At 34.0% G+C, this 72,089-nt stretch overlaps 4 protein-coding genes across 9 annotated transcripts; all 4 read right to left on the bottom strand.

Moving 5' to 3' along the window:
* Positions 1 to 157: 157 nt before the first annotated feature.
* LOC112499717 (anaphase-promoting complex subunit 7) lies at positions 158 to 13,906 on the bottom strand. Of its 2 annotated transcripts, none has more exons than XM_025103053.1 (19): positions 13,746 to 13,906; positions 13,542 to 13,610; positions 12,725 to 12,775; positions 12,161 to 12,295; positions 11,989 to 12,051; positions 11,450 to 11,565; positions 11,209 to 11,293; positions 10,873 to 10,932; positions 10,108 to 10,153; positions 7,778 to 7,851; positions 7,256 to 7,306; positions 6,970 to 7,170; positions 6,843 to 6,887; positions 5,784 to 5,877; positions 4,905 to 5,050; positions 2,717 to 2,946; positions 1,195 to 1,255; positions 971 to 1,068; positions 158 to 594 (listed from the first exon to the last, which is right to left on the bottom strand). In XM_025103053.1, the coding sequence occupies exons 1-18, from the start codon at positions 13,812 to 13,814 to the stop codon at positions 982 to 984; spliced, it is 1,683 nt and encodes a 560-aa protein (XP_024958821.1). In that variant the 5' UTR covers positions 13,815 to 13,906; the 3' UTR covers positions 158 to 594; positions 971 to 981. The 2 variants fall into 2 exon arrangements, with proteins under 2 accessions (XP_024958821.1, XP_024958822.1); XM_025103054.1 differs by lacking the exon at positions 158 to 594 and adding an exon at positions 702 to 821.
* A 2,465-nt stretch (positions 13,907 to 16,371) lies between these two features.
* LOC112529176 (ISWI chromatin-remodeling complex ATPase CHR17) lies at positions 16,372 to 26,548 on the bottom strand. 2 transcript variants are annotated; one of them, XM_025140295.1, is made up of 25 exons: positions 26,236 to 26,548; positions 24,853 to 24,984; positions 24,643 to 24,749; positions 23,369 to 23,481; positions 22,561 to 22,658; positions 22,285 to 22,464; positions 21,987 to 22,208; positions 21,440 to 21,574; positions 21,076 to 21,358; positions 20,919 to 20,992; positions 20,439 to 20,659; positions 20,261 to 20,348; positions 20,080 to 20,173; positions 19,774 to 19,962; positions 19,644 to 19,675; positions 19,464 to 19,540; positions 19,293 to 19,382; positions 19,102 to 19,174; positions 18,927 to 18,981; positions 18,787 to 18,845; positions 18,504 to 18,669; positions 17,342 to 17,520; positions 17,056 to 17,271; positions 16,741 to 16,845; positions 16,372 to 16,660 (listed from the first exon to the last, which is right to left on the bottom strand). In XM_025140295.1, the coding sequence occupies exons 1-25, from the start codon at positions 26,440 to 26,442 to the stop codon at positions 16,643 to 16,645; spliced, it is 3,213 nt and encodes a 1,070-aa protein (XP_024996063.1). In that variant the 5' UTR covers positions 26,443 to 26,548; the 3' UTR covers positions 16,372 to 16,642. The 2 variants fall into 2 exon arrangements, with proteins under 2 accessions (XP_024996063.1, XP_024996065.1); XM_025140297.1 differs by lacking the exons at positions 24,643 to 24,749; positions 24,853 to 24,984; positions 26,236 to 26,548 and having other exon boundaries at positions 22,285 to 22,371; positions 22,458 to 22,464; positions 23,369 to 23,455.
* An 11,018-nt stretch (positions 26,549 to 37,566) lies between these two features.
* On the bottom strand, positions 37,567 to 50,491 carry LOC112529227 (sucrose nonfermenting 4-like protein). Of its 4 annotated transcripts, none has more exons than XM_025140388.1 (14): positions 50,338 to 50,491; positions 49,765 to 49,914; positions 49,564 to 49,651; positions 46,683 to 46,865; positions 45,199 to 45,333; positions 45,034 to 45,093; positions 44,477 to 44,566; positions 42,837 to 42,971; positions 41,979 to 42,123; positions 41,726 to 41,899; positions 39,930 to 39,993; positions 39,770 to 39,839; positions 39,233 to 39,347; positions 37,567 to 38,137 (listed from the first exon to the last, which is right to left on the bottom strand). In XM_025140388.1, the coding sequence occupies exons 2-14, from the start codon at positions 49,884 to 49,886 to the stop codon at positions 38,046 to 38,048; spliced, it is 1,473 nt and encodes a 490-aa protein (XP_024996156.1). In that variant the 5' UTR covers positions 49,887 to 49,914; positions 50,338 to 50,491; the 3' UTR covers positions 37,567 to 38,045. The 4 variants fall into 4 exon arrangements, with proteins under 4 accessions (XP_024996156.1, XP_024996157.1, XP_024996155.1 ...); XM_025140389.1 differs by having other exon boundaries at positions 46,683 to 46,747; positions 46,847 to 46,865; positions 49,765 to 50,437; XM_025140387.1 differs by having other exon boundaries at positions 49,765 to 50,438.
* A 4,892-nt stretch (positions 50,492 to 55,383) lies between these two features.
* Positions 55,384 to 63,536, bottom strand: LOC112528908 (sodium/hydrogen exchanger 2-like). Its single transcript, XM_025139942.1, has 15 exons — positions 63,322 to 63,536; positions 62,941 to 63,151; positions 62,670 to 62,788; positions 60,123 to 60,220; positions 59,351 to 59,410; positions 59,215 to 59,261; positions 58,939 to 59,133; positions 58,490 to 58,536; positions 58,237 to 58,303; positions 58,021 to 58,121; positions 57,178 to 57,279; positions 56,941 to 57,079; positions 56,792 to 56,854; positions 56,453 to 56,536; positions 55,384 to 56,031 (listed from the first exon to the last, which is right to left on the bottom strand). The coding sequence occupies exons 2-15, from the start codon at positions 63,118 to 63,120 to the stop codon at positions 55,684 to 55,686; spliced, it is 1,650 nt and encodes a 549-aa protein (XP_024995710.1). The 5' UTR covers positions 63,121 to 63,151; positions 63,322 to 63,536; the 3' UTR covers positions 55,384 to 55,683.
* Between the last annotated feature and the right edge of the window lie 8,553 nt (positions 63,537 to 72,089).

Here is a 72,089-nt window from a genome sequence, read left to right as displayed (position 1 = left end):
ATGCACCCTTAAATGATTAAGAACTCTAAATAACCTAGGCATAGCAGTTGAAAACCAAACGAACCCACTATACACCAATAGAGAGGTTTCTGTAAAGATCACCGGTTTGCAAAACCAAAAGTTACAAAGGAGACGGGTGAGAAAGTAGTGATATGTATAAGGCAAACGAAACCATAAAAACTTATTCCAATATAGATACAATTTTGAGGAAAAGATACCTAAAAATAAACTAGTTCATAAATCGTTCGATGGTTTTATAAAGAGTCAGAGATAAGATTCTGGATCGAGCTTTCCAATCCATGCCAATCGAGTAGATTTAATTTACAATCCCACATGAGTTTATACAACATTTCTTCACCAATTCTATTTAGGCAGGAAGAAACCCCACATTCAAACTCTTGTTGAATAAATCTTGATCTTCTTCCGAACATGGGTTATGTAGGATATAGATGAATCTGAGTTGTATCTAACCGTCGACCAATAGTACCACACAGGTTTTCAACTTCTCATTACCTTTGAATCCAAACCGAAGCGATATGCCCGAAGATATATCAAGACGAACAATGAAGATGGGAGATGTAGCCAATTTTGGACCTGAAAGAACCTCGGTGACAAATATCATTCATATGTTTATAGAAGGGGAAAATGCATCAAAAAAATGCAACAAAGTTTGGTTTAATTCCTATTTAGTGTACCGAATAATTTGTTTTTCTCAATATGTAACAATTTTTCAAAATTCCTATCTTGAACCCATTTGGACCGGTAAACAGCTGATCTTGTAACATTTGATGGCACGGATACCTGTTCACGAAAGGGTTACCCTTTATAAAAAGATTCAAATTGTGACAACTTTCCTTCCATGGTAACAGCCACACACGCATATGCCCTTAAGCTTTAAGTTTTGACCGATTTTCTTGCCAAAGATTCATATAAACATAATCCGTAGAATAGATAAGCAGCCGAAAATTACCTCTTGATCCATCACAAAAGCTCCGTCTCTTCTGGATCACCATCAGCATCATCAGCATCGTTCTCCTCCTCTTCTTCAGGGGCATCAGGATCGACTCCCTAAACAAACAAAAAGTCAATTTAGATTTCATGTGATCGAAATTTATTTAGATTTTTGTCATTTCCTCTTTCAAATAAGACAGTGTGTGCATAATTGTTTTTGGAGGCACATAATGTAAAGCACACCTTCATCTGCTTCTCCAATCGCTCCAACCCTTTCTTTGCTGCCTCATTTAGGGGATTAATCCTGAAATTGAGAATGTTACAGCACCATAACATAAGCATTTTCATTTCTTATTTCCAGCTCCTTGACAATTTTGAAATATCACAAAAGTACATTAGATACGCAACCTGCATTCATATACAAGTGCACACACCACACACATACACATATGCATATATATCAACACATGTATTCTGTCAATCAGTATATTCATCAATGGATGTGTACTATATATGCATTGGTGGCTGTATGCAATGAAATTCGTTTAGCATATATATGCATCAATACATACTAGAAGGGTGATCGCATAATATAGCGAGATATATTTTAATTTTAATGTTTCGTTTTATTATTTATCTCAGTTGATATAATACGGTTTTTAATGGTTTTGAGAAAGCGATAATGTTTTTATTTTTGAATAAAATATAAATTTAAAGATATCATAAAAATTTGGAAAAAGATATATCGACAATAGTATCAAATTTACTATTTAAAGTTCTCGTTTTTTGTGTAATTTCTTTAATTCAATGTTTTATTTATAATTTAATTTAGATTTAATAACGAAGTAATTTATTTATTGTTTAATAATATAATTTTTTATAAAGATAAATAATCAAGTATTTTGTTATAAATAATGATTATCCTAATTATACTTTAGATTTTTTATATTCAAAATGAAATGTCTATCTCGTATTTGATTATGTTTATCTATAGTTAGTAACACAAATTCAAAAATGAAGCTTTAATAATTAACTCACGCACAATTTACTTGTGATCTTGAATTTTAAGTAATATGCATCAATAAACAGTACTTCATGCATAAAAAATAGTTTTTAAGAGTTTTTGTCAAATGTTTTATAATATAGTATAGATATTGGTTCTCGTGGTTCTCATTTGATCTTTTTCCATATATATAGAGGGAGTTTCAAATACAGCCCATACAAACCAACTTAACCGTTCATCTAGCCTAATGAATATATAGTTCCATAAATATTTCAATTGTTTCCTAATCTAAAATAATGATCTTAATGAATGAATGAATATAATCTTCCATAAATATCTCAATTGTTTCCTAATATAAGTGATGATCATTGTCTGTATGGACTGTAAGAATTCAATGGGTTGTATTTTAAACTCCCTATGTATGTGTGTATATATATACATATATAGAGGGGGAGGTTCAGGGAAAACCTCGAGAAAATGAAAAACTGAGGAACACTCTGGTAACCGTTCAAATGGACAGTATGCACATGTGCATACTGGTAATTAAAGTTGTTTCTTGTTTTAGTATGCACGTGTGCATACCGAAAAAATTGCTTAAAATTACCGGTATGCACATGTGCATGCCGTCCAAATGAACGCTTACCAAGTTGTTCCTCAGTTTTTCATTTTTTTACGGTGTTCCTTGAACCTAACTCTATATATATGTGTATTTATATATATCATCACTCAAGTGAAGATTAGGGGGATCTAAATAGGATATACCTCAAAGCAGCCTGATAATGTGAGAGGGAATCTTGCATCATATTTGTAGCAGCAAATACTTGGGCCAGCTTGACATGAAGTGAGTCATCAGCCCAGTCTTTGAGGTAGCGTTCGAGCAGAGTTACAGCTTCATAGTTCCGAGCTTCCATAACATGTAACTCTGCCAATGCTAATGCAGCTCCAAGGTAACCAGGTTCCAGCCTTAGGGCAGACTCGTAAAACTTCTTAGCCTGTTTTGTAGTTCATGTCAGTAAGTTCTTTTTTCAAACTGAATTTTCTGAAAAGTTCCATTAGACTTGTGGGAGTCTAATGAGCTAATTAACCAATCTTATGAAGGCTCTAAGGGAGGCCTTAATTTAACTAGTTGGGGTGTCTAGAAGCTTTTCCAAGTTTTGGGAGTGTCTGGAATACAGTAAGAATGAACCAAATATGTTTTGGGCTTCAACAGAAGGGCCCCATGAGGGTAGACTGCCTAAGGTCAAAACTGCTGACCTGGTGAGATCATTTAGTACCCATTAGTTTTCGTTTGTTGCATCTATGCCTTTAGTCATGGGTTGGGTATGCTAGTGGGAGGTCACAGTTTATGATGGCAACTAATATGTCACAATTAAAGAATAAGGAGTGGTTTGTTGTGTAAAGTATGTCATACTTAGGGAGTCCTTGTTTCAAATGAATTCATATTCTTTTTCCAAGCCGGGGGTATTTTCAGAAATAGCCTCTCTACCCCTTGAGGTAGAGGCAAGGTCTTCATGAAATCCAACCCCCCCCCCCAAAATCCCCCGAACCTACCTCTGTGTGGGATTTACTAGTTTGGTTTGGTTTATATATACACATATATATAGACAAAGGAACGTGTGAAAATGGAAGTTAAGGTGAGAAGCGTAAGAAGGGATCTAGACCCTAATCACTTTTAATCTCACCCTCAACCCATGAATTGCGCTTCTCACGAGAAATGATCTGGTGCATCTCATTACTGTTAATCTTCAAATAAGATTGATCCAAGGGTGGAGATCCCTTCTTACCCTTCTCACCATAATTCCATTCTTACCAGAACCCAACCCCATATATACATACATACATGTATAGACGGAGGTTCAGGGGAAAACCCCCAAAAAGATGAAAAACTGAGGAACACCTTGGTAACCATTACTTATATGCCCATGTGCATACCGTCTGGATGAACGGTTATTAGGGTGTTCCTCAATTTTTCATTTTTTGTAGTTTTCCCTTGAAACTGACCCTACATATATATACACACACATATGTATATATATGTATATATACATATGTATATATGTATATACTATGTTGTTATTGCGGTCAAAATACAAAATATCGATCAGGACCGATATTCGATATTTCAGTTATATCGGTCCAAAATAGTGGTTAATATAATATTTCTTAGAATTATATATATATATATATATATATATATATATATTATATGAATGCATCCATAAACATATCATATGCATTAATTAGAGTTTAGAATTATAGTTTCAAAATCAAAACATCACATAAACAATTCTCACAAAACAAAATAGGAAAAATGTTCAAAAACGAGCTAATCGCAAGCAATAAGTGTGAACTATGAAAGAACCGAGAAGAGAAGAAGCGTGAGACCTAATATATGTGTTGACTAGTTGACCAAATAAAGAGGCCCAAAAAACTAAGCCCAACATGTAAATAAAAAAGCCCAAACATTTGCCTTACAGAAAATCGTTATATCGGACCGATTTTTCCATCAAAATATCGGTGAAATATCGGCAATATTATCGGAACCGATATTTCACCACCAATATTTTTCCAGAGACCGATATCCGATATATCGCGATTTTAACAGCATAGCGTATATATGTATTATTCGTCATGAATAGTTGGTTCTCATGGTTCTCAAAATATATAGTTCCTAAATGAAATTTCTCTTACGTATAAATATATGTAGTTAACTTCAAACATAATCAATATTATAAAATCCAATAATACGTTAACTTTTATTCACAATTTATTGTATGATTCCAGCATGCCACACTAGACATCATGGTGGAATCTACAATGTGACACAACCAATGAATTCTATAACTTCAAAATTCCAACGAACTACAAATTAGCAAAATTTATAAGATACTAAAATGCAAGTCCATATGAGAGAGCATGTAACATAATACCTCCAGGTTGAGTAGCATACCTTTTCTCTGCCACTAGAATTACTAGCATATACATCGCCAACAAGTTTTAGAGCCTTTGCAGATTGAGGCATGGCCTTCATTGCCTCCCTTGCGGCATACAAAGCCTCTTTAGTCTTCAAAAGGGCCAGATAAGATCGGACCAAGCCTGAAGAAATAGGAGTCCATTCACAACCATAGAAGCCTCATCTTATCATGAGTTTCCAAGCAATTGCAAGAAAGAAGATATAATAATACTCCATAAATCAATTAAAAATATTTCGTCTCTGGACATTTCGAAGTCAATCAGACTACTTTCCAACTCTATGTTTGACATGTCCTCTGTTCCAGGAAAAATACACAATTTGATTTTGAAGAATCGATTGATTGCTTTTAGCTTTGACATTGTGGCGAGTTCTGCAAGTATTTATACAAAAACTGACGAATACATTGAACTTTAACACAAAAATTAGATTGAACCTTGCTGGTGATTCTATTTTACATATCTTGGTGCAACATTGAACAGTCTAAAATGTTTCTTTTTTCTAGAACAAAGGGAGTGTGAACTTTTTCATACATCTTTAATGCCAATCTTTACTATTTGTAGTACTTCTGGTGTAAGGTAATTTGACTTTCATGAAATGGAGAGTTCATACCGACTTTGAGACCAGAAGTAGTTCATTCAACTTATAAAATTCAATCTCAATCTATTCTTTCATATATACAAGATAATACGTCAAGGCGCACAGAATAAAGATCATAGAGTGTGTGTGTGTAAGTTTGTACATATGTATGCATGTATACATACATATATATATATATATAGAGAGAGAGAGAGAGAGAGAAAAATGTGTGTATCAAGCAAGAAAGGAGTTTATAGTTTGTTTTTCTTGCAAATGCACCTTGGTAGGAACGCAGATCAGGTCTCAATTCCTGAGCAGACCTGAAGGCACCCACAGCTGCTTCTGGTTGATTCATCGACAGAAACAAGTTACCCTAAAAGCTAAAACATCAGTTTTGACAAATTTATTGGCATGAATATCACAAAGAAACCAACAATTGAAGTTATATTTTAATCAGCACTACTGAGAAGAAAACAACTGTTCTAGGCTTCTAGCCCATTTCAATCAAGTTCTTTTATGTTAAGATATTTGATCATTTCAGTTATCTCTGATGCTGGACGCTAATAAAAAAGACCGATTTGGTCTTCTTCACGTACATAGACAACAAACATAGACGTAGTCTAATATTTGCTTATGTGAACTAGTAAATGCTGTCATGGATTTTTAATCTAAATGAATGGTGAGTTATAGGTAGAATGAAATAAACAACAGCGACTTTTATCCTTGTAAATTTTTATGAATCTTCTTTGCTGTTGCTTGGTATAGTTTTCCTCAGGCTTTGTTTTCATCCCTGTTGGTATTATACTTCTTTCTTTATTATAAAAAAGTAGGTTGTGGTAGGCGAGCTAAGCAAAGGTTTAACAATGGAAAAGGTAATTAAAATCCAACAACTAAAGATCATCTCCAATAGATTCTCCAAAATGGACAATCAAAAATCAAAATCTCTATAAAAGAAACTCAACTCCAACAGTTTCTTCATTTTGTAGAATTACAGCATTAATTATATTATTAAAATATTCAATACATTTAATAAATAATTATTTCTCTCTCCTAAACATTTAGTTCCAAGGAGTCTAATTGGTGGGAATAATAATAAAGTATTTCTCTCATAAACATCAAATTTTAGGGGGTTCTCCATATTTGGAGAATTTTACCATCTTTCTCCATTTTGCAGAAGGTTTTGGAGAATCTGTTGGAGCAAAAAAGTACTCTAAATTCCCAAAAATCTCCATTTTGAAGAATTTGTTGGAGATGCTCTTATACATCTAAGAATACCCTCAAGACTAGATGTTTATACTTCATGCCAACAGTTCAATCTAAAATCAGTTTAAGCAGTACCTTCACGATGTGCCCAGTTATATGCCTATCATCAATTCGGATGCTCTGATAACAGAACAATGTTGGAAACAATTAGCATCAAGGAAACGGCAATCTGATTAAACTGACTCATTTACAAAAATCATACTTTCTCGGCATTAGTTAGAGCAGCTCTGTCATCTTTCCTTTCCCACAAAACAGATAAAGCAACAAACACTTCAGGCCTGGCTGGATCAATGCTCAGCAAATCATGCACTAACTTGTTTAACTTTAGTGGATCAGATTTTAGCTTTAAAAGCATAGCATACTCATCCATATAGGTGACGACATAAGGATCAATTGATCGAACCTATAAAAGTAAAACTGAAAAAATGAGGAGTACAAGTTTCAAGATGTCCAATAGAACCAGTACAAACCAGAAGTAGTATTGTTACCTTCTCAAAATCCGTAATGGCTTCATCGTTTTTTCCAATAATAGCTTCCACCTTAAATTCAAACAAGGAATCAATAAGAGAACTTATAAGATAAATACCATAAATCACCTCCTGAAGCATGAAACAGCATGCAATATGAATAAAATGACGAAGACAGCTTGTTAATCAAACCCTTTGTGAAAGTAGCAAGTGTCAACTACTTTCATCAATTTTAACAAAATCAGCAGATCACTCATTTAGAAAAAAGTTGTTTGTATTTGGTCAACAAACATTGTGTTTGTAACTTTGTATAAATGAAGTGGACCAAAAAAGATGATTCTATCACCAAAGGAAGTCTACTTATGCTGGAAAAGGTATTTTCGGCCAAGCACTAGATATTAGAGAAGATAATTTATAAGACCAATAGGATGAATATCTTGTACGTCATGATGCAAAGACTAACAGCAGATAACCTGATGATTGCCCGATTCCTTGAAAATTCAAATATTAACAAAAGACAAGTTTTGGAGAAGTATTTCTGACCTTCGCCATTTCAAGTAATATGTGTACATTGTTAGGAAAACGCTGAAGAAGTTCTGAGAAGAGTTCCAGACCACCTAAGAAATATGAATGATGTTAATAACCACACACATCAATTAATCAAAAGGCTTCTACTTAGTGTTAACCCTTTCAGATAGTGTAGTAAACAGTGTACTAGATTCAAGAATAACTTCAAATTTATGTGCATGAAAAGAACGATAAACCAATACTGGAACTGACACTAGAAATTCTTGAAGACGTGCAGGGAAATGAAGTTAAATCCAAGGAAGCTACCATTAGAAAGAACAGAAAGAGAAAAGGAAAACTTCTCCATCAGAAGAAAAAGCTCATATGCTTATTATGTTGATCGTCAGGAAATTTTTCTCTTCCAAAGTTAAATTATAGTTGCACAATGCAATGAATGGCTTTTCAGGTTAGTCATTTGTACGTTATTAGCATATAGTAAGTTATATTAGAATAATACACTGAAGTAGTCATATGGTAAGCTTGGTGTCTAAATTACAAATAGGATGAAGACTCTAAGAAGGTCTAGCATCAAATCAATCCCACATAAAAGGCATACTGAGTTAGACAAGACCACATTACATGTCATGTTGCACAAAGAGCTGGTCCACTACCCCATGTACGGCTATGCTTGGTTGGTCCATGATTCTGTAAGGAAATATTGACACACATACATGCAAGACTAGAGCGTCCATGGGTTTCTCTCTTTCGACTAGGATTGCACCTTAGGAAGTCATAAACTAAATGTCATTATTAAGATAAAATCACATTGGTAGCTTGTTCATGTTGATGCACATTTACATCCCATGATCAGCAATATAATAGGTTGGTACCTTGATTCTCAAGTTCCCATCTCCCTCCTTTGAAGTAGTATGCATAGTATATAACAAACATTCCAACAGAAGTTGGTCATCTTCATGATCAACAGCTACCACCAATGCCTTTGGATGAAAATGGAACTTAAGGTTGTATTTTTCTTTTTCCTTATCTTGGTAATTGTCTAATTGATTCTTGGTACTAGACTAATTTATATTTTCTTTTATTGAAACTTAAATTGTGATATCTAGTTGAGTTTTTGTTTATATGATATACGGTCTTAATGCCTTTTTGAAGATGCGTTAAGGTCTCTTCAACTACTCTTAACAAGCATTGGCTTAGCAATGCAATTACAAACAACATTCTCAATGGATTTTGAATTCTAAAGCAACCACTTTTATCATTATTTTGGGAAATGCACATAAAGAATAGCATGTTAAGCACAAGCAAAAACAGGATTCACTTATGTTCTTTTCTATTTTGAGAAGAAAAACCATTTATAGTAAAAGAGATAGAACAAGTTAAGGTCCTTATTGTATGGTAACGCCACAAACCCAGGCTATCAATTTGTTTTCTTATTTTCCTACATTTTGTGTGTATTGTTTTTAAACCCGTCTTATAACTTGGTTTTACTTTGAATTAAATCTTCATGAGTTCCTGCTTATCATATCCTATAGATTAAATAAGGGTTTTCATTTGATTGGTCTAACAATATGCATCTAGTGTCCTCGTGGTAGTAACAATAATAAAACAATAATGAGCAAAGTTTCAGGTGAGTAGCAGCTAATAAGTGAAAAGGCAAACAACATGTGCATTATTGGAACCAGCAATTTGAAGATAAGAAAATCAATAAGAATAGTTTTATGGGAAGAGGAAAATGAATCAAGAACATGACGGTTAGGTGCAGAGAAGAAATAAAAAAAATCCTTAGAATTTAATTTGGAAAAAATACGGTGGCCATGGACAAGGCTTTTGAGAGAGCAGGGCAAGGGACTGATTTCAGATGGAGAAGGAAGATAGAAATGAGAACAAAGAGTAAAGGAAAGCACTCAGTTTGTACCATATATATGATAAAAATAAGAAGATGAAAAGATGATTCAATGGAGATGTGAAGTCTGTTAATAATGATGAATGTACCGAATCTTTAGTATTTGTACCATATAACTGGGCAAAGCACTTGTAAGCAAAGAATGTTAATAGAAGGATTCTTTAAATCTGACTATGATTAACAACTAGATTGTTCGTTGCACATTTCTACTTCTACCCAAATCAAACTAATTCTCAAGTCTACCAAGGCAAAACTGTAAATTGTCAAGTCCTTTTGCTTCTCTTAGGCAATAGCCGCCTGCTGGATATGAGCTTTTCTGAAACCACATAACAGCACTAGTGGTTTAAAAGAAATGTTGCTTTTATATGTTTTCTTAATAATTTGTTGCCCTGCATTACCATTATCCCAAATTAGAACACAGTTTGTTGAAGAGAATATGACTAACCTTTATAATCATTTGATGCAATGCAACATTGAGCCTCAACATAGCGCTGCACAAAAATAATGAAAACATATAATATTTCTGGACAATAAAAAGAATATCTTGATGAGACACCCTATTCCCAGTGCAAATCTGCCAACTTTCCTGGGTTTTGAGACTGAACATGTAAATCTACCTCAGGTATGAAGCCCAATAACAAGGCTACTAAAAGATTAGGCCCTACAGAATGGTGTATGTCAGTTGACAAGTATGCATAAATTCAGTCTCGGTTAACGATGTGAAGTGTAAACTTCCTTTTTCAAAAAAAAAGTCTGAATGCATATGTGAAAAAGATGGTCAGTAATAACTCAACAATTTTAAGCAGCAATCACCAGATGTTCAAGTTGTAAAGCTGCTTTAGCAATCTGCTGATAATTTGTGCACCATTGCCCAACTACACTTTAAGCAGCATTTCACAAATGTACAAGTTGTAAAGCATGATTATGCATAATTGACTGCTGACCAACAACTCCCTCAATGTTCATTATGCCCAAAAGGTGTGTGTTAAGCATAGCGCGGATGAGAATTAATTGATTATGTTGGTCTAAACTAATTTCTATCCTAGCAGTTCAGTCTTGCAGTCTACAAACCCTAAAGGGAGAATTGTTTACCAAATTAGCTCCTTCTATTTCCCATCATAGAGGTTTCAAACATGCTGGAGAGTAAAAGCATGGAAGATGATAAAAGCACAGACCATTAAAAATGGAGCAAAATGAATCAGCAACTCACTTGCAACCAACGGCTGGATTCAAACTGATCAAAAGGAGGCCTGCCACTTCTATTAGGCGTCTGGAACACCAAAATTAAAACAAAAAAATGATTACAATTTGCTTAAACAAAAAGAGACATGCAAAATAAGTAGCTTGAGCCAATATTCAACATATTATGCCACAAAAATGGGAAGCACATTAAGCGGGTAGCTCTCCTAAAAAAGACCAAGGTATAGATAATCTTATTATTTTACAGTAAGAGGATGCATAGCAAGCATATCAACCAGGGGGGGCCAGAAGAAAATAATATACTGATCATGAATAATGAAGCCACAGTGTGGTGACTTTAACACACCTGTGGAAGCAATGAAAAAATATCTTTCGCTTGAACACCTAACTCAGCCAACGCTGTAATGGCCTCAATGATATATGGGCAATGTCTGCAAAAGGGAAACCAAGAAGTAATATAGAAGTGACAAAAGAACTGATAAGATTCATCAATTTTACCACAAAGAATGAAAACAAAGACATATGATGAATGAACTTGAAAATTCATCAATTTCATACTAAACATAGATTTGTTGTGACCAACAGACCTCAGACACTCTTTGTAACAGGCAATGGCAGGACGAGTATGTTTAGAACATCGATAAAGTTTTCCCATCAACAGATTCATCTGCAAGTTCCTTGCTTTGCTCGGAATAGCCTCCATCTGTAAAATCATGCAGTTAACCTCAAACAAATCAACTTGCAACTCAGACTTGTATCAGCTACTTGAGTGTTGGATTACAAGTAAGAAAATAATATTTTGGCATGCATAACTGCAAAAATAGAATGCAACAAAGTAATTTGATGTAAATCATTTTTCTTTATTGCATTCAAATTTCAGAATCCAAACACATGTAAACTTATTGTGGGATTACACAAGGAAAAGTTGGGTTTTCATCAAAAGAGAAGTCCGATAATTACTACTGTACCAGCTGAACTAATAAGATTCAGTAAGAGAAGAATATATTGATACGAGTAAAGAACATGTCAACACTTTTTAAGACAAACACATCAAAATAACTACTAATTTATGACTCCCGAAATAGTGACCAACAACAAATTATAGAACAAGAATATAGTTTGAAACCTCAGCAAGAGCAGCTCTATTCTCGTTTATGGCACAATGACAAGATGCAATTTTGAACTTCACCTGATATTCAAATAGAAAAAAGAATTGAAACAGTTTAATTGATTGATCTCAATAAGAATAAGACAATTGGTTAATATAAATAAAGGAAAATAAGAATATGTCACACTACCTCATTTTCATTTATTGCCGATGCATTAAAAGAATTTGGGGAAGAAGACCTATTTGATGTGGACAATGAACTTCTAGTTGTTGCATTTACTTTAGAGATGATCTTGTGATATTGCAATGCTTGCTTATAGACATGCTGAAGATAGAGGGTGTAAGATTAGATGAAACAAGTGATTAATCAGCCACTATAACATCTTCTGAATCATTTCAAATCATCAATATTGTTATTAAAATTCATAGAAAATAACCCAACAATGGTGCAAAAAGTTATCAATATAGCTCCAACCGATAAATATGCCAAATTATTACAATGCATGTCAAAACACAAAATTTCACACTTATCATTTTATAATGAGATATAGACATTAGCTTAAACATAAGTGAATTCAGCTCAAAGGAAAATTCTCTATCTATGCTGATATAACAATAACAGAACTCCAGTGTATCAGAGATCTAATATTTATGTAAGCAAACAAATGAGTTCTTGCCATGTTCATGTAAACAGATATGCACCGCATACATACATAAACTTTCATGATCCAGTATGTTATGTGAAGAATCTTACAATAGCTCTTCTGTACTCCTTATCTTGAAGCAAAGCATCACCGTAGAGAGCCTAAAACAGAAGAAAACATTGATCCATAATCAATAAATGCTGGGAAAAAAGAATAATATGTTCACAACACCTCAAGCCCGAAGAGTTTGCCAAATAATCTCTGAATCAACTAATACCATTATATGAGGTTATTAGTGACCCACCACCAATAATTTATAAAGAGCTTCACACTTCATAGTTACAACCTATATGGGATGGATGCCACAAACTCCCCCACTTAATACATGACATCTTTACTTGAACTCAAATAGTAATCCATTACTAACTCCTAGAGCAGCAGAGATACCCAATAACTCAGCAACTAAAACCAAGGTGGGATGTTATTGGCAACCCACTACAAGGACTTGCAACGAACTTCACACTTGCTGCTTTTGAGGTAGCAATTTGACATGAGCAAACACATAAGTAGGCCCAAAAAATAAACTGCTATTAAATGTAAAAAGAATCCCTTATTTTGGAAGCATTTTAGCAAATATCTTTGGTTTAAGCAAGACTAAAAAACAGGAATTCGCCACATAAAGTAGCAACATCGGTTTCAGAAGTCAAAGTGATACTTTATGGATTTTGTTGGTAAATTGACACTAACATAAAACCCTTCATAGCATATAAAAGTAACCCTTTTAACAATTTTTAAGAAAACTTAAAAAATCCATATCAATTTTTTTAGAAGTTGGAAAGTTTCTTTAACAACGAAATCCAAAAGTGCAGCTCAAGGAGTATCATTGAAAGAAGAAATGACTAAATTACAGGATAGAAAAACACCCACCAGATTTTCCGCCTTGAGATGTGGACTGGTGTCATTATTCACAGAAGATGAAGAAACAAGGAAACAACCCTGTCCCGAATCGAATCGAATCGAATCAAATCAAACGAAAACGAATTAGGTCTAGTGTGAGGAAATCATCAGCAAACTGATAATTACAGAAAACGCAGTGGTGTGTTTGATCATGATAGAAGGAAAGAGATTTACGAGCATCTGAGCAGAGTTATAGAGGCCGCAATCGAGAAGAGTAGACATTTGATCCTTGGGGACATCCATTTCCGACTCCGACTGGACTTTGAAAGTTTCAGCCCGCCTTCGATTCAAACACAAAAACCCTTTGTGCAGATTAAAAATTTCTTTGTGTTGGGAGGCTTTTCTTTTTCTTTAAAGGTTTTTTTTACCGGGAGTCTTTTATCTATATCTATCTATCTTATAAACCAAATTAAATAAAAATTTTATAGTCTTAAAATACTAAATAATTAAGATATCTTTTATATCATTTTTTTCATCCCCTCCTCTTCTCACATACATTCACCCTCTCACATGCATTTACCCTCTCACAACCGATTTTTTTAAAATTATGATTTTAAATTTACATTTTATGTCCCTATAATTAGTTAATTAATCTATACTATCCTATAAAACAAATTTAACAAAAGTCTTAAAATAATAAATGACTAAGATACCCTTTATTTCACTTTTTCACCTTCTCCTCTCCTCACATACATTCACCCCTTCATATACACCCATCTTATTTTTTTTAAAATTATAATTTTAAATTTACATTTTATGCCCCTATAATTAGTTAATTAATTTACTTTACGTCTTTTACTTTTAAATGTTTCATTTTAAACTTTTATCAAATTAATATACATAATCGTATATCAATTAAAACATGTTTAAAAAATACATTTTTATTTTAACAAATTACATCATTATAATCGTCTCGTTAATACTTTCGAAATGAGTCCAATATTGAATAGTTTTTGACTTAATTATATTATTATATATTATATATACTGTGAAAAAATATTTTTAATATTTACGATTTATACTTTTATAGTTATTTATTTATATATATATATATTATATATTTTGGGGTTAGGCTGTCTAAATTGCACTGTATAATATGTTCTGAATTAATATGTTCTTGGGTTTTTTTTTGAAAAATATATATACATGTATTAGTTCAACCTTAATCTGAGTTTCTGGACAAGAAAGAGGGTAAGCAGTTGAAATTTCATTCTAAAACCCATCTTTTTTGGTCTTTTCATGGCTTATGAGATGTCAAATTTGTAGTTTTTTTTTATTGGTTTTGAGTATTTATCTTAAAACTCAAGTTTCTTGGTTTTTTGCTTTTGGTGTAAATAGAACACATTTGTCGAGTCGTTTAAATATGTTGGATTTTAAACTGTCATACAATTTTTTTCACCGATCTGTAATTGAAACCATAACTCTTATTTATTCAAATTGTATTAATATGTAAAGACCAAGTGTAACATATATCATCGTTAAATCTTATCTTATAAAACCAATGGAACTTCAAAATTGTTAAAATTCATGGCTCCCGCCGCATTGCGCGGGTACACAACTAGTCTATATGATATACGACTTGTACCTTTTTGTTTTAAAAATAAATGTTTTATAATAAATATTTATACTATATTATAAAGCATTTGACTAAAATTCTTAGAAACTATTTTTTATATACGAAATACTGTACATTGATGCATATTCCTTAAAATTTCAGACTACAAGTAAATTATGCATAAAGTATAACTTATTAAAGCTCCATGTTTGATTTCGTGTAATTAACTGCGAATAAACATCTCATTTTAAAATATAAAAAATCTAAAATATAATTAGAATAATTATCGAGTTCTAACAAAATAATTAATTATTATTGTTATAAGAAAATTATATTATTAAACCAAATATAAATTACTTCGTTATTGAACCTAAATTAAATTATAATAAAAAAATTAAATTAAAAATTACACAAAAAATAAGGAATTTTAAATAGTTAATTTGATGCTAATATCGATATATTTTTGTCAAAATTTTATGATATCTTCAAATTTATATTTTATTAAAAATAAAAACATCATTGTTTTTTCAAAATCACATAAGACTATATTATAACATCGACTGAGATAAAAAAAATAAAATGAAATATTAAAATCAAGATGTATTTCGCTGCATTGCGTGAGTACCATTTTAGTTTAATTTAAGATATTCCAAAAATACCCTTTCAAAAATTTAAATATTATCGTTAAAATATATAATTTAAATGTTTTGATTACTAGTAATCAGATTGTGTATATCTAGAACAAAACAGTATTATGATTGGCTTGAAAATAGTCTCGTCTTCTTTTCAATAACAGCAGTTTTAAAAACTGAATAAGGGGCTGTTTCATGTTTCTTTTACCTTTTAATAATTCCAGGAATAGACAACCTTTGAATCATTAAGAGGTGAATTTAGTTTGACAAAAAAATCTATCTTTTAATGGTCTTAAAATCTTCTGAATGATTTTACTTCATTGATCTCCCTTGACCATTCAACACTTTAATTTCATTATAAACAAATACCAAACAATTATATTTCATTTTACACTATATCATGAATCATTCTGCGGCAAATACCAAAACAGCTCATTACCTATCTTGTTGGACGCATGCTATACACAGTACATGCTTTATGAAATGAAATGGATGTAATACAAAACCTTCACTATGCGATTTGCAAATGTAATTGTATGTGATTTGCATGCCAATGGAACTTAATGGTTTTTCAACTTTTTTCCTCGTAATGGAACATTAAAAAGACAGCTTAAGAGCTTTTATAAGTTCCATGGTATTTAAACAAGCAAAACATGCCCTGTTCTTCAACTGCAGCTGAATACAAAATATAAAAAACCGAAATTGGTAAGCACCAGTTAACAGTATTTGAGATCCGATCAGAGTAGCACCAAATTAACATTGTATACACCCATGTTCCCTCCTGCCTATTCTGGCAATGCCAAATTCATATATATACTACTTACTAACTACTCATCTATGACCACTACTACTATTAATCAGATGCTGCATCCAAGCTCCTCTCATCATTTGCCTTTCTTTCCCTGCAAAAATCGCCATATCAGCAACTTCCGTAAACCGAACCAACTCACTGTAGATGAGTAATAACAAGAAATATCATTACCGAGTTAACATAGTCATCCATTGACGATTGCTTCCGCTTCTTTATAGTAGAAGGTGGGCTCTCTGTTGCTTGACGTGCCATGGCCCGCTTCGATGGTGTCATGTTCTAAAATATTCAAGTTCAAAAATAAGTTGCTTTCCAGTTTCAAAAGTATGTGCTTACTTTCCTATCCTACCCTTTGACTATGAGATGGAGACATTCATTACTCGCTCTTTATTGAGGGTTAAATTGTCATTTAGTTAATTAAGAAGGGTTGTTTTTTCATTGCGTATATTTTTGAGCGAGTACAAGTTGTGCGAGAAAAAGAAGTTGAACCTTAGCAAGTTTCTTCTCTTTACGAGCCTGTCTCTCCCTCTCGTCATATTCTTGATTTTCCCTCTCCACCAAACGAATGAGTGTATCACATCTCCTTGCAAGTTCCTGAGTAGTTCGAGACTTGACAAACCAGTCAAATCTGAACAAAGGTGATGTCCGAAATGCTGCCTTCAGTTCATCCCAGTTCCCATAACCAAGTTTGTGAACCATGCAAATCTGTAAAATTACAATCTTGTTATAATAAATACCATCAGTGCACAAATCACATTCTGAGAGAGATTCTTACCATGAATCGATCACATTCTTCATTGTAGAGCTTGCCTTTGTTCTGACCATACTGAATTTTAAGCTCCAGCCAAGGATTCTTGTAACGGTCTAATTTCTTTCCTATTGCTTTCATTATTTCATCTTTACGAGAAATTCTAGCCTCCCCTCTCTCAATGTTTTTGATGATTCGATCATAATCTGTTAAAAACAGCACACACCATAAGTCTCAAATCAAAGTTAATAACTATTAAAATAGCTCAAATGTTTACAAGTAAAGCAAACATATGAAACTTCTTTTAATTAAAAATGGAACACTCCAGATGGATCAGTACTTCAATTACAATTGTTTGAACCAGCAAAAGAAAAAAGAAGAATTCAGACCCACAACCTCAAAGATATTGTCAGTTAGAGGCAGTGTTCAAAAAGGCACGCCATGGCACGATATGGGGCAAGATGCTTCTCCGCCATTATGAAATGGCCCATAACGTTTCTGCAAGGCATGGCTCACGCCATGGCGTCTTGAGGCGCACCGTGGCACACGTTTTTTGTAACACGTGATCTTTTTCCAAAAAAAAATATTTTTTTGTTCTTTATTTTGTGTTTACACTTTTAGCTTTAGATTTTACACTTTTATAGATCTAACTAGTCACATTACTCACAGTTCCATATTCACGGTTAAAATGAAGTTGTAAAATTACCTTTCTAAGTTCTATTTTAAACATTGAATCAAAAACCTATTCTTATAAAAATAATCTATATGATTTTCTTCTTCTAATATGAATGTACATTTTTTTAATATCATTAGCTGATTAGATAATATATAGAAAGCATATATCTATATATAAAACCCTATATATGATATACAAATTTGAAGCCTTGTGTCACGCCTTGAAAAGCGCCACGACAAGGCTTGACCTCACCGCCACGCCACACCTCACACCTTTTTGAACCTTGGTTGGAGGGCAGACCAGATACCATTTAAGCTATACAAGCAATCAACTCAAAGTATTTAATTACCCAATGAAACCTTTGGGATGTTATGATAATGGTTTATAATTCTCTTAAAATCCATTAAGAGTATCAAGTATCCTCTTGCAAAACTAATCAATAACTTAGTTACCAAGGCTCTTTTCTAAAATTGATGTGTAAGCAAGTGAAATTACAAAAAGAATTGCACTTACCATTCAATTCCTTGTATCTTTCTTTAAAGACTCGGGCATATCTTTCAACTTCCTCCTCCGATTTTCCTTCCATTTCAGAAACAATACTACCCACATCACTCCGGCCATACTTCTCACAGGCCCTTATGAATGTATTGAAGTCTCTCCTACTCCACGTGGAGAATCCCTGGGATCAAGAATTATCATGTTTTAACATACTGAACAAAAAGAAAAGCACATTGAACCAAGTTAAATACAAGACATTCCGTATCATATAGTGACAAAAAGAAAAATCTACACATACTTCTTCCAGTAGTTTCTCTTTTTCTTCTTGCTCTTCAGCAGTCAAAGGGTCTCCCACCTCTACAGATTCACAATAAATTAGTACCTTGCTACTAAAATGTTCAGATTAAAATAAACACAGAACTTAAGCTTCTATCATACCTTCTGGTTCATCAACTTCTATCGAGTCTTTCACTTGATTCTTCTGTTGTGCCTGCTGAAAATTCAAGGAGCCAAGAAAAGAATATCAGGAGTGAGTAGAAAACTCCCGAGTCTAAAACCATGACGATTAGCAATAATGGTAGATGCATAAAAGTTTATGGGCTGCAGTTAATACCACCATGAGATAGCGCACTTCTTTCTCATACAGCTCACTAAGCCTTTGTGTGTTGAAGAACTGGAAGTCATGCCTACAATAAAAGGTAGCAAGTTCAACAGATATGTTGGAAATGAATTTTTATATAAAAAAAGAGAAAAGACAATAATTTAAGTTCCAAAACAAGGAAAAAAAATCATAGAAAAACATACAATTGTGGCATGCGAGGAATCCTGGGTTCCTTTGGCCTTGCTGGACCACTTTGACGCATTGTTTGCTTGAAGTATTCTGATTCCGAGTAGCTGAAAAAAATAACAGCAAAATTAAAAGATAGATTACAAGACAGTTAAATATCATGAATTAGAACTAGAAGTCGATATTACTTGCGCTTCCGCTCTCTTTTTGGAGGCTCGACCCAGTTATCACTGACGATCTTCTTAAAATCAAACTTGTTCTCGTCCTTCACAATCACAATAGGGATGAATGTCATGGTCAGTAAGTTATGCTATTGAAGCCACATATGTAATAAAACATTATCACATAACAGGCAAGCCACTCAATACCTTATCGTCATCAAAATCATACAAATCAGCAGCTGCATATGAAAATATATTAATTTCACAACCCATTAAAATTGCATAAGCACAAAATAACCAACGGCGAAGATGCATAAAAAACAAATCCACCACATACTGTCATCCATTTTGAACTTTATTGCATCTTCTGTAAATTTTTTCATCTTGGCATCAAGCTCAGCAGTTGCCTCCTCTCCTTTAGCAATGATTCTATCGATATCTTCGTCCGTGATTGTACTATCCTTTGAACTGAACACCATTTCAGCACCAAATCTCACCATCTGTAGCAGCTCATCTTTGTTTACCGCTGTAAAAAAACATCACAAAGAATTATAAAAATGGCACATTAAAATCTAAAACATCTACATGAGATAAAAACCCTTTCTGGGTAAAGTAAATGAAGCTGTGATGAAGAAATGGTTACTTTTTTGCTCCGCTAGGCGTCCTTGTTGAATAACTAAAGCATCAAGTGCAAGCTTTTTATAAGCCCTTTCAATGACCTTCTCCTCTATAGTGTACTGTTATAAATCAATTAGAATATAAAATTTAGTGGGTGATTATTCAGCAGCTTTCAATCAAGTGCAGGAAAAAACAATGAGCACAACCTCAGTGCAGAACCGGAACACTTGAACCTCTTTCTTCTGCCCAATCCTATGAGCACGATCCTGAGCTTGCAAATCCACTTGTGGATTCCTACACAGTAGTTTAAACACGCCAAAATAAGTCATGTCAACAAACCAAAAGATCAAAAAAGAAACAGAAAAAAAGACCCCTGTGTCTCACCAGTCACTATCATAAAGAATAACGATATCTGCAGTAGCAAGATTGATACCAAGGCCTCCAGCTCTAGTTGATAACAAAAACACAAACTTTTCACTTCCTGGCTTATTGAAGGCATCAATTGAAGCATCACGATCTTCACCACCAGTATTTCCATCAATACGGCAATACAAATATCCACGATACATTAAGTAATCTTCAAGAATGTCCAGCAGTCTTGTCATCTATAAAATTATATCAGATGAGAGCATGCTCATAAAAAATCTTTCATTATACATAGCATATATAATTATAAGAAATCATAATACTAAGATACTACAAGTGACATAACTAGACAATGTAAATGCATGATAATTTAAAAACATACAATGAATTTCATTGAAATTGATTCAAGTGAGATAAATCATTACTTCAATGCTGCAAGAATAAGTGCCAAATATATAAAATCATACAATACAACAAAAGAAACAGTTAGGTGCGAACCTGTGAGAATATTAAGACCCTTGAATCACGCTCCTTCAATTTTGGGAGCAACTTGTCTAGAAGTACCATTTTGCCTGTTATTAAAGAAAAACTTTTAGAGATAGATGACACAGCAGTGAATGCATATGGATACAGGGAAGAAGGTGAAAGCATTTACCTGCATTTGTTACAAGATGATCCCCAGTAGTATAAGGAGGACCAGGTTCAGCTCCTTGAAAAAGATATGGATGATTGCAGCATTTGCGGAGCTGCATAGCAATATTCAACAGGCGCTTTCGCTCACCTCCAGCATTTACTACCTCAAGATCTTTCTGCAGTAAAGCCTTATAATATTGCTTCTGCATTTGAGACATTCCAACCTTGAGAATGGTTTCTTTCTTAGGAGGTAAACCTTTCTCCACATCTGACTTCAATCTTCGAAGTAAGAAGGGCCTTAGAACCTGAAGATGGAAAACAGAGGCAAATAAGGTATAACAATACCATCAAAGCATAAACTATTTCACCTAAAGCACCCAGCATACCTTGTGAAGCTGTTGAACAACCTCCTCCTGATCATTTTCACCAGAAATTTGAAACCACTCATCAAAGGTTTCAGCAGAGCTAAAAATCTCAGGTAGCAAAAAGTTCAGCAGTGCCCAGAGCTCATGAAGGTTGTTCTGTGTAAGCAAAAGAACACCCAAAAAACTAAGTCTGATATGATAAAATATTGAGCAACACAAGATCACAAACAGATAGAAAGATAATAAAGGGAAGCAAATGAATTGCAACTGTAAGACATCAGCCCTTATAAACTCAGTGGCCACAATTGTTGTGAATGCCTGGATTTGAACCCAGGGCAGATGGGATATTCCACCACATCCCCCTGGGCCTCAACCACTTCACATGATAGAAGGCCAAAACAATCAGAAAATGAAGCATATTAACTTCATTAAAATACACAAATCAAAAGTTTTTAAATTACTATGAACTCTCTTAATATTGTTGAGAAACAATGTGCATGACTATTCGCAAAAAAAAGAGAAACAAAAGTATCAAACATGCAAACTGCAAAAAAAGTAAATTCCATACCTGAAGTGGTGTGCCTGTGATAAGAAGACGATAGTTGGTATTGTATATCCTCATGGTCTTTGAAAGGAGTGAATTTTCATTCTTAATTCGATGAGCTTCATCAATTATGATATAACGCCAGCTAAAGCGGCGTAGGGTAGCCTTCTCTTTGATGGCCATTTCAAAACTGGTGACACACACATCAAACTTTCCAGCAACAAGTAGCTCTTCCCGTATATATTTCTGTAAATTTGGGTATTAACACTTGCAAGCTTATACAAAATAGCACTAAAATTAATAAAACAAGCCAGCAGCATACCCTATCATCTGGATTCCCAAGAAATTTTACAGCACGCAAAATTGGGCAAAAGCGTTTTATCTCATTCATCCAGTTGCCAAGAGTAGACTTTGGAGCAACAACCATGTGAGGACCAGTTATTCCTCTAAACTCATGCAAATAACCAAGCAAGGAGATGGTTTGTAAGGTCTTACCAAGTCCCTGATCAATAATAAAGCAAGCCATGATCATTAACAAGTGGTCAGCAAGCAGGAGTTGCATTATAAAACTAAGGCTAAGGATAAAGATTAGTCATACCATCTCGTCTGCAAGGATTCCATTTATACCATTCTCATATAATCTTATAAGCCAGTTTAAGCCAGCAAGTTGATAATCTCTCATCTTTCCCTGAATACCTGACAAAAAATTGACAGAACCCAAAGTCAAAATTCAGGAGCCAGTGTAAACCTTATACTGTCAGATTGAAAACAAGTTATAAACAAGCTAGCTAGCTAAAAAGGAAAACAATACACTTCAAATTTATTTTAAAGAATGTGGCAGTTTCAAACATTGTTACAGCCAACACAAAACACTCCCTTCATCCCCAAAAAAACAAGAAGACAGTTTTGAATTTGTGATAACAAAAAGATGCAACATTGCTTTGGAAAAGATTCAATCCAAAATTCCAAATTTACCAATTAAAAATCATTACAACATATTGATGTGATTGATTTTTAGTCCAGCAAAGAATGCTGGTTAACCAGAATCTTTTGAGACCAGCGTTTCTCTTAAGACATGCATTTATAGATGTAGCTAGGAGCATCAAACAAAAGTGATTCAGAGTACAGAAAAACTTAAACAGGATACAGGTTAAAAAATTTAAAAGACACCATCCACCTAAAAATAAAAGAATATTCATCAACATATGTGTGCATAGCACTTTATAAATGCATCAGCAGAAGAACAAAGCATATAAAAATAAAATGCAACATATAACATGTCAGGCATTAATCAAATACCATCAAGCCTAAGAAGTTCAGAGTTCAATGCTATGAACACATCTCCATTTAATCATATTATAAATCACATGACACCAGCTTAGCAGAAAAAAGAAGAGAAATCTTACAAGAGGGCTGCACCAACAATCGGGTATGTCCTGCTCCTGACAGACCATCTTCTTCTTCCTTGAGATACTCCTCATCCTCTTCTTCTTCAGTGAGCTTTGATGCATGACGACCACTAAGCACCAAAATAAAACAAAGGATCACCATCAAATAAGGTTCATATTAGCATAACATGTTGAGAGATGTTATTTATGCATCTTTAATCTTCAAAAACACTAATAATAAAAATAATATATTAGCACCTCATAACATAAAAATTGACAAGACATTGACAGTCAACAGATTATTCCAACAATAGTTCACCAAATATACAAGTTTATAGCCTTAAAGAGCAAATGGTCAAAAAAATGTGGTTCTAGAAACCATAGATATAACATCCACCTGCAAAAGTGAATCATACTAAAAAGAACAATGTAAATACACACACTTGTACATAATACTGACAGTGGGATCAAGAAAATTATAGCAATTTAGGCCTGAAAGAGACACATACAGGTAGATGTATATGTACCATAGTATTACATCTTGCTTCCATATATTTGAAATGGAAACCATAATATACCCACTATCCAACAGGTTACCAGCAGTCTTTTATCACTAAATCACAACACTAAAACATGTATTTGTCTGGTCCGTGGCACAAGTCATCCTTAAATGGAGGTTGGAGAACTGGCAACAATTGTGTCTACCCACCTTACTATTATGCCTTCCCCACATTTTTTATCCTTGTTCAGTCAACCACAACCATAATTTTATAAAATAACTAGTTGCTTGGAAAGACAGATTGTTTTAACCAATACAATCAAAGCTATACAACCCCAATGCAGTTTTGGGCTTTGGCAACCTAATTCAACATACAAAATCCCAAAACCACCTGTAAAGATAGTGAATCATACCAAAGCTAATATATGTATATATATATATATGTGTATGTATGTATGTATGTATAGAATTAACATGATAAGATAGGACTTGGATAAGCCTAACTACATGGGGCAATTTTAATTTTAATAGAATTGAATGGTTATTAAGATACTTGGAACCTGTCTAAGCATTAGTCATCTCCACATCCATTACCATTATGATCATTGATGTCACTCTTCCTATTTGACACTAATTGGTTTAAACTACATACATCTCAATCTCAACTCCATCTATAAATGCATTAGTCATCTCCACATCCTTACCACTGAGATCACCCAAATATGTTTGATGGTTCAAATGGAACATCTTCATGATGAGGTTTCAAAGTTTACCAAATCAGTACAGTTTTTACCTTCCCTTCACCTTCTTCTGAGAAGCAGATTGGTCACTTTTGGCAAAATGAGCAAACAGTTCTGTCTGCTGCAGTAAAAACTTCAATCTCCCCTTTCCCTTGTTATTCTGTCAGAATGCAATATCAGGAATAACCACATTAATGGGTTTAATTTGAACATAAAAAAGCAACAAAAGGGTCATTTGACAGTGATTTTCCTAGATGACACACCATATCAGCCTCAACAGAAGCATTTTGCTGATCCAGTATATCTTGTATCTTTTGTCTCTTCAACCTTTGCATTTCCTTTAATCTGGCCTTTTCACGATGACTAATTTCATTGTTGGACTCATCATTACCATCCTGCAAGTAATAAAGAGACCATGTAATATATACACACACAAATAACAATGACAATGCTGGTTCAGCTCATTGTAGCTTCAGTTTCATACACTGCTATAAGAAATGGCAGGAATAAACATCTTAACTATCAGAAATGTACAACTTGATTCCATCAAAAATATCAAATCATATATGTCTAGGACAATATCAGTTCTGAAAGCTCAAGGTGAACAAATCATCAATGGAACTAGTCTACTCAATAACATCAATGTAGCCATTTTTTAGGGGAAGGTCAACATACTTGTTAATACAAATCACAGAAAAAATTCATGCTAAAAGATTGCTCAGCAGTTATAGCATATTAATACTTGCTGAGGTGTTCTGATCCTACCACTCATGTTCAACATAAGACAGGCCATTCTTTTTGCTGAAAACATGGACATATATAACAGTCAAGGGAAAAAGAAATATGGAGGAGACAAGGTCCAGAGGCATGAATGTCATCATAAAAAAGATGGCTGGAGAGGAAGGCAACTTTCCAATGACTTCATCAGGCTACCTTTCAACTCCATTGAAAGTTGGGTTCAAAGAACGATATAAAATTACAAAAGGCTGAAGTCAATGCCATTACAATTGCTTTAAATCCAGCAGCACTAGAGAATTCCCCAATTATCCAAAGAGAAATCAACACACGTAGACTAATAGTATAAATGGGGAGGTCCAGAGCAAGAGAAAAGTAGTTCAACTCTCTAAACCCCGAAACACAAGCCAAAATCAGATCCCTTTGTGTTCTATATAATTTCCAGTTATTCAGTCCTAGTACTTGTTATGCCCACGTATCTTCCAGCCTGCTCCTTTCTACTCAATTTTAAAAACGTTGCTAAGTTAATTTTAGTAGTGTTCTTTTACAAAGACACTTATAACACACTAAGCAAAGGAAGCAATTTCATTTACCAACTACAACTCCAGGGGAGCGTCTATGCATAGTGAAAGCATTAGCCAAACTACATCTAAAATCAAGCATTTTGGCACATCACACGACTTCCCCCTTTCGCAGAAGAGAAAAATATATAGATTGCAGCTATACTAAACCTAAACCAACCACCCTAACACACCAAAAGATCATACGAAACCTAATAAAATCCTGCATCACAAAACCACACCAAAAATGTATCATAAAAACGTTACCCTGCAAAACACTTCAAACCTAAACATGCATCCACAAAATCATCCAAAACGACAAAAATAAACTAAAAATCAAAAACAACTAACCTCGTATTCTTCCTCTTCGTCCTGTTCCTCACCGGTAGCCTCAACCGCGGCGGTGGCGGTTTCATCTTCGTCGGAATCAACAGGCCGAGCAACCGCTTCAAGTTCCTCCTCATCTTCTTCTTCTTCCTGATCATTGACCTGTTCCTCCTCGGAAGAATTAGACAAAGACTCTTCCGTTGATTCCTTCGATTTGGATCGTCTTGCCATGGAGATCGACAAGGGTTTTCCTCACAGTTCTGCAAATGTTGTAGGAGGTAGAAGGGAAAAGGGCAAAAGGGCCGACTTAAAGAGGTGCGAAGAGAGAGAAAGCACAAAAGATGGGGATTCGGGGGATATTGGTTTTTATAGGGCAATTTTTTGGCTTAATTGGAGTGTGGGAAATTTCCCGCCGGATTATCATGTAGAAATACTTCATTCCCGCTTTCATGGCGGTAGATTTGGTGTCTTAGGTACCATAAAAAAAATGTATCACGTGGGTCCGGTTAGGTTATACACGGTACATACGTTGTATCTAAAAAGTAGACGAAACATGTATCGAGCAGATGAAAATTGAGCACAAAAGGAAACAACGCTTTAAGTATCTTAATTCGTTGATTTGTGTTTTGACGGTTATTGGATTAGTGCTAAACGGTGGCTCCATTTGTGTCGAAAAGTATGATATGATTAAATATGTGGTTGGCAAATACGAGGACCCAGAGAAAATGGTATGTGTTCACATGAATTTTTTAAAAGCATTTTGGTTGTTGTATAACTGATCAGGGGTCTTTGGTGTTGTGTATCGGGTATTGTGATTGGATGAGGTTGTGTTGTTCATCGTTGGTGTGAAAACGGTTTGTATAAGACTTGGGTTCATGCATAGAGGTTTTTTGTTGTGTCTATGGCTATTTATGTATGTCATTATCGAGATGGTTTGGTGGGTGGTTAATGATCGGCTATAACAAACCTTGTTATCAGGGTATTTCTCTAAGTTATTTGTGTCTAGATGGGGGATGTACAAAGCTTATGCCTCTTTTTCTGATCCACTTTGCTTTTTGGAGGTCGTTAATTTGCCATTGCCCTACGTGTTAAAGGAAGAGTGAAGGGTTCTGTGTTGATAGTATTTTGAATACTAATTTATACATGTGCTAATTAGGTGTGTGCAAAAAGTCATTTAATCCAATTAGAACCAACCGATAATGATTGGGTATCCAATTGTAATCGAATAGGATCGGATCAAAAATTTCAACATTCAATTTGGATCGGTCGGTTCTTGGAGGGCAATCCAAAACTGACCGAACCGTACCAATTAACCATTCAATCAAAACCAACCGAACTCATTCACTTATCATCCAATAACTTATCCAGTTAATAATTAATATAATATTTAATTGAAAACTAAAAAATAAAATTAGAAAACATTTAATAAACACTAAAATTTTAGAAAACCAAAAACATATCACTTTATTACTTTCATCTTTCCCACCGGTGCATATCCAAAAAATTTAAATCCACAGATAAAACTAAGAAGTAAGAAGCCTAAATACCCAGATCGCCAAATCAGTATGCATCTGAAATTGGCACCGGCGTCCACAACAGCTCTTGACAACCACTCCCAAATTTGCGACGGCTACTCATACGTCGGAGTAGATTTCTACACTCGATTAGCAACTCTTTATACTTGATTATCAACTTTCTAAAACGGCTTGTATTTCAAACTCAATAAGTTGTTGCTTAGATCTAATTCTTAGTTATTAAACTCTTGAGGTATTTCCTCAAAGATGAATTTGTGGTTACCGTGATAGTTCTTACTGTTTTGTTCTTATTGTGATGTTGATGGCAAGTATACACCAACTACTGAGTTCGCTTACAAGTAATATAATGGTAAGGTACCAAAAATCGTATCCACAAGGACTGTCATACTAAGAATCAGATATTTCCACGAACTTTTGGTGCAAAGTTAAATTCTATAAAATTAATTGTTGTTGAGATAATATTGGTGATTTAAATAACAAGTAATAAAAAAAATGGGTATGGATGTAAGTTTTCCATGGGAGTAATATAATAACTTAAATGGTTGACGAAATCGGTCACAATAATAACCCATATGATTTCATGTTCTTGAAGCTATGTCGCATGGGTTGTGATTACGATTTTATCATAAAGTTCTCACAAATGCTAACTTTCGGTTGTAGATCTCGATGATCTTAGCTCCGTCAGTATGGAGAGATGCGCACATCTCTATGATACACCAACTCGACCGACATCTGAACCTTTGTACATGCAATTATTGAAGATTTTCTCAAGCCTCCTTGCATCATTCAAGCCGTATTTTCAAATCCGCACACCTGTGGGTGAAAATATCTCATATTAATACACACAAGTGATCGGTTTGTCCGCGTTGAGTTAAGGCTTCAACTCGAATGACTAAACTGAAGAGTTAGCAAAAGTGGTCACACCCAAGTGTTACATTCTGATCTCTCGGGTTTGGCTTACACTCACACCCAAAGAGGGGTTTTAGCAAACAGTTAAAAGGGAAGACATAACAAAAAAAAAACGTACTTAAACTTAAATTGCATCAAAATAAAACGAAACAATGTGGCCACAAGCTCACCACAGTGGTAAACAAAAGGTAAGCTTGCAAAAAATAAAATTACAATAAACCCGAGTAAAATGACACTTCTCAGCTTCTAAGTCACGTCCAATCACGCTTCACGATGAAAATACCAATCCCCTTTATATAGTAGAAGAGGAAAGAAGGGATGAAAGAGATTTGACATGAGAAAATGACTTGAGAGAGAAAGGGACCTCTCATGGTGTCTTCTTCCCTTAATTTGTCTTCGTATTTCTTGTTTAACTCCTCCTTATTTATGAAAATTTCAGAGTTGACTTTGGTCAAATTCTACTCCATATTTCACCAATTTGGTAGTAAAAATCTATAGCACAATGGTGACGTTGTTGCCACAATGGCGTACCAGCTCCAAAGACAACACATGCACTAATCAAAATACAAATATTTATCCTCAACAACTCAAAATAATAATAAAACAAATAAAAAGAGGAAATACGAACACATAAAGAAAAAACACAAACTATAAGAAAATAAAAAGACACATTAACAAAGTGTAAATAACACTCAAAATGAGAGTTATCATCTCTATACTCGATTAGCAACTCTCTAAAACGACTTCTACTTTAAGCCCAGTAAGTTGTTGTTTAGACCTAGTTGTAACTTGTTAAACCCTTGAGGTATTTCCTCGTAGATTGATCTGTGGTTGCTTTGATAGTTCTTACTGTTTTGATATTGTTGTGATGCTAAACCCTTTGCTGATTCTTACTGTGATATTCTCTAAAAAATTGCAAATATATAAAAATAGAATTTGTGGTTACTGTGATAGTTCTTACTTCTTACTGTTTTGTTCCTACTGTGAAGTTGTTAAACCCTTGATGGTTCTTACTGTTTTGTTCTCCAAAAATTTTGTGGTTCTTATTCTTACTGTTAAAATTTGCAAATAGATACATATAGAATTTTCTTGGTTTCATTAAAATACATTATGTTAAAATTGGGGATGGTACATACCTGCATTTATGGTTCATGTCTTCGTATATGATCAAATCATCCATTGGATGTCAGATGGATCCACTTGGATCAAATGGATATCCAATAAGAATATCCAATGGATGGATCAACTGAACTGATTCAATCATCCATTGGATTGGATCGGTTAGAAAAATCCAACATTCAATTGATGATTGGTTCTGTTCCCCTCACATCCAATAAACAACCTTAATGCTAATTATGAAAGTCTCACATCCAATTACCAATAAACCACATAAATATAGGAAAATTCTTTTTTTTTTTTTATAATTAAGGATAGTTACAATCGATCAAATGGACACTCATGATTTAACTGTAAGGATTGTATAAATGTAAAGAATTGCATAATAACTCACTTCTCTCTATATATACAGTTTCATGAATGTGCAAGTTCATGATTTTTTTTATTAACCTAGATATCCAACCCGCTATTCGAGTCGATTAATCTCAGGGCTACCATCTACTTTGTGGGTAGCCCGGAGTCACCACATTCGAATTTCCGTGGCTACAAGGGATTTTTATTTCTTCTTTGATTTGAACCTGGGACCTCCAGACACTTTTGATCTTTGGAGCCAAACTCAAATCAGTCAGAGACCATTATTGTGGTTGCAAGTTCATGAAACTTGATATTTGGATGAGCAAGAATGTTCATTAGCATCAACACTATTTCATGAACAACAATATCCCGTTTCGTGAAGACCATATCATGAAACACAAATTATTGCATTGGATTATGTAATAGTAGCCAAAAACAAATTGTGAAACAGTACTCAAACTCCACTGAAAAGTAAAATACTGAATTGTTATATCATTAAAAGAAACTATTCATTGACTTAAATATCCTAACACTCACGACTACAAATTTAGGTTCATGAATACATACTTGAATAGCGAAAAATCAAATCCAACTGTTTAGCGTTTGAATTGATGAAACCTCGATAATGAAAAACTCAACCCTAAAAAATAATTCCAAATCTATTACCTTCCTCTTCTATATGGTAAGAAGACTCGAGAACATCGTCCTTCAAAACTTCAATATCATCCTCGACAGTTTGATCCAGACCTGGATCAACGTGATCAAATTCAGCCAACCCTCCTTCAACATGTTCTGCATAGTCTTATTTTCATTGAACCCTGGAACAAGATCGTCTGCATCATTCAATCGTACATCCTTTGACGAACAAGCGTTGTCGATGGTATAAAAAACATCGTTGACATGACACTCATTCCTGATTAACTCCCAACGATTTTTACAGAGTGTAAAGCAAAAAAATTATCCAATATTCAACCCATTTTGGTGAAATTAAGATTTTTTTTTGAAAGAATCAAACTAATATCGAAAACTGCACAATAATCAATCACATCATGATTGCAAACCCAAAAAAAATGGAACTTGCGTATTATGGAAAATAAAATTTAAAAAATAAACTGCAATAAAAAAAAGAACGGATTTGGAAATGTCAGAAATAATCTTTTGGGAATAAATTTGAATAAAACAATCTATATATACATACATATATATATATATATATATATATATATATATGGGGCTTAATCAAATGAGAACTGATTAGTTTGTGGTAACTGTGAGATCCAATCTCAGCCAATCATTTTACTATATTAATTGTATTACCTTAATTAAGAAAAAGGGTGTATTAGTAATTTTAATATATATTTATATACACAAACCCTAGGCTCCTTTCACAGATGATATTTGAACTGCCTCCCTCATTCACCGACGACGACGATGGTGGAGGTTCTCGTGGAGTATCGCCTAACCAAGATCTTCCCTTGTTATAACTGCTTGTACCCTCTACCAAATTCTTGTTCATCTTCTTTCTCTCGGCTGTCAAAACAACCCAGAATAGCCTCTCGTCTGTTCGTAGTTTCTTCTATGTCGAGCCTCTTTGTTGCCGATTTATTCCACGCTGTTGGTTTCATTCTGTCTTCTCTCTGTTTTCTTAATAGAATATTGGAATATTGAAARGGATGGATTGAGAATTTGAGATGGCCATTGGGGTTAGGGTTTCCAGTATCATCGATATTACCACAGTTGATGAATTCTTAGATCACCAACCATCTTGTTGAAGTTGGTGAGCAAAGTCCTGTTCATCTTCAAGATCCAGTGCTCTAACACAATTAGTGCACACCATTTTGGATCATGACAACATATCAGCAAAGAATACAAACAAAAGGAATGTTTTATATGTATTTTACATTGGGTATCACAGTGCACATTGTATGTATACACAGGGTATCGCAATGTATCTCTTTCAATTAGATTATGGATTTGATTTTGTTTTTAAGGTTTGAGTTGGTATCACAATGTATCTCTTTCAATTAGATTATGGATTTGATTTTGTTTTTAAGGTTTGAGTTGGTATYACAGTGATACCACAATGGGCATCACATTGTGTAACTTTGTGATTATTTGGTACTGGCCGGAATAATGTTCACCGGAGATCGGAGGTTGGAGGTAGGAGAGAGGAGTTTTTAAAAATACCTAAAATGCCCTCTAATTATAAATTTAACTTAAATTACCAAAATTATTAATTTCCTAATTTATCCGTTGATATGTGGTTGAGATTGGTTCTCACAGTTACCACAAACTAATCAGTTCTCCCTTGAATGGGCCCCTATTATATATATATATAGAGAGGAGTGATCAAATGAAAACTGCCCTCATTTGTGTAAACCATGCAAACCGCCTTCATTTGTCGATTTCATTGTTTAATCTTATGAAATTTTTTCATGAAATTGTTTAATCTTGTGAAATTGTTTCATATAATACTTTTTTGATGAATTTGTTTCATATATGGTTGTGAAATTGTTTCATATAATACTTAATGAAACTGTTTCATGTATTTTTCTAAAATTAATGAAACTGCTTCATGTATTTCTTTAAAATTAAAATAATGAAGATGATAATATCTATGATTAACGCCCTCTACAATAAAAATGATTAATCAACGTCTCATAATTACAAAAAAAAATAAACAAAATAAAAAATTATGATTGGTTAAATGCGGTTTGCACGGTTTGTACAAATTAAGTGGTTCACATTTGATCGCTCCCCTATATATATATATATATATATATATATATATATATATATATATATAAAACCAGAAACATACAATGTTGACGTGTTGCCTCCTCATATTCAGTATTCATGTCTTCCTTTTTTTCTTCTTCTCAATTTTCCCTTTTATTTTAGGTTTTATGTTTAATCTAAAGCTTTTACTCTTCATCTTTTACCATTACAATTCCTTCTCATCTATATCTCTCTATCATTAACTTTTTTACTCTTCATCTTCTACATTTCTCTATCATAAATTTCTTTGCTCTTCTCCATTTCTCGATCCTGATAATAAATTATGGATTGATAGTATAGCTGGCGGTACGCCTCTCTCTATCTTTCTATGCATCTATAGAAAGATATGAAGCAATAATTATGGGTTTTTTACTTCTACTTTCTCGATCTCCCTATCTACTCTTTTGTCTGCAATTAAAAGCAAACCGAAGGAGATTAGAGAAATAATATAAGGAGGAACAAGAAATTATGTGGCAAAATCAGTTGATGGTGTGTTCCCTTCATCTCTAAAGTTCCGAGAAAACCAATTAAATGCCCCAATATCTCCATGAGACTCGATACACAAAACGTGGAATGATATGTTTTCATTTTGAATTACTACCTCAACTAGTGTTGCAACCACGCGTTGCACGGTGGCGATAATATCATCTTCAAAATGAATGTTATAAATTAAAATTTGAAGTCCTCTTCTAAACCGATTTTAGGAAAATGTGTGTGACAACTACTCATTAAAAATAAAAGTTTTTAAAAGAAGTTGACAACAATCTTAGAATCGTATGCTAATTTAAATTCTCTAACTATGCTCGAGAATGGTGTTGCAATGTACTCTACAAATGTTTGACTAATGTTAGTAGTTTGTTTAACTTGAAATCATAGTTTTAATTGAAATCTCATCGAAGGTGACAAAGTCACGATTTTTATTTTTATAACAAAAGAATTAGCAATAATGACAACACCAAAGTGTTACCTACTAGCCTTAAGTTCGAGTCACACCCACATTAACACCTAAACCGTGCTTAGCTAATAATTAAAGGATATAGTAGAAGAAGAGAAATACTTAAAAAAAATAATTGCATTGAAAATAAAATACAAACTGTGCCCACAATGTCTTCACAGTAGGCAGATACTGAAAGGTAAAGACTTGAAAATAAATTACAACTACAACTGTAAAATGTAAAACGAAATAGCTGAAACTCCTACACTGCTGGAGCTCTCCTCTAATGCTTTGCACCAAAGCCTCTTATTTACAGGTGGAAGATGATGAACTTTACCAATGGAAAAGACCTCTGTAATCTTTTAGACAAAAAGGCACTATTCAACAGATCTTGTGATATCTCCAAATCTTGAGAAATATTTGTAATTCAGCTTCCTTTGTATCAAGAGTTTGCCCTTCAATATTGTCTTAATGTAGCTGAAATAAACATAAGATTACATTCGAAAATGTTATTTTGAGATGTCCTCAAACTAACGTTGCCCCCCACAGTGGGCATATTTTGCAATACAACATTTAATCCAAAAATGATGCATATGACCATAAAATATTCTCAACAACTCCAATAAAGATAAATTAATAAAATAAAGAAACATGGACACATAAAGAGGTCACACAACTAAAACAGAAGAAAAACTCGTATAAATGGTGGGTAAATAATGCTCAAAATGAGAGTTATCATGCTACGCTAGAGATGACTAAATGGGCCCGACGGAGAACCGGGACCGGTTACACTTTTCGTCAAAACAGAAGGCCCAACCTGGCCAGTGACTGGTTATGGGCCCGACCCAAGACTAGTCCGATTTTTCAAAAATATTATTGTTTTATTGTCGATACCCAATGGCCATATGACCACTTTTTTTTCTCCCATTTTCGACCGTTTTTGTCTTATTTACCCTCTATTCACTATATATAAGTCATATGATGTATGAGAGAAGATACCAACTCACGAAAGTTCATAATTCTTGTTATAATTTGTGACTTCGGCTTGTATTCTCGCAAAAAAAAAACGTATTTTTTAGTGCATTTAATTGACCCAATTACATATTTTCAAGTTTATTAGAATAAACACTTTTGTATTCTTTAATGAAACTTCAAAAAAAGAAAATTATGTAAAAAATAATTTTTTTTAAAAAGTACATAGGACCGATTTGGTCCCGACCTGGGACCCGGTCCTCATAACCGGTTACAAAGTAACTTACCCGGCCCTCGGTTTTTTGGTCGGGACCGGGACCGGTTACAAGAATAGTGTTCGGGATTGAGACCGATTTGAGCCCAGCCCGGGACCAATTTTTGGCCATCTCTATGCTACGCTATGAAATACTACTACGGTTGTAATTTAGGCCACCTATATGGCTTCGACTAGAGCTTCTTTCTTTGCTCTTTCTGGGGTTCACCCGAGGACCGAACCTTGCATTATAGCTCGACGACACAACCATCTACGACTTCCTTCACTAATCAAACTACGGGTACGGTACCCTTAGTCTTGAGGCTTGCAATTCAAGCTTAAGTAATGATCATAAGCACTTCTATATATCAACTGTGACTTCATGTCTGGGAAGCTCTTTCAATTAATAAACATATGATACAAAACATGAACACTGCTAAAACACCGATGCACGTGCTAAACTACGAGCTCTATAACTTGTATGTATGGTGGGGAATAACCAAGGGGTTGTTTACCCGGTAAGTGCTTACCGATAGGAGTCAACACTATAATTTATTTTGATGCGTAAGATTTTAGTACGTCAAAACGTATTGAATGCAACAATTTAGCGGGTAAGTGCTTACCTGGGTAAGAGTCGTCATCTTCACTTATCGGGTAAGACTCTCCATTCTCATCACTCTTACCTGATAAGATTCTTGGCCCTTGTGATGTTCATCCGATGAAGAAATTTATCCGGTAAACACTTACCAAGTAAACGTTTAGTAAACAACCTTTAAACACCAATACTTAACTCAGCACAGAGGGTTTAGCGACGTATATTCGTCCCAGGGCCGTCCCTTAACATGTTAAATATGAGATTTTGAACAAGGTCCCGAAATTTACATGTGGTTAGGGTCTTTTTATCGACCTATGTAACACTATAGCCGAAATTATTTAGTTTCAAACCATTAATTTGGTTTAAGGTTCAAGTTATTATTGGTTTAGATTTAGTTCCAGATTGTTAATCGTTTTAGGTTTAGCCCATTTTGTTCTTTAACATATATTATCTGTTATCTCATTTATGCAATATAATTAAAAGTTTTGGAAGTACTTGATTGGAACGTTCCTGATTGGTCCTTAATAATAACAAGGCTTACTACATTTATTTTCCGAAAGTGAACTGACATCTCATTTGGTAGTGGACGTTTCTTAAACTGATATGTTACCAAAACATTACTGATACGGACACCTACATAATATAACATAAACGTGAAGTTACGACACTTGCTACTAAGTATTACTACCAGATCAACAACGGAAACATACTAATATAAATATAAACAAAACGTACAAAAATTAGAACGCAACTTGGCAAGGTTGATTCTGCTTTCAACTTTGTGTTGACCAATGCGAGCTCGTGTTTGACCTTGCCTACGACATGATTTGACTAGTTGGACGCAACCTTAGGAGTGAACTCCTCATCTCGCATTCGTGACACGAGCTCGCATGCGATCTGTGAACTTTTACCAAAACAATTCAGTAATAATATTCAAAATTCTAAATAATATTATATTTTAAAATATTCATTAACGCATAAGACTTCTTTTTCTAGAATTATCATAAAAATCCCCTTGTGGCCACACAGGTTCAAATACAGTGACTCCGGGCCATCTGCAAGGCAGGTGGTCGTCCTGGGATTAGTCGGCTTGCATAGCTGATTGGATATCCAGGTTAATAAAAAAAAGTTCGCAAAATATGCTTTCAATTTTTTGTTACATTTTTTCACAATTTTTTGTACTCGTTACAATTAACAGTATCATGACTTAATTATTATAATTTTGAAGAAAAGAGTGTTTTGAATCCATTTTGTGATGATTGATCATCCAAAATTCCAAAATGTTGAACAATATGCATGATTGTATTTACCATTTTCGCCACACGACCCAAAAATATGGCATAACTGTTGATCGGCTGTTGAATCTTACCACGCAGATCCAATTTGCATCTGATCGCGTGATTGGAATCCAAACTTTAAAAAGACAGGACCCAAAAAGGACCATCGGACTTAACCGGTTCTACACCTATCTCATCGGTTTTGTGACTTTTAACCCGGATAGCTACATCTCTAAATATAACCACCACAAAAGGCAAATGTGTTTCACTCATAAATATTGTCGGTCCGAGTCTCCCCAGCCCGCATGGGTTTGAACGAGGCCGTACGTGATGCAAGTGAATAATAACAACATTCATAAGGTATCCCAACACTTGGTTAACCCTTAAGGTAGCAAAACTAGTATGACCTTAAGTTTGCTCCTCATGGCTGCTTGAGGCTCGTCTAACAGTTAACTTTAAGATGCGTTTGGTACGTGGAACAAAACAAGATATGATAAAACAAGAACTTGTTGTCCCATACTTGATGCGACATTAGACATGAACAACACAAGACCGAATGAGACAAAGAACATTTATTTAATAAAAATCAAAGACATGCGACAATATTATTAAATTACTAAACTACCCCTGTCAAATAAAAATCCTAAACCTTGCACAATTATTTCACCCGTCTACCTCACTCTCGCCCGTTCAATCCTGTCGAGTCTCGCCTAAATACCAAGCGCAATCATTCAAGGCGCATGCAAGATGGCCCGAAGTTGTACCGGATACCTATGGTTATCCAAAAAGAACACATCCCATTGTACAAAAGTTCTTTTTTCACCAATAAATGAATGAAACCAACAATTTCAGCTCATACAACCACCATTTCACAAGTTTTTTCTGTAACAAACACAAAAGTTGCCAGATAAAACTGCATTCCACAAAGTGGCAAAACTAGCAAGGCACAAACGCAAGTCGAGTAACGGTGATTAACAAACAGAACACAATTGGGATTTACACGTCTTTGCTCTTGAGACTAATACGCTTGACCTAAACGTGACGCCAAATTGCAATTGTATGCTTGAAAGAATCGTGAAGAATTACGGTTGCTGCTGCGCTGCTGCATCCATTAGCTTAGCAGAAACCTGAATACGTCGCTTAGGGAAATGATACCTTCTACTCGTTTGCTTCCAGCTTCCACAATCACAACTCGTCTTACCCCTGATCCAAAACCCCGAAAAGGTCAGTACGTATAAAGTGTTGCAGAAATCACAAGTGAGTCGGGTTTTTGGCAAAACAAACAACATTCAAGAAGAAAATCCCATTTCTGAGATCTCCAAACAGTTCGGTTATTAGGCCATATATGACACAAGTGATGGATCAATAGGCTCTATGCATCCCAATTGTTGGCCCATGATTGAAAATGAATGGGTGTGCGTTAGGCAATTCCACAAAATAGTACTCCCTTCGTTCCAAAATAAGTGTCCATTTTCAAAAGTAAGTGCCTACTTTTCAATTCTAAACTTAATTATGAGATGGTGAAATTCATTACTCTTATTAGTAAGGGTAAAATTGTCATTTAGTTAATTAAAAAGTGTAATAGTTACATGTTTCCACGACTGTGTGCCTTTTTCATCATGGACATTTATTTTGGGACAAAAGGAGTATGTCGGTATGCATGTACAAGCCATGAACGTATGTGTGCATGTGCTTCAACAAGTATCAAATAAAATAGAAAAAAGAACCTCAAGAAAGATTGATCATTGATGTATTTATACCCATATCAGAATGTTAAGAGTTTATCAATTATCACACTGAAGTTATACATAGAGGCTAGAGCATAAAAATAGTTCAAGGCCCCAAGTATCTCGAGAGTAAATATAGTTATACTTTACTGTCGGGGTAGAGGCAAGGTCACATACATCCTACTCCCCTAGACAGTAGACCCGATCTCTATGTGGGATATATTGTGCACATTTGGTATGACTTGGTTTATATACAAGATAACTTAAGAATTCCCATCTTGTGTTATTTTTGGCCTTTGGGTCTACCACATAGCCCCAAGTGATTATATTTTTATTTGTGACAATGGGTCCAAGAGTTAAAGCAATATATAAACTCTTTGTTTTCATAATCCATTTAGGTAGATATGTATCGTGTACATATATGCTTACACATGCGTACTATGCATAGGAAACCAAACCAAACAAAACGAGTCCAGCATATCCCACCCCCAAAAAGTAAAATGACTGGTTCTGGTAGGCGTAGGACATTCCACATTCTATCAGAACTTCAAAAGAAAAGGCAAGCACACACCTGGTTTTGCTAATCTTTCCATAACTTTATGCAGGGAATCTGAGCGTAGGCACATGTGGCATCTTTGTGTGGTTGCCCCATAAGAAGAGTACAATTCTTGTCCCAGCTGCAAAGCCTAAGATTATCAAAGACATCAATTATAGACTTTGTTGAAAAAGATAACGGAACCAGGAATAAATGAACGCAGCACTTGCACTGGGGGTAGGACCCCTTTTAAAGATTATACCACAAGGGAAAAGTACATTTAGGAAACGTAAATATTTTGAGAACGAAGGAACCCAATATTGATAATGAATAAACATAAATATACATCCATATTCATCATGAATATTTGGCTCTCACGGTTCTCAAAGTACTTACGTTTCTTAAAAGAGCCTGCCCCTATGCCCTAAAGATGCAAGTCACCAAGCACTCTCAACAAAGGTTCTCCGAGCCTACCACCCAGAAAACAAAGCCACATACATTTGAGTACTGGAGGTTCAATGTGTCTACTACTTGACTCGAGATAAAAAGGTTAACTGATTAAATGGTACTTACTTGATGAATAGTCATTTCTTCAAGGTTAATGTGTGTATAAACTTTATCTTTTGCCAAAGCAGTGATGTCACTGTCAAAGTGTAAACCAATGTGGTAAGAACAATGCTAAACTCGATAAATACTACCATGAAACATGAAGGATACGCTGAGATAGCTTTACCTTCGAGAGTATACATCCAATAACGAGTCGTTGTCATCAACAATGGGAATAGAGCTAACTTCAGCTGCAAAAGAAAGCGAGGAATATATAAAACTGAACATGGTTAAAACGGCAGATAGATTCTGCCATACCTTGGGCCCCACCAGGCCAGAATAAAATAAAAATAAAGCAATATCATGTAATTTCAAATGTTCAATTTACACCTTTTAGCAACCAAACCTACCACCCAACATACGAATAGGCAACTTTTTATTTTTCTGGATGATCAACTTAAGCTTCCATCATTAACCCTATTTACCAGAAATTTCAATAAAACCACCAATTCTAATGGCATGTGGCCTTCCTATATATAATTTATAAGTAAATTCAACATCATAGCAGGCTATCAACCTTCAAATTCACCATGTGGAACATAAATAGGAAAAAGATGCATGGGAGATTTTACAAATCAAATGTATTCTTGTTTTCAGGAGCAATATACACCGAATTCTGCTACAACAATCATGGTTCATCTCTTAAGTTTTCTTGATCACATAATTCTAAAGATGCAGCAGAATCGTAAAGGTAGCCAAGTCAATGAAAGTCAAAGGACCTCTTCGTCTATGTGGGACCAGGTATGAGTGTTGCAGTTATACTCAAGTCTCTGCATTGTTTTTAAATATCAAAAGTACTTATTTGAAGAATCAACTTCATCACCATAGGATCATCCAATTAATCAGTGTTCTTAAAAAAGGATAAAGCAGCTGCTTAGGCATAGACGCTGCCTATTTCACTTTGATTTCCTTCTACGACGGGCATTGTCCATATTATCAGTCAACAAGCGGATCAAATGGTGTTTGCAAAGATCACGCAGGTTAACCATATCAATGCGGTTGGGCAGTCCTACTCCATATGAGTTCCTCCTTCCCTTTTGTGCACCCCCCAATTCACATGGTTCTTAAAGCATAGGAGGAATCGTGGGCAGCAGATAACCACAAACCCGTCTATCCCACCTATTTTCTTGATCCATCCTGCCACTTAGAACAGGTAGCTAGACCTATTTGTCTCTCGATCCTGCTTAGCTTACATACATGACGCATACATAAGAAAAGAGTTTAGATCCAGACTGGGTTCATGGAAACTGGTGTACAAGTGGTATAACATGGGCTGCAAAAGCATGTTAATAAGACACAAGAGTAGTAGAGTAAAAAAAAAGTGCTAGAAGGTCGGTCACTGGCCTACCTAGCTCCATTAACGCTTCTTAGAAAGCTGCTAATAAGACACAAGAGTAGTAGAGTAAATAAAAAGAACTCCTCAATTACGTACCACGACATATGAGTTGAAAAAAGTGGGCAAATTAAGCAATGGAGCACTAAAACACAGATGAGATGAACATATGCAAATTAATTGACAGTGTAAATCTTAAGAGCATCAATAGAAGTTTCAGTATTAGTTATACCCAAATGAACCACTGAGCCTTGTTAAAGAGGCACTCAGCATCCTAAGTAGTGAAATATAAATATCTCAAGCACAAAACATGAAGATGCAAAAAGAAAAGACATTCCTTAGAAAAGCATAAAATAGCTGTGGACTACAGAAAAAGGACGCAAAGAAGGCATTGACCATATAAGATAATTACAGGTCTTAGGAAATCTTCCAAAACAAAGATGCTCATCAACAGAACAAACTGTTAAAAATAAGTTCAATGATGCAGAGCAAGAAAACCAAGAAGCCAATTTTAGTAGAGTGATACACTGATTGTACACATTTATGATTCTAATACAACAGGTTTATTATCTAATGGGCATAAAACACACCTTGCACAAACAAATTCAATGCTGCGCTAAGAGAAGAGCTTGGTCTTAGTACTGCCAATGGCTGTTTATTTGATTCTCCAATTTTTGGAACCCATGTACCCAAAGGAAGGGAACTAATTGGCAGTTGCAATATGGGCAATGAGCTTGTAGAATGTCTAAAGTATCTGCAAACAACTGGATTAGAAGATGCAGTCAGTTAGTAAGATAGAGTGATCAACATTTAAATCCTCAGCAAGAATAACCAAAAACTTACGTTTTAGTACTTCAGAAAGGGAGGCAAGATATAATAGCTGTGGATATGAACCATCATCGGAGGGTGAATGAGTAACGGGAACTGTAGCTACCCGATTCTGCAGTATCTTTAAACTGACATCTTTCAAATTTTCATCTGGCCCAGCCTGAACAATAGAAATCGATAAATATAAAGACATTAGAAGTTGCTAACCCAAACAATGAAAACGGAGTTACATTATAGCAAAATGATCATCAAACTTAAATTCTAGACGACAAAGAGAAGTGTTTCCAACTTCCATCCACAGTCACGACAGTATTTGCTTCTAAAATCTCCCACGTTTTAATGCCTACTTGCCCAAGACTCCACTCTAGTACTATGCTAAGAATGTTAAAGAAAGTGCCAACAGAAACAGGTATGAGGTAACCATATGACTCATGCAACATTTACAAAAGCCATCTAATTTCACTTCGCTTCACTATAATGAATGAGTAACATACGAAAGACAATTGCATACCATTCTCTTTATGCAAACTATTACCCTAGCTATGGATGTTTTCAGAATTACGAAAAAAGATTAGAAAACTTAAATTGCAGAAGACTGACTATTCCATCACAGCTATTCATCCACATAAGTTTTTGATCGACTTATTTCAGGAACATTGTCAGAATTGCGAAGTATAGGCAATACCAGAGGAGTGGCCAAGAAAGCATGTATAAAAAGGTTCAAAGAGACAACTATTGCATCATCAAATTTTGAACAAACAAAGTATGACGTCATATATCCATGACCTCAATATACAATCTACTTAAAGATCAAATAGTAAATAAGAGCTCTAGTTACAAACTGGGGGTATAAATGTTCACAAAGAAACTCACCTTCACTAGTCTTTTAGAAAGTATTTTACCATGCTTGATGGCTTGTTTATTGAGATATAACTTCGCTTCTTTCCAAGCAGATATAGTATGCGTCTCAAGTTCTTCCTCTGTCAGATTGGACCCATGATTACCAAGCTGCAAAAATTTCAGATCACCAATCAGGCATTGTAACCCAAGAATAACATAATAATATAGACTCTCTCTGTGCACTATGAACTCATCAATTATCGACAGTTAATCTATTCAAACAGACTTTCAAAATTTTTCTTCTAAACCAGATGATGAAAGAGCAATCATCCAAGAAAAGTAGAGCAAATAACTTTCAAAGAAAATTTGTGCTAACAAACTAGAGCAAGATATAAGTTGTAAAGGGTCTCATTTTGACCTACCCTAACTAGTATTATCACAATTTTGTTAGAAAATCAGTACAAGTATGTACTTTTGTATGAACGGCTGACAAAACAAGACGCATGTCAAAAGTCAAATCTTTTGACATCATAGTACAACTTACTAATCAACTAGTAACATGCAGATGCCATAACATTATCACAATTTATACAAGATGAGGAAAACAGTAAAGCGATATTACCTCTTGCTTATAAATTGTTAAAAGTAATAACTTAGTTTTAGTTTTTTAATATTCTTTTATTTTATTTTGTTTATTGTTATTATATTCCCTTAATATCAAGGAATTAGCTGTTAGGTTTAGAATATATATAGGGCTTGTACATACAGTTCATTTGAGGAAATGAGAAAGTGGCCAATCATTGATAGAAGTTTCACAAGCAGACACAGTTACTTTCATATTTCGATGAGATATCATGTGAGAACTAAGTTTACATAGTTACATTCCCTTAACATAGAAATATTAATCGTAATATCGACATTGGGACCATCTTAATGTAGATATATGAAACTAAACTGGATCTTCACTTCAATCTATGTCGTCTTGAAGAAATTCTGCTTCTTATATAGACTAATTCCTATTGAACGTTTAAAGAATTCTATCAAGACCCTTTCTTCACAGAAACTACCGCTCTACTATTTCGGGTAGGGCTCGAGTCTGAATATATCTTACCCCGCCCCCCAAAAGAAAACCTCACCTCTGGGTGGGATATACTAGGCTTGTTCGGTTTGGTCTCCTATCAAGACCCTTTTGTGCTCTTCCACTTATACCAAGATCTCCTTGACACAGGCTCAACAGATTCAAAATGTTTATCAAAATGGGCATGCAATGTAAACCGTAAAGGATGGAGACTTGTAGTTTTCACATGAAATTCAGATTCAACACTAATCAGTTACCCACCACAACTCTTCTAGACAATTCTGTTACACATATAGATAATAGTGGGCCGGTCAACTAGTCAATAGTGAGGTTGTTAGAAAAAGTATAAATAGAAGGGAGGTGGAATGGATTAGGTTTCAGTTTTGTAATCAATTGGGTGTAACCCTTAGGAGAGTTCTTGGCCTCTTGAAAGCCAGAGTGTCATAATCGTTCAGTTACGAGTTTATAATCAAATCTTGCCCTAGTTTTGTTGACAATCGGTAGCAGTTTGTAACAATTTCTAATTCAAAAAAATCCAACCAGACCTCAAAACAATTAGTCTCAATGTTGATAACTGGAATCGCCTTGAGCTTACCTCCCGCATAATTAAAATAAAATCCAATGCACTTAAAACACCAACAAACTGACCCTTGCAGAAGTCCCAAAGAGGAGCTGTAGAAATTCCCTGAAAATTGCTCCACTTTAGAAATGTTACATATAAAAGAACAATATCAAAGAGAATATGCACAAGAACATAAGATAAGTATTAAAGTAGATGACATTGGTTATAGCATAGACCATTTGAAAGTGTTAATCATGTCCTCAAACTAGAAAATGTGAGCTCCCTACTTATCAAAGTTTGAAATAGACCATTTGAAGTTCTGAACATGATCCTATGTTAGAAGATACATGAACCAGCAACATCTTCTAGTCAGATGAATATTTCTCAAGTAAAAACCGTGCATCAAAATCATAACCTACTGCTCTTAGCATCAGACTGTTTTACGTAAGCAAACAAGCTTTCAAAGTCATTAGCAGGTAATTCGCCGTTTGGTAAAATAATTACCATTTACTATGACGTATCTCCTATTAAGAGATTAAGAATACAATAGAGACATACAAAGTCTACTTGAAAAGATATGGTGGAGATACCTGCTCATAAAGAATATGAAATGCTTGCTTTACAGGTAAATCAACATCTAAGGCAATGACCTGAAAATAAGGCAAATATAAACAAAATGTGAAAAAGAACTGAAATATCAAGTTGATACAAATTGTCAAATATACTTTACTAGAAAACCAAGAATCATATCTGACCTTGCCAGACTCAGGAAGCAGCTCATAGGTCATATGTGTAGCCAGGAATACAGAAATCCGGTGACGAGATACCTCCAGGTCTGCTTCTGATATCCTTGGCAACGGCTCGTGAGATGTACTGTCTGACATCCTTACCTGCCATAGATATCCCCCACACAGAGGTTCAAGGAAGATAAAGATGTTAGGAGAGCAGTGCCTTAAGGAGAGATCTATAGGAGAAGAAAATGCAGGGCCAGGGACAAGGAGTCTACTAGATAACATGAAAGTTCAAAAAAGCAACAGATGAATAATGGTAGATGATGAATCCATATCAAATTGTTCATGCATGATTCAAGTTTATATGTTGGCTTACTGCAGAACATATATAGCAGATTTCCCATAACCTCACTTCAGATAGAAAGACTTCAAGCAATTAGTTTGGTTACAGTTCCAAGCAAAAGGTTTTTCAACAGTTCACTCACCATAGTTTCATCTAGTGAGACATCTTACGCAGTCAGATACATAACACTGGCTTGTTACCAAGAATGCAACATTCTAAAGTTTTCAGTGATAAGACCTGGTAAACTACAGCTTCAAACCTGATGATTTTACATTTAACAAGGGGATTGTAATTCTACCTAATACTGAATGGTCAACCTAGTTCACATTGAAAAGAGAAAGCTAGCATCAGATAAAGTGCATCCTGCCATTTTTGTTCATCATAGCTCTATAGGGAACACCTATGAACTCGGATCTTGGCATATGAAGAAAGAAAAATCAGAAGGACAATTGATAAGGTCACTTACTTGTGTATGATTTGCGTTTAAGGTGTTGCATTTTAATCGTGTCAAGGATTCTCCTATCACATTTTAGGTGAATTTATTTATTTAGGACAAATAGAAACCTAAGTATGGCTTTGACAAAGTTCATTGATAGTAGTCATAGCTGTCATTATCATTACCTTCTTGGTTTTAATCTAGTGTGAAATTCAAGTTGTGTCACTTGTTGAAAGTTTAGATTTTCACTGCTGTTTTCTGCATCTATATATACGCAAACAGATTTTAAATTGTGAGACATTGAACAATTGATATGGTACTTGGAAAAGTATCCTTTTGTTAAGGGAATCAACTCCTGCTGCAAGGCTGTATCACGGGTGTGAATCATAATTTAGGGTGCAATTCCTTATATTCCTGGATATAGCCCTTACTATGGCTTGAATCATAAGATCACCAGACAGTAGACCCTAGCCATCATAAGCATCATTAAGCCTAGGTGTATACTAAAGCCCAGCAGCCATATACTAACAAAAGATCAATATTGTAGTGTAGTTTAGAAAAGCCTGCTTCCCTTACTATAAAGTAACCAGCCATAAGTTATTATCACCCTAGACTTCAGGGAGAAAAGAAGCACCAATAACTATGTGTTGAAAATCTACAGTGAACAAAGAAAAAGATGAAATATTTCAGCAACTATTTAGAAAAAGAATAATATAATAAGTCTCCTACCACTCGCTGAAAGACCTCATTGTCCACATCCATGCTTGAACCAGAAGTTGTATGTGGGCTCAAGACTGCAGGAGTATAGTCAGGTTCCCTAGCTAAGAGTACAGTATTCACAGTACCATAACTACCAGTTACAAAAGGTTGGTGCTCGTCATGCCGCCACTCACCATCAACAATAAATTTATACTGCAAGATCAGAACAATATGTGAATATCATTTAAATGAGCTACATTGTGAGAGAGAGTTATTCATCATAAGGCCAAAGAAACCGAAAACATTATACTGCTTTACAATTATGTGGTATTGGACACAAACAAGAATGATGTATTTCAAAGGGCAAATAGCATACAGATTTCTTAAGATTGGCTACTTTGTTGCAACTGGCTCCACAACATTCACTATTCTCTTGTGTGCTTTGCAGCGATTCCACACTTGGGTGTAGTACTTCTGTGAATTTGTTGATCTTTTGTTCAAAATTACGCATGTGCTTTGCAGTTCGCACAAGAGATTAAACATGTTCAAATTCATATTTTACAGCTATAAATCATTTATCACATGTTTCCATGATTTCACTCTGATTATATCTCTGTTAACTAACTATACTGAATCCCCAACTTTGAATGGACTATTGTTCATTATTTATCACATGCACCAAAATCTGACCATTGTTCACTTACAGAACTCCCAACTTTGAATGATATGGTGGGTACATGCCATCACTCTTCAACTACAGGGTCTTGATCATGCTACTGTTCTTATTTGCAGTTGGCTCTGAGATGTTTATAATCCCATCAGTTGTCTTTTGCTTATTGCATTTATTGATGAATTAATGAAGAAGAGCCGAGAATTTATTAATTCGGTGCAAGTTTATTGGCTTTGACATTGGGATTTCACAGCAGAAACAAAATAGATGATATAAGTTTTGATATAGGATACAAATGGAGAGGGTTGGATTTATCACCCGTAGATCCTGTGTCAAGCATGTCAAGCAAACTGCACATCAGCGGTATGACTTTCAGATCGACCGACTACTACCGAGTTAAGGAGGCATAGAACTAGAAGCTCTTACACATGGCACTGATATTGAATAAAAAAGAAATACAGAAATAAGGCGAGGGCATAAAAAATTCCCAAAGTAAAAGGTCACATGCAAGTCCCCTCAATTTTTGACCAGTAACATTAGCAAAATACTGGATCAAAGTAATTCACCAAGGTTTGCAAACCTTGGAAAGAAATTAAGCTAATAAGAATGGTCATGAAATCAGCTGCAGTGAAGTAGCAAACTTCATGAAATAATATGCAGTTTGCCCCTTCTCTAGATATAAGCTGAGACCACCGAAGGTCGTGAGATGGAACCAGGAATGAATGGTTTCAATATACATTAAAGGGATATTATTGTAAAGAAGCGGATGGTCTCGATAATACATTAAAGAGATATTATTGTAAAAATGAACTTCAATAGGTGTAAAAAGACACCAATATATTAACTTATTAGAAATTTTTCATAGACTCAGCCTGAATCTCAAATCGGAATCAACATTATTATTGGGTTGAGGGTACACTCTGATTTGTGACATGTATGTTATTCTTTGAGTTGCCAATTCATGGTGTATGTACTGATAGTTTTACATGGATAACCTTTTTGAGTTCATGATATACGTGTATATACTATATACACATGTGCATGTGCTTGTATATGCACACATACGTTGCTTATAATTTCACTTACAAAATTATATGTTGATCAACAAGGAAAAAGCAAGTAGCCATAAATTATTTAGTACAACAGTGATATATGACAGAATATTTATTTCAAGTGAAATCCAGTTCAAACAGAGAAGTCAAATAACAGTCATTTTTTAGAGAAACAAAGAAAATCAAAATAAAGTATCAGCCAACAATTTCCCTACGCTCTTTAACAGGATTACTTCTTTTTCTCTACTACAATTGGACTCTCTCTCTCTCATCCCTCACAGTCTTTGTGCCTCAACTGTGAGTAACACCCTTGTACTTAGATTAGTTACACAACCACCCAAAGATGGCAAAGTGTATGAATCATAACTTCCTTTTCTGGTGACTGGCTCCAGGATTTTTGCTTGAACCCCGGTCATATAGATTCCATAGAAGTCGCATCCACAGAAGGAAACCAAGTGATAATCACAGTCCCATTCATCTGTCTTTGTTTAATGACATTATTTTCTCCTACACCCCTCCCCTCTTCAAGAATTACATATTCTTTTCTGTTGATCCACTAGTGTTTCCATTAAAACAAACACATGCCGTAAAGATTTCTTCATTCTAGATTGCCAACAACTACACTTGGACAAATGTAACTGGATAGTGGGCCTATTCAAACCAAGCAACAAACTACCGACCTCACACATCCATTATAAAGTAGACCTCCACTCGATTCTGATCCATCAGATCAAAGTCTCTCTATAGAGTCTTCAGTGGCATGGATGAGTTCTCATCTACTATTGTACTGGTACCAATACGATAGAGAGTAAAACAAAAGAAAGCTCCCTATCCATATTAACCATCACAAAAGTTGACTTCATTTTCAAGCAATCTACGAACTTAGATAGACCCATACATTATTTAAAATTCAACGAAAAGCACATAAAAAGGTTTCATCAATCATATATACTGTTGATAGAAGATAATTGGCATAACCAAAAGGTCAATATTCTATCCCATCATCAGCCCATAACGATCAACATTCAGAGACGATATATTAGTTCCATCAAGACATAAATATCCATTTACCCAATTAAGAAAAAAACATTCAACCTAACTCCAATACCTTCTATCTACTTGTGAACCATTAATCCCAACTTTCTGTTCAATGAATGAAACGAAGTTAAAGTAAGAACTAAGAACCAACCTGATGATAACCAGGTGGTAAGCTGCATATCGTCTGAAATACCGTAGGGCAACCCTCAACGGGGGTCATCGGCCAATGTTCAGACCACCTTCACCAAACACAGACATGCCATAGATTAAACAAAGATTGGGTCTATTTACTTGGCAATATCATAAAAACTTATAGCTCAACCTTCAAAACATTTATAAGCATTAATCTTACCCTGTAAAAGAGCCACTCAAGTATACACTTCTTCCCCCATAAGGCCACACAAATCTTGCTGGTGTTAGAATTGTGCCGGCACCACCGCTTTCCCGACCATAATCCATTCCTGAAGCAGACATTCTCTTTTCTACTTCTAATCAAATTAAGCTAAATTTCCAATTGTTGCCCCAGGAACAGAAATTTAAAAAATGAAGAACCAAAACAAAAAAAAAACAGATCAAACAACTTTCTTAGGACCCAAGCTCTAAATTACAACCAAAAAAATGTCTGACCCAAGATGGAAGATCAATACCAAAACTCTGTTAGAGTTCAAACTGTTTGATATCAAACGCCCAAAAACAACCTCATTTGTAAAGAAGAAATCCGACACCAATAAAAAAATAGAAGAAAATGAAACGAACCCTAATGCGAATGAATCGAACAACAACACTATTGAATTGGATCTCAATAAAAACGTGAAAATTGGAAGGCGATGACCATAAAACCCTAGACCGATAAAGATCGAAACTTTAATTGGGAGATAACATAGTGTAAATTCTTCAAAACCCTCATAAGTTTACGTAGACAAACCTCCTTTTCCCCTGGGATGTATGTGGGGTGAAGTAATTTGAAGATTTGGGGAAAAATTCTTCAGCAGCTGCGTAGTCACGTACTCAACCGTTCATTGGGCAACAACGGATGGGAACCAACGGAAGCCAACAGCAAACATGGTGAAAACCTCAAAATCAAATCACTTCCCTTTTTCTTTACCTTATACCAAAATCATGCAAAAATCCCCAATAAATTTGTCTTTATTTTTATTTTCTTTAATGTAATCATTTTTTTAACATATTTTCATTTTGAAATCAATTTAGGGGCGTTCGAGATTGCTTATTTGAAACAACTTATATTTTTTTATAAAAACACTTATCAACTTATTATAATATAGAACTCTTTATTACCGGTTTGACACCGGTATAAGTTGTTTATCCAAACCCTCAAAAATGCTACTGAAACTACACCGGAATAAGTCAACAATTATTTTGATGTGTAAGTTATTTAATTTCTTAAAATCGTCACAGTAATTACTCAAACTTGTACGTATTTTATAGTGTTTTCAAATAAAACCCTATAAATGTAAAATTGGTTATGATTCTTGATTTTAGTTTAAGATCAAAATAATCAAATAAGGAGTTGTAAGTTGTATGTTATACCTACGACACGTGTTACTCGGATACACTGCCAACGAGCCATGCAAACCTAAAGGGTCACACACAAAGAACACGTATGCTTCCACTAAAGAAAGAATCTAAACATATGTACCGTTTTGTGATTATTATAACTACCCAGAGTTTAATCTATAAATATGTATGTAATTATCTTAAATGTTTTTAGACAATTATATAAGATATTATTAGATAAATAAATAATCATTTTAGATAATGATTAAGCCTTATTAAGAGTTATGGTCAATCTCGAAGACTGATAAATAAGGCTTAGGGGCTAAACCAAATTGGGGGATTGAGTTCTGATAACTAGTTGTAGCCTCAAAACCCTTACGATACAATTATAGAATTAGGATTCTTTGGGCTAGCACCCGGTGGGAGTTCCAAGCGTGTTCATGTGTGGACAACCGATAGAGGAAACCTGATTTGGTTTCTTAGTACTACATCAAAGTTTCAATTTCAACCACAAGGTAAATATTTTAAACACCCTATGGTTTGTGTAGATTCGTTTTAATTGTCAATGGATCCGGCTTTGGGTTTTATTTATTAAAAAATTTCTAAACGTTTTTGTAATCGGGTTCTGTTTTTCCGCTGCGTTTTATCCGGTTATTTTCGCAAACTAAAGCCCAACAGAAGTTGATCCGAGAAAGTATTATTAAAATAAATGTAAAATCAAAGTTACTGATATCAAGTAGGATTAACATATCAAGTTGTTTAGATAGCCCAAAACAAAAAACTGCTATATTTTTTAGTTGATTTTGCATTACGATGCTACTGAAAATCCTTTTACATTATTAACACAGTTATATTTACGAAATAGTGTAATCTTGAGGGTGGGCCATGGAAGAATAATGAAGGAAATTGAGAGGTGGAAAAATGGTCAAACCGATCAGACTCGACAATTAAGAGAAGCAAAAAATAAAATTCAGAATTAAAGGGGTCGTCTATCAAACACTTACCCGATAAGCGCTTACTGATAAAATTTAACATTATCATTTATTTACAGAATAACATTTTAGTCCACCAAAAAGACATGTATGCAACAATTTACCCGGTAAGCGCTTACCATGGTAAGAGTCGTCGCCCTCACTTACCGAGTTGGACTCTCGGTCCTTGTCTCCCTCTTACCGGGTAAAATTTTTGATCCCTGCAATATTCATCAAGTAAAATAATGTGACTTGATGAACGCTTACCCGGATAAGTGTTAGGTAAATGGCTCAGAACAACACTTTTATTGTAGCAACTCTCTTTATACGGGTGTACGGTGGACCACATGCTTTTCTTTTTTAATAATCATGAAAAAAATGTACTTTGGGTTTCTATCTCTTTTATAGTTACTTAATGGACCACATGTAATATTCTCATATATTCAACATAAAAATGAACTATCTAAATAGTATTAAGACCAAACTGTACTGATGACTTATGAATAAAAAAAATTATATATTAATTGATAAGTTAGTTGATGACTGATAAACTAGCTAATAATTTATAAGCTAACTGATGAACCAAATACATTTGATAAAAACTAGTTAAAAATGTAAAATGATAAAAAAGAACGTGTTTAAAAGTTAATAACCAAATACAAAATTTAAAAGATATCTACATTAAATGATGATTTTAAATAAGCATTATATATAATATAAATAAAAATAAAGTTTATCATTCTTACATATCTTAGTTAATTAATAATTTCTGAAAAAAATAATTAAATTAAATATTTTTTTTTATTATTTATGAAACAAAAAAAATATATAACTTTAATTTTTATGTAATTTATAAAAACATTTTTAAACTTGTTATATTTGTTTTTTGATAATACATTGAATAATAATAATGTGAAACAAGTAATAATAATTCTAAATAATCAATAATTAATACTAGTGAATAATTTACCATTAAAGTTAATTAATAATTTGAAACAAATATTAATTAATAATTAAAATGAATTATTAAATTGAAATTAATATTAATTAATAATTAAAATTTCTTAATCAATTAAAAATAATATTAATTAATAACAATTAATATTAATCAGGTGTATAATCGGAAAAAAAAAAGTGGCAAAAAGCTCCTCATGAGCTACTTTCTACTAGCTTTTCAATAAACTAGCTTATAAGTCAGGTTATGACATCCAAACATGTACTCAAAAAATAAAGCTAGCTTATGTTTGCCAAACAGTGCCTTAGAAGATTTTATGTGTATGTTGTTAGATTATGCAACCGGGAAATAAATATAAATACACTGGCATTTGTTTGTTATTTTTACCTTTATTAGAAAAACACTACAAAAACTGTTTCTACCACGTTAAATCTCTGGGCGTTTGGGAACTTGTTCAAGGCAACGTGTAGCATCCTCTGATCTTACGATTATGACATTACGACCTCGTGTATGTCATATTATGTTTTCTCGGTAGGTGCTTATTTTGAATCATAACGATGCTTCACAAACAGGTTTTTATCTAACATACTATTGCATTTTGCTCTGTTCTTCAAGGGACGATTCATGTCGTGTTCAATTCCATTAACCAAATTTCATTTATGCGTTTGGTTCATTCTACGAGTCTCAGTAAGGAATTCAAAATCCACGATACGCGGAACTTAAATTCCTTGGGTTATAACAAAAAAATTAATATTTGGACAAAAGTTGATTGTTGACAACCCCAACCGATCCCATACGAAACTTGTTTTCAAGTACACCAATATAAGGGTGACATTTTTAGCTCACTCAGCGGCTGAGACTAACGAGGGTTCTGAGACCCGTTTTGATTTTTTTTGACATGTGATCTGGATTTGTACTTTGATCAAAAGCTTATCACGTGTCCGTCTTTTTTTACATGCTTTTCAAAGTTGGAGCTCGAGCTTTATTGACTTGTTCTTGTTACTTCACATTTCACTTAGATGAATGATTCAAATCTTTGATACGAAATGACTGGTTTTTTATTCATACCTATAACCTACTTTTGGTCTAAACGAATTGTCGTTGATAGTTATGGTTCTAAAATTGAGAATTTGAGATACACGATGACCCAATTTCCTGATGACATAGAATTGATTGATTGATTCATGAAATAGTAAGAACGTAGGAAATAAGAGAAAAAAACACGTCGATTTGAAAATAGTGATGGCCAAACTAGCCCAGCCCGGCCAGGGACCGGTTATAGGACCGAAATCTGGGACCGATTATGGATTTGGGGTGTTTTGTGGGACTGGAACCGGTTATGGCCCGGTCCGGCCCAAATTTTCAAAAATGTAGCTGTTATTTTTCAAAAAATTAACCGTTTATCATTGTTTTTTTTTTTTTGCTTTCTAAACACTATATATAAGTGTCTTGGTTGAGGGGTTTACATACCAAGTTCTCGATACGCAAAAAACGCAAAAACGTTCACAATTCTCGGTTTCTCGCTATATTTTGTAAGACAATGTAATTTTAATTATAATAAAACGCATTTTTAAAGTGTATTTGAATGACCCAATTACAAATTTTATAATGTATTGAAAATATATATCATTAAAAAAAATATATTTTTTAAGAATTGGACCGGTTGGGATTGGGACCAGCGACCAATAACCGATTACAATAAAGCTTGGCCGGATTCACCTTTTTCGATCGAGACCGGTTATGACATGATCTGTTGAGGTCTGGGACCTGTAAATGACCCTAACTTACAAATAGAGGTGAACCAATGAAGGTCCCAGTGGCCTCTCACTTGCCAAACCGATTTCGCAAGTAGAATTATTTTTTGAGTATGAAAATGTGTAAACGTTAAATTTTGAGGGATTTTCTAGGATATTCGAAAATACAAGGGACATCAACCAAAAAACAGAAAAATCCCTTGAAATCAATTAAAAAAAGGAAAAAGTCCCTCGAAATCTGCAAAAAACTTAAAACAATTCCAAGAAACTAAAAAAATTATCTGAAACAGTGGAATTCGGCTAAAATCACATTGGGCTTACGTCTAAGACGTAGTCTTGTGTCTGGCTCGAGAGTTTGATTCCATTGAAAAATGTATTTTACTCTCCAAATCGACACTATTGATTTCCCCAAGGTCAAACCACATTGACTTTCCACGTGATTAAACCTCCCTTTACATGTCTTTAATCCACCTTAAAGTTGCACCCACTCGAGAAAAAAAAACTTAGGTCCGGCATTGCTTACTAACCAAGTGGATTATGAACCCGACCCTGGTAACGAGAATCCCCCAACATCTCGGACTCATCATCGTACATTTTTACGAGACAGATGTTGCATGAAATGCGTTTTTTGATATCATATCTTTTATCTTGAACAACGTTGTAGTCAATGATGACGTTCGTAACAAAATCCACACGTTGCATCTGCTTGTGATCAAGGAGTTCTCTAACAGATTATCCAAAATAGGGGAGATAGGACTCGGTCACGAACACGATATAGCTTTCAAACCATCCAAAAACGCGACTTTTTGATTATCTCATTTATACGCAATCAAATACATAAATAGAAGGTTCGACAGAAGAAATTTGGTACATACGCATAGATACACAAATTATACATTACGCTTTCAAGAAGGTGTCGATGTACGACCATAATCTACACTCCCACAACTCACAACTGATTCGCCTTTAAACTAAATACTAATCGGAAAACAACGCTCCCGATCCGCCAAAACGGTAATGACACGATCGTTCAAAAGATATTTCAGTATCCAATATATAAACAAATACTTATGACTCTACGACTCCGTTTCTTCGTCGATCAGATGATGAACACTTTGTTCTGTTGGTGAACCGGGAACATAGGGTACGAAACCACGACCACCGAAAACGGGACGCATGAATGCATTATCGAATTTTCTCCAATAATGGTGAACGGTGTGAGAAGGCGTTGAAAGGAGCATTCGTAAACTCGAGGGTCGGGGGACATGTTGGGGGAGATCGGCTTCAGAATCCTGACCGTTTCCGAGAAGTGGCACAATGAAGGATTTAGGTGTCGTTGGTTCGGAGGAAATCATTCGGTGTAACGAGTTTTTGGGAGCGGGCAGCAAGAGTCTGACAAGAGGCTGTGTGATCAGACCAAACACCTGCACAAATGAACAACACCGGTACATAGATCAGAAATTTGCATCCAATTCGGTAACAAATAGTTGAAACTTAATCATCATTGGCTGAACGAAAAACTTTTTAGAAATGAGCAAATTGCATGAAAATATAACCTACTGTGGTCTGATTCCTATTTTGTGTGAAACATACTTTCAAAACCTTCATTTTGGTATATCAGATGTGATATCTGAGACATTTAGACCAAAGTACATTAAACAAAAAAGGAATCGGACTAAATTACATTGCGGTTTCATGCATCCTCACATGTATATCAGGTACCTAAATGACTAAATATTTGAGATGCCACACCTCAGGTACCAAAATAAAAGTTCTGAAAATACGTATCTACAAGTAGAGCGGCTGTTTCCATTAAGACCCCCGCAAATGATTAAGATATCTTACCATTGTACTGAAGAGGACGACGGTGATGGTACTCGTTATCATGATTGCATTCCCCCGTAACTGTGTGTGGCCTAACCTCGTGAACTGCACAATCAATCTAGCTTATCAACTAGTTTACCAAACGTGACTAATTTATCAATCAATTGCTAGTTTTTCAGCCAACAGCCAGCTTTTCAGCTAACAACCAGGTTTTCAGCTAACAACCAGTTTTTCAGCTAACAACTAGTTTATAGGTTAGTTTCCCAAATATATAAAGCCTTAGATCAGACAAATTTTATAGGTTAGTTTGCCAAATATAGCCTTAGACCAGATAAATAAGAAAACTGTTAAGTTACCAACCTGGTTATAAGCAAGGGCCATCGACACAGCGCCTCTCATAAGACCGGCCCACCATATTAAAACCTTAAAAACATTAAGAAAAAATTGGAATGAGAAGCTGAGGATATGCCGGTAAAATCGGATACATGGAACCATGAGTAAGAACATACTTGCTGCCTAAAATCGATTTTCTCGTGGTGATTCTTCCTCGTTAAGTTGGATAAAAATGATAACGGGAAGACAAAGGCGCCTCTACCGACCAAAACCAATCCCAATAAAATCGCGCTCACTTCAACTGATGTCCCGGGGCTGGCAAAAGAAAAAGAACCACCCACAACACAAACTATAAGGATGGCCATCGGTTAAAAACGTACATAAATCTTCTTTGTTTTCTTTCTAAACCATACCTGTCTGCTACAACGCTCCACTTCTCAATATCTAAAGCATCCATACCGACATAAAGAAAGATAAACAGCTCTGCAATAAATGACAATGTCGCAAACGCATGCCTGCAAATATGGGCAAGCAGATACAAATAAACTAGTTAAGTACGGTAACAATAGCCTAATATTTCACAGGTTCTCACGATTCTCAACATTTTTTAGATTCTAATTTGATTTTCGCCTTCCCAAAACAAATGCCCACATTAAAAAGCATACAGATTAAGAAACGTATAATTATTACACTTTTTAATTAACAGAATGACAATTTTACCCTTAATGATGGAGAAAAATCCCCCCTCCACTCTCCATCTCCTCGACTCTTAAATATTCATGTGTCATAGTTAAGAGAAGAACTGAAAACTTAATGAATTATAACTATCGTATTTTTTAAAGTGGACACTCATATGTGACAAACTTAAATAGAAAACACTGGAGCTGTTTAGTTACAGCTTAATGAGCTTAATGGTCTAGACGGCTTATTCGCTCGGCCATACAGGAGTGTCTCTTTATGGCTTTATTGTCAAGCCATTAAGCCAAAATGGCTAATGGAAATAAGCCAAGACCCCTCACTTGTCCACGTTAAGCCACCTCCAACAAATTAATACCAGAAATGCCCCAGAAATAATCCAACCCTCTTTCTTTGCCTCCCCCAAAACACATTGGTCTCCCGTTCCTCATACAGACAAATTTATTTAGACATACAACTTAGCCCATACAAATAAGGCTTAATGGAAAAAAAGAGTAAGCAGCCTCTTATTTTGGGACAGAGGGAGTATATAACAACAGTAACTAGAAGAGTGAACATACTTGGTAGTTACTCGAGATTTCTCTGTGACATTATGCCAAGTGTAATGAGACATCACGATTCCACAGAAGAATACCGTGAGAATGCCACTCAAATAGAATAACTGCAATAGAGATTGATGGGTATCAGCTAAATGGCCCCAATACTGAATCTTTAGCGGTTATTGCAAGATTATAGAAAAAAAGAAGCTTGCAAGACGGCAAATAGGTAGACTTTACCTCAGCTAGCATGTATGAAAGATAAGCCATGAGTATCATTATAGCAACTTCTCGATCTGTCGAATGCCTACAAACCAACAAGCCGAAGAAGTATTAGTCTCCTAACCGTCGTTTCAGGGAAGCAAAACAGATAAAAAAACTATAACATTTGGAGCAAATAAGATCAAGAGAACTGGTTAGCTTGCCACTCAGAAAATATATAAGAGAAAAAGATTCTATTTTGTCATCAAGATATAAAAAAAACTCTATGTACCTTCCAAAGTATAACTTCTTGATAATATATGCACTTAGTAGTCCGGCCTGCAGGAGTGGAAATAATAACATCACATGGTCGTATCTTCCAAAAAAGCATCTCATAAATACGCACGGAAATAAGGGTGCCTTTAGTATGCAGACATGACCGGATGGAACTGAGGTAGGCAGGAAAGAATTGTGGAAGGTTTTAATTTGACATGGGTAGTTTAGTAACTTACTTTCTTGTCTCATCTCTCTGATTTTAGTAATTTGGTGAGAGAAAAATTGCATTTTTGTCCCACTCAGTCCTATCCTTTTCCAGTCTAATTGTCGTGCCAAACGTGTGACAAGTTTTTGTTCTGTCCTATCCCACGTACCAAATACACCCTAAGTGAACATAAACACATCCACACACACACACAGAGAGAAGAGAGAGAGAGAGAGAGAGAGAGAGAGAGAGAGACTCACTCCAGCTCCTAGAAGTGTACTTGTGATAAATAAATAAAAGAAATTTCCAATCAACTGAAATGCAACACTTGTTGTGATCTGAGATAAATCAAAGTTTTGAACAGCATTGAAAATGACAACGGATGTAGCATCATTCACGACGCCTTCCCCAAACACCAGACTGTACAATAAAGGCGTCTGATCCTGATTGAGCACCTACATTATCGGATGAGATACATTAGCGCACGAAAAACCTTTCTGACTAAAAACCAAAGCTAAATGATATGCTGTGTGTACCTGCAAAGTGCAAACAGAATCGGTTGCAGAAAAGATCGCACCAATTGCTGCGAAGAAGTTTGAAAGTTTAGCAAACAAGATATTCAACGATTCACGAATGAATAATTTTTAGAGGGAAGTATAGAACAAGTGATACCAAGATAATCTCCCAGCTCAAGAGAACCAATATCCATCCTCGAGAAAATGTTTATAGCACCTGTCCATAAATAATACCAACTTCTTTAGATATTGAAAACCAAGCAATGTGTTCAAAAAACGAGCATAAACCAACAAATATCTACCAACACTGCAATTGAGAACGAAAATATGGGGAAAACCGATTCCTGAATTTAGAAAATTCAGAAACTTTTCAAAAATTTCTTTCAACTTTTTGACATATTAGAACTAGATTAGAAGATGTCAAAGGTAACAACAGATCAATTATAGTTTTGTATATGCATCTTTATTAGTTGTGATTTTGGTTTTTACTGAAGCATGTTGAAGTAATAAATTTGGTTGACTACGAAGAACACGAGGTTTGCTTTTAGGTATATATATTTGATTTCTTATTATGAAGAGTTCATATTTTGACTTTTTCCAACTTCGCTAAAACTTGTCTATTATTAGAAGGGACGTATGTCCGATGAAAATACAATTTCCGCAAGTAATATGATCACACAAAGAATTACAACTTGAAAGTTGAAAACGATGGGAAAATGACAAAGGTCATCGATATCATCAATTGAGATGAGCAAATGGTAAAAGTAACCATTTTTTCAAAATTTCCTTTTATTGCATTAAACAGATTTTTGGTCATATTAATACCTGTTCCATTTTATCATAACTATTTAACAATTATCGATTATGCCACATAATTCTATAAACGTATATAAAGCTTTTCACCAAGAAGAGAACATTTCAGTGCATACCAAATGATATGATTGTGAAAGATATCACAGTACCAACAGCACCAAATAGCACGATGGTCATGAAATTGCGAAAAAATTGTTTCTTCTTAACCTGGAACCTGTTCATTTACGAGAAAAAGTAAAGAAAAGACAATTAGTGTCGTAACCATGCAAAAATTAAATAACAATAAAAGAAGGAAAAAGAAGGCAGTCCAGTGGATGCTTTGACAAAGATGTGTTTACATGGATAGCCGTCAAAGTGGCATTTTTTTATTTTTGAACGAGAAGTGACAAAAGGTGACAAAAAAGAGTCACATCACAGACAAAATTAAGTGGACAGAAGCACAACGCCAGCCCAAATGCAAATGTAATGATGCTCAATCTATTCACGACCACCTTAGCAAACTTTCACAAATGCTTCCTTCTGTGTTGCAAATCATGCAAAGTTCATCATGGTAGTATTTTCTAACTGTTCATCGACCACCACTATCACCTCTTAAGCACATGATCGTTGCAGAAAAGAACATAACTTTTGCTTTTAGACTTGATGGATACTAACTTGTGCATTGAAACTTTCTAGACAACTTTTCCCCATAATATATAAAGCACATAACAGCTAGTTAAAAAGATGTTTTACTCTGCAAAACTTAAAACACCGGAGCCATTAAATGTACATGGACATATTCTAAACGTTTAGTGATTGAGAAAGGAAAGAAATAGGAAAAGTGACACAAATAACACATTCTTCTTTAGGGTGCAATATTTTCGTTCACATTTTTTTTCTCAAAACCTTTTTACAAATCAGGGGTCTTCATGTAAATATGCACTCTACTCCTCAAGGTGGAGGTAAGGTCTGCATGCATCCTACCCTCCCCAGACCCTACTTCATGTGGAATTTATTGGGTTCGTTTGGTTTATGAAATCTATTTAACACTTCTGACTTAACACAACTATATTTTAACTGATAATGTTATTGATCAAATGGCCATTTTGCTCTAATGGTATTACAACAACATTGTAATAGAAGGGAAATGATGGAGCACCAAGGCACCCCGACTTCATGAGGGTTCGGGAGGAACTCTTTATAAGCAACATTTCCTTTGCATCCCACAAGGTGCATGTTTACATGACTTCACCCCTTGACCTTCAGATCACAACTGACTAACATAACTAGTTGCTCTAAGACTCATCCCCACTGCGATATCTAATATATAAATTAATTAAATAATTAATACCCAAATACATGAAGAGAACTAGCTCAATACGTATGGTCATGATAATATTTATTAAGAAGCAACTAAAACTTCTTTTTATACTACATTGGTAAGCTAGAAATTAGATTGTGTTTCATCAAGTCGCAATTACTCATGATATTTTATTAATAAGAAGTAAGAGTTCATTGAAGTGATCAATGCTTATCCAGTACTGTAGAAATTATCTTGTAGCAGTATTGTAAAACTAATATCATGAGACATTTCATACTTTTGAAGACATGTAGAAAACAGCTTGGACTTCTATCTATTTTTCGTTTGAGACCATATTAACTTTATTTGCCACGATAATAACAGTTATGGGGTAAATACACCAATCAATAAGATAATAACCAGCGAAAATATAGCCAAATTTTGTCAATAGTCTTAATTCAGTGAATCTAAAATATGTCAAGAATCCAATGAACCTGAAATTGAGTTAGGCAACTACAGTATGCTAACTAATTTTTTTTTTCTTTTTTCCTCAGTGGCTTGCTGATAACCCCATACCCCTTTCAAAATTTTCGGTAATAGCCTGTCCAAGGTTCAATATTGAAAAAATTTCAGAGGTTTTCCCTGACTTTGTCCGTGTCAACAAACAATTCGAAATACCTCGACTTTTTAGAACAGGTCCGGGCTACCTCTCAATAGTTCTAAATAATCAGCCCTTTGAATTGAATAAGCGAGGCTTTCCCGGTAGAAATATCAAGCTTATAAACAAGAAAATCATTAATGTCCCCAGGTTGTTGCCACAACTAAAAGGAGCCGTCTCCTTCCTAAAATGGCTTGTCATGCCTTTTTCACTCGGATCTTCCACCTGTCAACTACAGATCAACCAAAAGTACAAAGAGATGAACAGACCCAAATAATACCAAACTGGTTGGGGCATCACATTTTTTGATCTATCTATGCTTTTTTTTTTACATTCATACGTGAAGATCACCTAGGACTTCCTAGTCAAACTTTAGATGCTAGTAGAAAAGTTTAAAGTAATCTAGTCAATCTTGGTTTCTTTCTATAGGACAATGGAAGATACTAAATTGGATGCAAATCTTTTTCTTGGAAGGGTGTCCCAAGCTATGCCTGGACTAATCCCGGCAAATTGTGACAAGAAATTAACCCTGATAAACTCAGCGGCACGATTGTTGTGTATGGATGGAATCGAACACCAGGTAGATGGGATATTCCACCACATCCCACCGGACCTCAACCACTACGCCACAACCCTTGTGGTTTTGAATGCAAATCTTTCGATAACAATCTTGAAGACACTCATCGTTATAGAAAGTTTACCAATTAGAAACAAACTAAAACATACCCAGCATTGAAGATGATCGGTGGAAGAAGATAAATGAAGAAAAGATCTTCACTAAAGACTAGAAGATGTGAACTTGTTCCTCCACTAATTAACAAAATAACAACTCCTGTGCAAATACCCTGCCATCAAACGAACAATAAGAATCAATACACATAATTTCAAAACCCTTTTCCATTTTCATCACATTCACAAATCAATTTCAAGAATAACCCATTAGATTTGCAGGTAATTATGTAACCCAAATGGATTAATAGCATAAACACAAACTTACAATAACAAGAGCAGTGATAGATTCATTCATCCATCGATTCTCCTCCAAAAGATGACCGATCACAATACAAGCACAAAGAAGAGCAACAAACAAGTTCATAGAAACAATGGAAGCGTACTCAGAGGTACCCAATGTACTGCTACCCATCTTCCCAACCAATAACCCGAAATCAAACCCCATCGTCGAACAACAATCTTCAGCAGCTTTTTATCTGCAAAAGCAATATTTAAAGAGAATCTCAGATCATTGAAGCAAACGAAACAAAAACCAACTTTACCAACAGATTGCATCACCAAATCCAACTTTCAACACCAAATCACGTTGGATGCCTAGATAACACAAAAAGGGCACACATAAAGAAGCATATAAAGCTGAAATTACCGAACACAGTTGCATAAATTATGAAATTGAGCTAATGGGTAGCCAGGTTATCGAGTCTTGATCTCAAGACTGATGCCCAGATTCGAATTCCAGCCCACCAAAACAAGAATTGTTGGGTCGAGAAAGAGGCGTGTTTTGATTCTCTTGAAAAAGAATTGGAAGATTAAACGAGAGAGAAAAAAAAGGAAAAGATTTGGGTTGAGTTGAGTCGAATTGAAAGACTGGAAAGTAATGGAATGCACGTAAAAGACGCCAAAAGTTCAACTGTATTTATATGTGATTCAAGATCGACAATGAGAAAACAAGACCATGGGATATTTTTTGAAGAACAGTTGATGCCACCATTTTAAGTTCATAATTAATTTTAAAAACTAATTAATGAATTTCCTTTTTGGACAATCCAAAATATTTGTTCCTTTTGAATCATTTGAATTAAACACCAATTAGATTGAAATTAAAGATAAAATAATGATTTTTTTCCAGTGTTTTTAATAGAATTGATAATATTCTAACTATATCTATACTGTATTATAAAGCATTTATCTATACTGTATTATAAAGCATTTGACAAAAACTGTTAAAAACTATTTTTATATATGAAGTACTGTTTATTGATGCACATTACTTAAAATTCAAGATTACAAGTAAATTGTGCGTATATTAAAGTTTCATGTAACTAACTGCAGATAAACATAATTAAATAAAGAATACAAATCTCATTTTAAATATAAAAAATCTAAAATATAATTAGGATAGTTATTAACTTCTAACAAAATGTTTAATTGTTATTCTTATAAAAAAAATTATATTATTAAACCAAAGATAAAAATAATAAGTAAAGAAATACATAAAAAAAGAAATTTTTTTTAAATAGTTAGTTTACTATTAATATCAAAAAAAAATTTATCATATCTTCATATTTATATTTTATTTAAGAATAAAAACATTACGCTTTTTCAAAACTACATAAAATTGTATTATAACATCGATTGAAACAAAGAAAAAACGAAACATTAAAATCGAGATGTATCTCGCTACATTGTGCGAGTACCCTTCTAGTAATTTATAATTACAGGCAGGTGTGAGCCAGATTTTTGTTGTAAACAAGGGATCATTGAAAGCATGTTACGTGTCTACGACCACGAGATATTCATCGTGAATATTATAAAAAAATTCACGTCAATTGTTCATGATTAATAAAACACGTATCACGCTCTCAATTATCCCTCAATTCACAACGAAAATCAGGTTCTTAACTGAAGTTTCCAGTTTGATCTATCTATATAATTGTAAAAATCTCATTTATCTTTGTTAAGGTTGGATGGCCTTTTTAAGAAGCATAAAACATTTCAATTATCTTTACTATCGGTTTTTTTATACTAGAAGGGTACTCGCGCAATACAGTGAGATACATCTCGATTTTAATGTTCTATTTTATTTTTTGTCTCTGTCGATGTTACAATACAATTTTATGTGTTTTTAAGAAAACAATAATAATTTTATTTTTGAATAAAATATAAATTGGAAGAATTCATAAAATTAGAAAAAAAATAGATCAATGTTAATATCAAATCAACTATTTAAAAGTTTCCATTTTTATGTAATTTCTTTAATTTATTTTTTTAATATATAATTTAAGTTTAATAACGAAATAATTTATTTTTGGTTTAATAATATAACATTGTTATAAATATAATAATTAATTATTATGTTAGAACTTAATGATTATCTGAATTATATTTTAGATTTTTTATATTCAAAATGAGATCTTTATCCTATATCTATACTATATTATAAAACATTTGACAAAAACTCTTAAAAATCATTTTTTATGCATAAAGTACTGCTTATTAACGCATGCTACTTAAAACTCAAGATTACAAGTAGATTGTGCGTAAGTATAACTCATTAAAGCTCCATATCTGAATTCGTGTAACTAACTGCAGATAAACATAATCAAATACATGATAAATATCTTATTTTAAATATAAAAAATCTAAAATATAATTAAGATAATCATTGAGTTATAACAGAATACTTAACTATACTTCTTTTCAAAATTTTATGATATCTTCAAATTTATATTTTATTCAAAAATAAAATCATTATTGTTTTCTTAATAACACATAAAATCGTATTATAATATCGACAGAGACAAAGGATAAAATAGAACATTAAAATCGAGATGTATCTCGCTGCATTGCGCGAGTACCCTTCTAGTTTGATTATGTTTATCTGCAGTTAGTTACACGAGTTCAGATATGGAGCTTTAATAAGTTGTACTTACGCACAATCTACTTGTAGTATTGAGTTTTAAGTAACATACATTAATAAACAGTACTTTATCCATAAAAACTATTTTTTTAGAGTTTTTGTCAAATGTTTTATAATATAGTATAGATAAAAAAAAATTAAAAAATACAGATTACCATCAATATTATTTTTATATTAAAATGATGTATTTTTTTTTATCTCTTACCCTATTTTTAACATTAAATAGAAAAATACAAATAAATAATGTGATATTAAATTTAATATTTTACTATTTATAAACCATTTCAAATACAAAATTCGATATGTTTATTAAATAAGATTTGATATACGTATTCGAGACGTGCTTAAGAATTTGGTCCATTTCTATATATTTATTATTTAATTAAAAAAATAAACTTTATGTCTTGGATCCATTGATTTGCTCATATTTTATAATCAAATTTAATCAAAATAAAAAATAATTACATGATTTTAGGGGTCGTTTACCAAACGTTTAATCGGGTAAACGTTAACCAAGTCACATTATTTTATGAGATGAATATAGTAAGGACTAAGAATCTTACCCAATAAGAGCGAGACAAGATCCAAGAGTCTTACCGGATAAGTGAGAGTGATGACTTACTACGGTTAGTGTTTACCGGGTAAATTATTGTATAAGATGTTGCTTTTGTTGACTAAAATCTTACCCGATAAGTAAGTGATAATATAAAATTTTACCTTTAAGCGCTTATCGAGTAAGTGTTTGGTAAATGACTCGTTAGTAAAATGTAAACAAATATGTCAGAAAATTTAGCAGTTGAGGAACCCTTGTTTTTAATTGTGGTTTTAGACATGACAATATTTGATAAAAAATTCTTAAAAACTATTTTTTATGTATGAAATATGTTTATTTATGAATATTACTTAAAATTTAAGATTACAAGTAAATTGTGTGTAAATACAACTTATTAAAGTTTCATGTATAAATTTATGTAACTAACTGTAGATAAACATAATCAAATAGAGGATAATCATCTTATTTTAAATATAAAAAATCTTAAATATAATTAAGATAATCATTGAGTTCTTACAAAATATTTAATTATTATTTTTATAAAAACTATATTATTAAACCAAAAATAAAAAAAATGAATTAAAGAAATACAAAAAAAATGAGAAGTTTTAAATAGTCAGTTTGGTACTTCAATATTTTTTTCAATTTCTTATGATATTTAGATTTTATTCAAAAATAAAAATATTACCGTTTTCTCAAAACCACATAAAACTGTATTATAACATAAACTGAGGAAAAAAAAACGAAACATTAAAATAAAAATTTATTTCGCTGCATTGTGTGAGTACCCTTCTAATATGATCATAATGATAGTTTATTCGTTAAGAATTAAATGTTTATCAGTTAACAGTTTTGGAATGCTTTTTTTGTTAGATATTAAATAGAAGTAAAAAAAAAAGAGTCAGTGTTTTTCAGTAAATACATCACAACATTGACGAAAATGTAAAATTTAAACGTAAATTAACCACATATTTCCTTTTGTTATCAAAGACGTGGGTTTTGCAATAACCAACAGGGCTTCGTTTTTCTTCCTAAAAACAGTTAGGTTTGTGAGATTTTGAACTCGGCAATCCATTCATAATGTTTGTTAGTTTTCATAACCCCCTAAAAAGGATTCAGATATGACTCTATGAGACACCTCCGGTTGATATACTATCGTGACTCATGAGTAAGACCGCAATCCGACCAGTGCATGAACCTTTACTCGGTCAGCCATGTGCATGGGAGTGTGATGTGATGTCCCAACGCCCTCTTTTTATTGTCGTTGTCATCTTCTCCATTCTGCCATGTTCGAACTTAGTCTTGGTAAGATTCATATAATTTGGCTTACTTCTTACAATTACCAGGGGAGATCTTGTTTTCATTTCTTCCCTATTTTTATAACAGATGATTGGCAAGAAAACTGCTATAACTTGTATGTTTTTTTAATTGTAATTCGGCTCATTAATAGCAAACTTAACATATCCAGCTTCAGTTAAGGGATGTTTACTTGCGGCTTAATTAGACTTATTGGTCTATCTGGCTTATTCGCACAGCTCATTTGGGTTGTTTACTTACGGCTTATTCGCACAGAACATGGCTTAATAGCACAGATAAAAATGGTATGATTATCCTCATTCAGCCACAAAAATGACACCCCTACCCCTTATTTAAAGCACCACCTCCTTCCCATACGAGACACCTCATCATCGGCCTCTTTATGATTTTTTTTTTTATGTTCACATAATTAATATTGGGGGGTAAATCGGTCATTTATGTTATTCAGACTGTTGGTTCAGATAAAAAAAGTAATAAACAACACTCATTTATTCATATAAGACTTAATAAAAAATTTGGTAAACAACCCCTTAATGTAGTAACTATTCGTGTTTATTTATGGAGTATTGAGAAGGTTTCTCAACTTACCGTTGACCCCCTCCCCAAATTTACACCAGTCTGCTTGCTACGGTAATACCAAATGAATTGCTAAAGTGATTTGTAGGCGAAAATGGTTAATGTGACACAAGTTTATTAAAAAAATCAGGGGTTTGATAAATCTAATGCATTGGAAATGAGGTGGGCTAAATGCATCTTTACATGCACTCTTATTTACTAATTTTTCCTTACACACATCAACATCAAGAATTACTTTTTACATGTCTAATACAAATAGTTTAACATAATTTTAATATAAAAAGGTGCATATAACATTACCTGTTAGTAAATCAAATGGATTGTTGGTGTGATATCAGTACTTTTTGTGGATGTGGTAATGGATAATATAATAATTCGTGGTGTATAATTTCTAAATAAGAAAAAAGGAATTGTGTTAGGTAGTTATTAATAAACTTTTTGATGATATATGACATATGTTAATGTTTATAAAAAAATGTATCAAACATAGAAGATGTTTATAAAAAAATGTACAAATACATGTAATGTTTATAAAAAAAAAACCAAATTTATTCACAATTTTATATAATTTCATATTTATTAAGTTATAAAATTTTACCATCAGGCTAATACTTCTATAAAAAAACAATGTACCTAATTTATTTAACTTTTAGTATTCAATATATATATATATATATATATATATATATATATATATATAGACAGATATAGGGAAGGGTTCAAACGAGAACACCTTCATTTTATGAGAACGCGAAAACACCCTTTTACTATAGACAATCACATGTGATACTATTATCCATCATATATGATACATATGTGATACTAAATCAGAGACGCGGATGATTTTCGATGCGATCTTGGTTGCAGGCCAAGTCGCCCATACACCACTAAGCCCATTCACAAGTATTATCACATGTGATAAGAGTGTTGTTGATATAATACTATATTCCATCGAGACCATCACATGTGATGCTAAATCATAGACGCAGACAAACATTTGGCACGACCTAAATCGTTGAACACGTCGTCCGCACATCACAGGGTTTTCTCACTCGTATTATCACACGTGATAAGAGTATTTTTGCGTTCTTGTAAAATGAAGATGTTCTCGTTTAAACCTCCACCTATATATATATATATATAGAGAGAGAGAGAGAGAGAGAGAGAGAGAGAGAGAGAGACTTGGGATCATGTGAAAACAGAGGTTTTTCGTGAGACTCGTAAGAATAATTCTCAACCCTTAGATTAGATCTACAATCTGAACATTCATAATGACAAAATTGTCACGAAACTTCTCAATAATCACAAAATTGTCACTGTGCAACTTTAGACCATTAGATCATTAGCTTATAAAGTTGATCAATGAACATAAATTGATCTTACAGGTCTCATAAAAACCTTTGGTCTCACGTGAATTCAACTCTATATATATAATAGAAGAGAAATTAGATGATGAAATAAGAAAATAAAGAAGAATTCATAGGCTCATACATTATTTAAATGAGGTATTAATTTAAAAGAAATAAATATGAATGTTTAAAAAGGAATGCAATTTTAGATGATAACTTTAAGGGAAAGATGGAAAGAGATCAAATATATTTGATAACTTACATTTTTTTTCTACTAAAATTTACTATCAACGATATCACATTTGATATTTTAACGAAAATTAATGAACAAATTGAAAAAAAAATGTTCTATTAACACGTAAATATCACATACGATTTTTGACAAAAATCATAAAAACGAATCTTAAATAAGTGTTTTAGATAAGAAAAATTCTTAAATGAAAAATTAAATCACGTTCATTTTGAATTGGATAACTTCTATATAAACAAACAGTGGCGGATCCAGAAACTTTTATGGTTGGGGGCACAATCAGGGGTGTCAAAAAATTTCAAAACTGAATAATTCATCCGAACTAAAACGGTTTTGGGTTCTCGTTTTCAGCTTAAACGGCTCGACTAACCAAATAAGGATAACTTATCTGGTTCCATTTTCAGTTAATATTTTACTATTTTGGTTAAATCGACACATTATACTGTTATTGATATATTTTTCTACATAGTTTAAACTTAAATTAAAATAGCAAACCCAAATTTAAGGAGCCGTTTACCTAAATACTTCTTCGATAAGCGCTTATTAGTAAAATTCAACACTGTCACTTACGTTATATAACAAGACTTTAGTTCATCAAAACGACATTGTATGTAAAAATCTACCCGGTATGCGCTAATTGCGTAAGAACCGTCACCTTCATTTACCGGGTATGACTCTCGTTCCTTGCTTTTACTCTTACCGGGTAAGATTCTTGTTCTTTGTCATAGTTACATTGTATGTAAAAATCTACCTGGTATGCGCTAACCTCGTAAGAACCATCACCTTCACTTACCGGGTAAGACTCTCGTTCCTTGCTTTTGCTCTTACAGGGTAAGATTATTGGTCTTTGTCATAGTTACCCGATAAGATAATAAACGTTTGGTAAACGGCCTCTAAATAACAAATTCAGGAACTGTAAATCAAAACACAATTAACAAATATAAAACCCAAAAAAGTGGGGCTTATCATCAGTTTAGGGGGACTTAGGGACCGTTTACCTAATCACTTACCCAGTAAGCGCTTACCCATGAAATTCAACACTATCACTTACTTGTCGGGTAAGATTTTAGTTCACAAAAACAGTATCGTATGCAACAATTTACCCGGTAAGCACTAATCGTGGTAAGAGTTGTCACTCTCACTTACCGGGTAAGGCTTTCGGTCCTTGTTTCTCTCTTATTGGGTAAGATTCTTGGTCCTTACCATATTCATCCCGTAAGGTAATGTAACTTGATAAATGCTTACCCGAATAAGCGTTCGGTAAACGGCCCTTAGACATTTCTTTATTAGAGGCATAATTAAAAAAAATATTTTTAAAAAAATAAAATTTAAGCTTCTTGGACCACTTTTGTTCGGGGCATACGACCCCTACAACCAAATAACTTTTATGCCATTATTTTTTTATTTTTAAAATACTTTTATTTAAAATATTTATTTAACATTGTTACTTCCATCTTATCGCTATTATTGTGTGTGAAAACATTTATGTTTATCATTTTAACGTTTTCGAATACTGGGTGCGTTAGAAAAGATGCAAAAAGTAAACATGTTCAACGAGATCCATGTCAGTGATGTTTTTTCGTCAATTGAGGCTATAGAATGGAGTAATCAGAATGTAGTTAAGGATGTGGCAACGTTGGTGATGAGGATTCTGGTAAGTTATAGATACACTGTATTTATTCATGGGGTTTCAATCTAATATCTTACCATGGATTTCGATTGGTTTCAGCATCTATGCATGTATGCAGCATTCGAACAAACATGAAGTTATTTTGTGCAAGATACGCTTAGATGTGAATGTACATATACAGAAGGGTTACCATGGTTAAACAGGTTTACCATGGCTCCACGTATGAATTTTATAGCATATGTCCAAGGTATGAAGTACCATGCTTTCACATATGGTCATTGGCTATAATCCCACTTATTCTATTAAATCCAGATGGCAAATGCTGAAGTAATCTTCATAACTTATTTGAAGGTGCATATGTGAATGTACATGTCCACAAAGGTTTTACCATGGTTTCAAGTTATGTTCATCATCTGCTTTACCATGGTAATCAAATTTACCATGGTTTAACATATGAATTTTACCATCTACTTTGGTCTATCATACGAGATACCATGATTTCACATATGCACAATTGCTTTTATATCTAATTAATTCCATATGTGAACTAAGTTGTGAACATAATTCAGTTTTACACATATGCACATTGCATAATCGTATGAAAACCTAGGTTAGTGGGCAACTTATATGTTGAATTTGTGGAGGGGAAACGCACCTCTAAATCTTTGAATTTTTGTTTTCCGCCATATTCAACACACGAGCAGTTATGAAATTTCAAAAATAATTCCAAGATTTGATCAAAGATGGTAGTCTGTGTGTGAAATCCCGAAATTTGCGTTGTGAAAATTGTCGTTGGAAATGGAAAGAGTGAAATCGGGT

This window comes from Cynara cardunculus, assembly GCF_001531365.2.
Source record: "Cynara cardunculus var. scolymus isolate 2C chromosome LG 16, CcrdV1, whole genome shotgun sequence".
Classification (NCBI taxonomy): Eukaryota; Viridiplantae; Streptophyta; class Magnoliopsida; order Asterales; family Asteraceae; genus Cynara; species Cynara cardunculus.
This window is presented reverse-complemented; position numbering and strand designations above follow the sequence as displayed.

Excerpts from the sequence above, each read along its gene's own strand:
- LOC112499717 (XM_025103053.1), bottom strand. The coding sequence starts at position 13,814 with ATGGATGTCCCCAAGGATCAAATGTCTACTCTTCTCGATTGCGGCCTC. Across the intron at positions 12,052-12,160 it reads CGGCAATAAATGAAAATGAG|GTGAAGTTCAAAATTGCATC; the intron begins GTAGTGTGACAT and ends TTTGAATATCAG. Across the intron at positions 10,154-10,872 it reads AATCCAGCCGTTGGTTGCAA|CGCTATGTTGAGGCTCAATG; the intron begins GTGAGTTGCTGA and ends ATTTTTGTGCAG.
- LOC112529176 (XM_025140295.1), bottom strand. The coding sequence starts at position 26,442 with ATGGCAAGACGATCCAAATCGAAGGAATCAACGGAAGAGTCTTTGTCT. Across the intron at positions 20,660-20,918 it reads GGGTCTTAATATTCTCACAG|ATGACAAGACTGCTGGACAT; the intron begins GTTCGCACCTAA and ends ATAATTTTATAG. Across the intron at positions 17,521-18,503 it reads AAGATACAAGGAATTGAATG|ATTATGATCGAATCATCAAA; the intron begins GTAAGTGCAATT and ends TGTTTTTAACAG.
- LOC112529227 (XM_025140388.1), bottom strand. The coding sequence starts at position 49,886 with ATGTCTGCTTCAGGAATGGATTATGGTCGGGAAAGCGGTGGTGCCGGC. Across the intron at positions 42,972-44,476 it reads TTATTTTAATTATGCGGGAG|CTTGGTAATCATGGGTCCAA; the intron begins GTAAGCTCAAGG and ends AAATTTTTGCAG. Across the intron at positions 39,994-41,725 it reads ATTGAATTTGTTTGTGCAAG|CTGAAGTTAGCTCTATTCCC; the intron begins GTGTGTTTTATG and ends TTTCTTTTGCAG.
- LOC112528908 (XM_025139942.1), bottom strand. The coding sequence starts at position 63,120 with ATGGGGTTTGATTTCGGGTTATTGGTTGGGAAGATGGGTAGCAGTACA. Across the intron at positions 59,262-59,350 it reads TGAGCTGGGAGATTATCTTG|CAATTGGTGCGATCTTTTCT; the intron begins GTATCACTTGTT and ends ACTTCTTCGCAG. Across the intron at positions 56,032-56,452 it reads TCGTCCTCTTCAGTACAATG|GTGTTTGGTCTGATCACACA; the intron begins GTAAGATATCTT and ends TCATTTGTGCAG.